The 64,638-nt window shown below is 38.2% G+C and overlaps 3 protein-coding genes across 6 annotated transcripts; 2 read left to right on the top strand and 1 right to left on the bottom strand.

Annotated features, from left to right (window-relative positions):
* Nucleotides 1-4,644: 4,644 nt before the first annotated feature.
* Nucleotides 4,645-9,634, top strand: ankrd34c (ankyrin repeat domain 34C). Its single transcript, XM_077194722.1, has 2 exons — nt 4,645-4,841; nt 5,979-9,634. The coding sequence occupies exon 2, from the start codon at nt 6,010-6,012 to the stop codon at nt 7,603-7,605; it is 1,596 nt and encodes a 531-aa protein (XP_077050837.1). The 5' UTR covers nt 4,645-4,841; nt 5,979-6,009; the 3' UTR covers nt 7,606-9,634.
* A 3,314-nt stretch (nt 9,635-12,948) lies between these two features.
* Nucleotides 12,949-27,503, top strand: idh2 (isocitrate dehydrogenase (NADP(+)) 2). Its single transcript, XM_077194437.1, has 11 exons — nt 12,949-13,190; nt 19,797-19,888; nt 20,653-20,818; nt 21,162-21,322; nt 21,431-21,574; nt 24,680-24,816; nt 25,004-25,155; nt 25,455-25,567; nt 26,650-26,747; nt 26,881-26,973; nt 27,129-27,503. The coding sequence occupies exons 1-11, from the start codon at nt 13,079-13,081 to the stop codon at nt 27,211-27,213; spliced, it is 1,353 nt and encodes a 450-aa protein (XP_077050552.1). The 5' UTR covers nt 12,949-13,078; the 3' UTR covers nt 27,214-27,503.
* Nucleotides 27,504-27,538: 35 nt separating this feature from the next.
* On the bottom strand, nt 27,539-49,000 carry znf710a (zinc finger protein 710a). 4 transcript variants are annotated; one of them, XM_077194435.1, is made up of 5 exons: nt 47,593-49,000; nt 31,700-33,229; nt 30,045-30,236; nt 29,756-29,930; nt 27,539-29,394 (listed from the first exon to the last, which is right to left on the bottom strand). In XM_077194435.1, the coding sequence occupies exons 1-5, from the start codon at nt 47,617-47,619 to the stop codon at nt 29,234-29,236; spliced, it is 2,085 nt and encodes a 694-aa protein (XP_077050550.1). In that variant the 5' UTR covers nt 47,620-49,000; the 3' UTR covers nt 27,539-29,233. The 4 variants fall into 4 exon arrangements, with proteins under 4 accessions (XP_077050550.1, XP_077050548.1, XP_077050547.1 ...); XM_077194433.1 differs by having other exon boundaries at nt 31,670-33,229; nt 47,593-47,648; XM_077194432.1 differs by lacking the exon at nt 47,593-49,000 and adding an exon at nt 35,232-35,722 and having other exon boundaries at nt 31,670-33,229.
* Nucleotides 49,001-64,638: the final 15,638 nt, after the last annotated feature.

The following is a 64,638-nucleotide window of genomic DNA, read 5'->3' as shown; positions in this document are numbered from 1 at the left end:
AGAGAAGGCAACATAGTGCTGCTGTGAGGCTTCTGCCAGTTCATTGCTGTCACAGCCCACACATTCGGCTGATACAATCGTTGAGACACCAAATGCCATGAGAATGTCAGGCTCGCTTTTTAAAGAGACGCTAAGCTAAGGAGCACGCAATCAAAAGCAACATCCAATATTCTACACCACAACAAGAAGGGGAAAGACCGCATGCTTCGAGCACAAGCATATTCATTTGATTATGTTGGTCTAGAGACGAGTAGAGATTAGTCACAGCAGTGAGTTGGGGGGAAAGATGATTCAAAATTGTGTGATAGGACATATGCACAGCCTTTACTTGCCAGGATACAATCTGTGCAAGAGCAAAAGCCAACATTTTCCTTAGTGATAGACTATGGGTGCATAAACAGCCTTGAGTAGCATTACATATCTGGTCAAATATAATAGCAGCAGATTTAGAATTTCATTTTAATTCAGAAATCCTAAAACAGTTCTCCACCTCTTCACTTGATGCAAAAGTGATGCAAAGCAAATGCATTTTTTGCTAAAGTAATTAAATAATCGTTTCGCTTTTCTACAAAGGGGCATTTTACAAAGCATTGTATTAACTCTTTCAGTGAACTGATTAGACTGAAATTAATTGTACAGTATAGTGGCTGATTCATAGATCAAACATTCTCTGGGTAATGGATCACTGAATACCTCATTTGCAATATTTGTCTTTTTTCTATTCACACTAGGATTACATGTTGCCAGCGGAGACAAAAATGATCTTTGATTTCCATAATTATATCTGTGGGTCCCTTTGATCATGTTCCACCCATTGCTATTGTTCCCATCACTGTGGTGAAATCAAATGCAACAGAATAGGCCAACATCTGCTACTAACACTATTCTACCAGAAAAAAAGAACCATTATTTGGTGTTAGGGAAAGCAAAAACCAACATTATGTTACTATTTCAGATGCTTTTTGTTTGGTAATTAATTCACAAGCAAACCTGCTTTTCATGTTTATCAGGATCTAAGTGAAATAATCTTATCACCAAATGTGTTTTCATGATATATAAAAGGTGCATTTTTAATATTGGACTCAAACCAAAGGCATTATAATAAAACTATGAAGCAGAACTGCCAAGGTGAAAAAAATAAATAAAAAAATCACAAGATCTATTTCAGGCACCAGACAGGCTTTTCCTCTACTTTCCTTTCCTTTTACTCCGCTATTTGCTCTCTGCTATCGAGTGGTCCCCAATCAATGTTTGTCTATTTCACCATACAAGAGTCTAAGCTTGCTATCAGTTATAAAAGCAAATTTTGACTGATATTTGTTTTCTAAATCACTAGGATTTTGCCACTCAAGAATATGTAAATGCAGCAAGGGTTTGAAAATTGGCACACTCTAATTGGGCTTAGCCTCAGAAAGGTCATTCGGTGAGCAGACACTCTAGCTGGAACCCCAATCCTGAAATGATTAATTACTTGCAGTGACAAAACATTTGAATAGTGGCAGAAGGAGAGAACTGTTGGAGAGGAACACACGAGAGCTAATAGAACTGATATGGACATTTGAAGGGTGTGAACCTGAAAATCACTTACATTTGCGTAATAAAGCTTAACAACATTAATAATGCCAGATAACCAGCTGCCATATAAATGATGCAATTCATCTTTCTTATAAACATGGTAAGCATATTTTCGAAATATTTAAGTTGATGGCTAAATGCACGTCTTATAGACCATTTGGGTGTTTGCGATGATGTTTTTGTGGGCGAAGCCTGGCGGTAGAAAATGACAGTTTCTGAATTAGCCCAGAAAACTTGAAGTTAAAAATGTTCTATTAGTCCTAAAAATGTTTTATTTTAATACACTGTATGTTTGCCCTTGTTTAAAAGTATTTATTTCTCTTTTGCATTTTTTAAATAAAATAAAAATAAATAAATAGACCATTTGGGAGCAGATGTGCTCTGTGGTGACAGAAAACCAAGTGGAGGAAAACGACAAAATAAGAGAGAAAAAAAATATTTATTTGCCTTTGGATATCAGAATTGGAATGCAAAAACAATAAGCTTCATTTTTATAGAAAAAAATATAGTCAAAGACACCTTTTGATGCTAAACGCAGAAGTTTATAGTTGCAAGCCATTAAACAGACAGACTGGACTGATGAAACCAGAGATAATTAGATGTAAACAATAGATCTACATAATATTTACATGCAGTTCATATGGGACATAATGTATTAGCCCTACAGTTACATCATTAAATGATATTTAAACATAAGATTTTACATAGATCACTTTTAAAAAAAGCATTTTTATCTCACATTTCTGAGTTTTTTTTCATCAAGTTTATATCATCATTCTGAGGGGGAAAAAAGTCCGAATAGCGAGATATAAAATTTGGAATTGTGAGGGGGAAAAAAAGAGAATTGTGAGACAAACTCGAAATTGCCTTCTTTATTATTTTATTCTGTGGTTTCTGCTACAGCAGAACTGTAATGCTTTAACACAGTGGGATTTTGCTTCTTGAGTAAAAAAAAAAAGAGTGAGAGAAAGTGGGAAAGTTGGAGAGAGAGAGAGAGAGAGAGAGAGAGAGAGAGAGAGAGAGAGAGAGAGAGAGAGAGAGAGAGATGGGGGTTATATTTAGGCAGAGGCAGCGCATCAGGTGCAATGTAAGATTTCTGAAAATGGAAACAGCTCCCAGGGGTGAGAGAGCTGAATCTCGGGCGCTTTCATTATTTATTTTTGTATCTAAGGCGTTGCACTGAGAGAAAAAAAAGAAGAAAAAAAAACTTGCAGAAAGAGTGCTGACGTCCCTGTAGTTCCCATGTTAATGAACGTGTCTAATCAACAGAGCTCAGGAACCTTTCTGCTCCCCAGTCAGAAAGCGCATGCCTGAGGAAGTCATGCCTCGAAAACACACACTGTGATAGGCAAACTAGCACACTATGCTCACATAAAACAATGCCAATTCACAGCATGGCACATCTCTTTGTAAGAGGTAAGTAGTTCGTGTAAAAAAATACCCCTTACACCAAAATGCAGATTTATTGTCATAACAATTGTCATGTCAAAGGAGACAATTTCATATTTGCAATGTATAAAGCACGTTAAAAACTGATAACAGACAACAGTGTGCATCTGTTTTCCACACCACCACCACCACCCGCCCTTAGTTCTGTTGCTTAACAACTCTCATCACATGAGAGCTGCTTTATATGAAATGCATATATTTTTCCTTCCTTCCCTAACAAAAAATCAAGAAGATCTGACCCCCCACAGCAGATATTGAACCCCCGGTTACTGTCCACCTTTCTGTGGTCTGGAAAGAAGCGTGGTCATATGGTTGGAGAAGCTCCAGTAGACCTCTTATCCAGCAGGATCAACACAAACATGGAGATTTGCAGTTTCATACGCCTTTGTCTCAGACATGATGGCTGTGTAAATAACAATATTCTCCTAAGTGATCAGAAGTGTCATCATCAGCAGATCTAAGTGGGGACAGTGTGTGGGAAAAGTCATTCAAGAATCATTGTTTTGCTCCAGTGGAAAAAGGGCTTCATGCGAGCAGTTTATCAGAAAGTAAATAGCCACAGGCCTTGTGTGATATTAAAAACATGAGGAAAGGGAAGACAAGGGTCATTCAAAGATAAAAAAAAGTCTTTTTTATCATAAAGCGATTTAGCGTCACAACATTACCAGGAATAATAGTTTCATATTTTTGTTATTTTTTAAATATTTATTAATATTTTGAGTTCATGCTCACACCAGCACCACAAATTCTATCGGTCTCAGTCAGAATATGATTCTGTGCTGTCTCATAGCAACCTAAAAATAGAACTATCCCTATTATGCTATATATGACTGAAATGGCTGCAAGTTATGGGTGTTTAATTGCATTGCAAACTCTGACAATAAGCAGTGAAAATATTGTCATAGATAGATAGATAGATAGATAGATAGATAGATAGATAGATAGATAGATAGATAGATAGATAGATAGATAGATAGATGTCACCATAAGAATGGGCATTCAAACTGTTCCAATCAAAAGAACAGGTGCACTATTATCAGCCTAATCAGTGCTATATGTGGCTATTGAAATGCTGATATTACATCAAAGAATTATTTTCTCTTGTTCATGACACAAGGCAGTCTGTGTCATGAACAACATTTTGGGGACTTCATCTCAATTTGTGCTGTGACAAAGTTATTTAAATGTTTTTTTTGTGCTAATTATTATAAATAATACCTAATAAAAATCTAAATTTGTGTAATATTATTAGATCAAAACACCAAATCCAGTATGTAATCAGGTGCAATTTATGCACAAACCGTATTCTTTGAATGCAGTATATATAAATATATTTACATTTCAAATTTAACCATGCACCATTCTATTATACTGATTTGATTCTTTATCTCGACGTAACAAAATGTTTAAACGTTTTTTATTGTTTTTGTTTGTTTGTGCTCATCATGACAACACAGGTTCACACCAGAACCGATTTATTTTTGTAGATTCTGACGTCAATCACATTCACGTTTAATTCACGAAGTGAAAGGGGGGAAGTTATTTATAACCTCAACGTCTTAGTGTGGTCCTTGGGTGCGCAAATAGGAATGTAGCGATTGGACTGGTCTCTTGCGTCTCAGTAACAAAAGCGGTGGGGCTGGAGCGTCGTTGTGCCTGCACGACAGAACTGAACCTAAAATAGGACAGTTCTGTGGAGTCTGAACTAAATAACTACACGAGCTGTGCTGAGAAACTATGCTTCTCCATAGCTCCTAGAATATTGGAGACCATTACCCTGGACTTATTCTACAATGGTAAACCTGTGCGTCAACCAGGTAAGGAAATTTAATAACTTCATCTAATTGGGAGTCTAACTACCTGACAAACGCGTTAAACATTTATACTATTTTTATTATATTTTGCCTATTTAATGATTATGATGCAATATCTCTGCTAATACAACGAAATAAAATTTCAGGGAACTCGTAATCACGTTAAATCATAGAAAATGCAGGTAGACAGACCAAAGTTGTGATTTATAAAGATGTAGATGCAACTGCATCTAGAATTATAACTTATACAATTACGAGACCAGGTTTTATCTTCCAAGCGCGCATCACAGATGTTTACTATTTTTCACATACCCTCAGGACCATGGACAGTGCCAAATCGCTATCGCAGTGATTACATGAAAACGCAAATATCTCAATAAAATTCTATAAGACACGAAACATGTTTCATTCATTCACACGTAACCAAAACGTATGATCAGTCCTTTCATTCCGTCATACTGTTTACGTGTTTAAAGATCACAAGCAATCAGCTAACCCTGATTAAGCCATTTCATGGGTTTTTAATAACTCGTTTAATTTTAAACGGTTATCAAATTATTTCAAGTAAGCTAACTGGTCTGATATTGTGTGGGTCGAGAACTGGAATAAGACAATTCAGGACGACTATTCATTCCAAAACAACTGCTTTAAAAGCAGTCTTTCAAATAAATCTAAAACATACACACAAAATATAGAGGAAAAATAGAAAAAAACGCAATTCATTTATTTAATAACGTCACTGAATCGATTTTCTATACATTGTTTTTTATCCACTAGTACATTCAGATAAAACATTTATATACATTGAGAGAACAATCACTATCGATATCATTTAATGATTGATATAAGGAAATACATTTTGATACACACCACAAACACATTTCAGAATATTCACGCAAATTCAAAGTTCCATTCGCACCTGATCCACATGTCAGTTCAGCGTCTCTTCCAATAACTCATTCCTGCGCATTCAGGCTGCCACCTGGTGGCTTTTCAAAACAAACAGGCTAGTGGTTTCATGCAGGGTTTAACACATCAACAACACCTTTGCTTATTTCTTAAATGTAAAGTGTTTGTTACATGTACATATCTCTGGGATCTGCTTGTTGACTGTAGCAGCAGTCTGCTCTTGCCTTGCAGGACTGAGGCTGATTTGGGTCCAGTCTGAGTGATGGCTGACGTGATGGAGATCAGGACGGATGGGAACTCTCTGCTGAAAGCAGTATGGCTTCGCCGTTTGCGCCTTACAAGGCTTCTCCTGGAAGGTGGAGCCTACATCAATGAAAGCAACGATCGTGGAGAGACACCACTCATGGTGGCCTGCATGTCCAAACACTCTGACCAGCAGAGTGTCAGCAAAGCTAAGCTTGTCAAGTATCTTCTGGACAACAAAGCTGACCCTAATATTCAAGACAAAGCTGGAAGGACAGCCCTCATGCATGCATGCAGCCACAGGGCGGGACAAGAGGTGGTCTCACTTCTACTGACTAACGGAGCTGATCCGAGCCTGGAGGACCGTCATGGATCCTCTGCTTTAGTCTATGCTGTGAACGCAGATGATAAAGAAACCTTAAAAGTTCTCCTCGACGCCTGCAGAGCCAAAGGCAAGGAGGTCATCATCATTACCACTGACAAATCGCCGTCGGGAACCAAAACTACCAAGCAGTACCTGAATGTTCCTCCATCTCCTGAGTTGGATGAGAGGACGTCTCCTGCACCATGTGCCTCACCGTCAGAGATAGATCTTCACACATTGCCATCTCCCAGCAAAGAGGAGGAGAAAGACACTGTATTCAATTTTCAAACAAAGTTTAAGTCAACCTCAAACACAGCAGCTAAACTTCCCAATGGACTTACTTCCCCAAGTAAGAAGCAAGTGAACCCCAAGCGGGCTCGTCTACCCCAGCTGAAGCGACTACAGTCAGAGCCCTGGGGTCTGATCGCCCCCTCCGTGTTGGCGGCAGCAAATGAAGCGAGCAAGAGAGCCAACTCAGATGAAGATGTTGTTGCAGGTGTCAACGGTCTGAACCTGTCTAAAAGAGGCAGTTTGTCCCGGCATAACAGCGTTGACGGAAAGGATATCTTGTTTCCAATGGTGGGAGATCAGACCACAAAAATCTCCCCAACTTCATCCTTTTCAACATCTTCCAAAGCCTCATACGAGAGATCGCTGGCACAGCACCAACCCCTGGCACGGCGTAGCACTGTCCCCACAGAGCAGGAGGGCTCTGGAGTAAACTTGGGGCCAGCTAGCCTCAGAGACACACTGTACCGGAGGCGACTGGGGAATGAACACTACGACTCAGACTCCCAGCTGTACTCAGATTCCAGCATGCTAGACTCTCCTAAGGCACCCCTAGAGAGAAGGAAGCTCAATACATCCCCTCTTGCTATGCTTACAGCCTCGCGAGAGTCCTTGGACAGCAATCCCAGTACCTCTTCCCCAAGCACAACCAGATGCAGAGCACCTGGCCTACTGGAGCGGCGTGGCTCTGGAACGCTATTGCTGGACTATATATCCCACACACGCCCAGGTCACCTGCCCCCACTAAACATCAATCCCAACCCTCCGATTCCAGATATAGGAGCAAGCAGCAAGCCCTCATCCCCACTTGCAGCAGGTTTCAGACCAATAGCTCCCGTAGCACCATACTCACCAAAGAGAGGAAACCTCAGGACGAAAAAGAAGCTTGTGAGAAGGCACTCTATGCAAGTGGAACAGATGAAGCAGCTTTCAAACTTTGAAGAGCTCAACCATCAATCATGAAACTCAGTCTATGTAGATGTAGCAACTTTAACATTAATATACGTCTGAGGTTTTTGGGTAATGTTGATGCTTAGGCAGGTGGAAAACAGGCGGTACCTGTAATAGAATTTAAAAGTAGTTAGCACTGAATGTAGCCATTTAGGGCAAAGGGATACCGTATCAAGAAGTTAATCTACTTGTTAGTTTCAATTAGCAAAAATACAATTTTTGAAAAAGCAACTGAAAACTAATATATTTATCTAATGCCTACCAGTGGAAAAAATCAGATGTCACAGGTGCATAAATAGCTTATTGTCTATAAAGGGTGAAGATATTTAAAGATGCAGCCAAGCTGTTAAAGGTTAATTTAGATTTAATATATGATGTAACGGTACAGCGTAATCTTATACTGATGCTTTCCTACCACCCAGAAAACTGTTTTTCAAAATATATGTTGGTGGAAATGGGATTTAATACAAAAATCCAACAAAGCAGTGAGCAATTTTCCATTCCGCAACAAAGGTTGTATTTGCCCTCTTAAAGAGTAGGTGAGAGAGTGTGCTATTATTCTCTTGCGTATGAAGATTGAATTTGACAGCTAGTTCTAAGCGCAGATCTTCTGCTGCAAACAAAAACAGAGACATGAAATGTCTGTATATCTTCAAAGTCTAGACATCTCTCCATGAGATTCATTAAAGCAGACAGGAGAGTGAATGCAAAACCAGACAGTCAAAATGGAGCAGAGAGGTCAGCAGATCATACCCATTAAAAGACAGCATTCCATTGGCTCCTGATTAAAAAGCTGTATGTCCTGCAAGAAAAGCAAATCCAGTTGAGAATTGTAGCAAGAGAGAGGAGAAGCAAGATAACTTTTCTCTGATCAATATACATATAAAATATTAACTTTATAATGTTGATGTTAATAATGCCTGTGTGCAGATGTATCATTACATGCATACCTGATCTAGATTCTGTAAGACATACTGACCATCTGTGAGATAATTATAGGGAAATCCGTCTCTTGTAATTGATCACATCTTACATCGATTGCAATAATACAGGCAACATTGCAAATGTAATTTTGAATTACTTAACGCAAAGATGATTTATATAGTCATAGAGCCCTTAGTTAACCATATTAGGTTGGCAGTCTTTATATATATAAATATAAAAAGTGTCAGTTGCTCCATGATGAGTTCAAAAGATTGAATGTTTGTAGCTAATTAGTGTATAGTGCCTTTGAAGGAGAGTAAAATGTGTTCTGCATCACAGATTACTTTTAATAAAATATTGAGCAGCATCTTAATTACAATATTAGAACCAGTTTGCTGCAAGTAAGAAATCACATGACAAATATAAATATGACAACAATTGACAAAAATTCTTTAGGTAATACTTTGATCACAGCGTATCATAATATATTTAGGTTAGGTCTGTAGCAGAACATACCTTGTGATAAACCAATGACTATTGTACAGACAAATGTAAACGTAGGTTCTAGGTTTATCCATTTGTCAGCCAATGTTATGTGGTAGAAGTGAACTAATGTGCCCATGTTACTTTTTGTGCAAATGCAAAGTGCTTCAGATTCATTGCTGCTATAACGTTTAATAGCCACTTATTAGCCTGCATAAGGCTGTCAAATAATATATGTTCGGTAGTATTAGAGTTAGCTGGCTAACTCCTCACTAATTTCCCCTGGGTTAAGACATAAAACACAAGCAATCAACAAAGCAGATGCATTCAGACTTTTGGTCTGTGATTATGAAATGTGTGTATGATATAAAAATACAGTTTTTGAATTTACAATTCATAATTCACTGCTGGCCCTCAACCAATTCAGTAGTAAAAAACTGAACATATAAGAATAACATTTAAATTACTAATAAACCCCAAATGAGACCATGTGAAAAGGTTTTTATTACAACTGTCTTATATTAAAACTGTGAGGCATATTGGTTGCGCTCATGTTTACATTGTTTGATGCATAGTATTTTTGTATGTAGTATCTTGTATATTTTGAATAAATGTCTGTATCAATCTTCACAAACTTTCTAGTCATTCTAATCTCAAAGTCTGAAACCTCAAATGACTGTAAGATCACCCGTTATGTTGATAAGGACAGACACATCATTGCAGCATTCAGATCGCTGACTGTGTTTAGATTAGTAGTCACTGTGGTCAACAAAAAGTAGAAATATGTGGGTTAAATTGATTTGTAAATCTCAAAGGAGTAACAACGCAGACATGTCAGGTGAGGCCCTGACCCCTGACCTATAGTAGACCAGTTTCTTTTTCCAGATCTAATCCACTGTAGATTGTAAACTCGTCAGGACTCTTAATAAAGTACATTAAGGGATTATAGAGGATCCTCTTCCAAAGGTGTAGTTTAGGCTAGACGTATTTGTTCAATTGTGAATGATGATACCAGGATTTGGTAAAGACAGAATAGGGGTAATGTTGAAAAATAACATATCTGTTGTCTGTCAGCTTGAACCAGCATGGTTAAGGCATGTTGACCGATAGAACTGTCACTCACTCACACAATTTTGCTTGTTTTTCGTAAAATTCTCTTGTGAACTCGGTTTACTTTGACTGTTGTGTGTGAAAGTCCCTGGATATCCTATGGTATAAGGTTTACCATATTTACCATATGACTAATGATACTTGTTGACTAAGCTGCCTCCTTGGTTGTTCATAGTAGTCTCCTAAAGCAGTTATTGCATAAATAGGTCATTGTGAAATAACTTAAAACCTGTTATTTAATTATATATAGGGATAAGATAAGGGGATGTTTATGTATGATAAATGACTTCACTCAATACAAACAATTGGTTACAGATAACTTGCAATGTTGAAAGTATAAACATTTTGTGTAACAACAGACTTCAAGTGAACTAAAAATAATCACTGTAGGTGTAGGTAATTCTAGAAACTCAATCGGAAAACTCTATCAGCCTTCACTAAAGTGCAATAATGATTTATTACTGACATCTGGTGGACATATAGCATCTCTCCTCTGGATGACTGGAAAACAAATAGAATTAATAAAATGGAATATGATTATATTATGATCTAAATGTGACACATTTTTTTAATTTTAATCATCTTTAATAATAGCTCAGAACTTTAAAACAAGGAATATTAGTCATAATATACCTTTTTGCTAGACTATCTATTTTAACTAACTAACCAACTAACTAACTAACTAATTTTTAATTTTAATCCTCTCTGAACCAGCTGAAAAACTAATTTAAATATTATATTGTACTAATTATTTACTAAAATTATAGTCTTTACCTCCACCAGGTGGCACTATAAAAATGCTTTAATAATAATAATAAGTGGAAATTGAAATCGGAATCGTTAAAATTTAAATGATACCCAACCCTAATAATAACTATTACTTTATTATTAATAATAATAACAAAAGTTATGATTTTTTTATTTAAAGGCAATAAATGTATATGGCTAGGCTTGATTTAATTGTAAATTTAAGTGGAAAAGGATAAGTAAAAATGTACATACAAAACAATCAATACAAAATAAGTGTATTATTATTACTATCAAATATTTTTGTTGTTAAAGACTAAGCCTATTGTTTATATTAGTATATTCCTTTATTTCTACCCTAAACTCACTGTCATTATAACCACATGACAGAATGTTCTCATCAGTACCACACTGACACTGCTCTGTTGTACATTAGAAGTACACAGCAGTGATTCAGTTGTAGTGAACCAGTTCCAGCTGTGAATTTTTGTTTGTCTTTGAGTTATGCAGATTTGACTACTGGGCAATTCCAGCGTTATGGACGTGACATTTGCAGTCAAAACTTGAAATAGAAATGATCAGAAAATGCATTTAATACTGAAACGTCTGTTTTATATATCCATATCCAGTCAAAACATTAGAAAAATATCAGTCTACACATGCGTTTGATATTTAATATGAACGAAATACACATGTGACGTCACACAACAAATCTTTAACTTTTAGGTGGCAAAATATTTTTTAATAATTCTACGAATTAGGCTACACTGCGCAAAACAAAAGTAGGCTAATAACCGGATGAAGAAGGGTCGGCCTCCACAGAACATAAAATATTATTTTTTATTTTATTTTTCTTGTTCGCATTTATGAGGAAAAAAACAATGTTACGGACGTGGCAGTTCTCCATTACGGACATGACCTACTATAAGCAGACAAACACTGTAGGGTAAACAGTTGACTGTGAACTACATGTTTCAGACCTCTGATAACAGAGGTCATATTGACATGTAGTTCAGAGGAGCAATATTTGCATGCTGAATTTCAGAATCACAGCCTACAATGACAACAATACAGACATAAATAAATAAAGCAGTGACGACAGCAATGTGCTCGTGTTTACCTGTTTTTAATTCACATGCACTTTGCACGATGCAACTTATTGAATAAAAAATTGTTTTGCTAGACTTCCTCAGTCTTTACTGGATTCAGTGTGTGGGCCAGCAAACTTTTTGCTTGTTTTCAAGTATTTCCTTATCTCTACACACCTGAAAAATGTATTGTCTATTTGGAGGGCAACATTTTTTTTTTTAGTTTACAATACAGACATAAACAGGAAAGGCTAGTGACATCACTCAGTTTCCTTGTCATGTGAAGGAGCATTTGAGGAATTTAAATTTGAACTGGCCTAGATAGCCAAAGCTGGGACATTGAACTCATAGGTGAGGAAACCTATTTTTTTAATTATTATTATATGTATGAATTAATTGCAAAACTAACAAAAAAACAAAACAAAACCTAAAGTTACCAATTTTAAGTTGTGAATTTTGTGAGGCAGAACATAAAATGTGTATTTAACTCCTCAGCCCTTCAACTACTCAAACACTAGCTTTTTAGCACCTTGAAATGACCTGCAGCAGCTCTACGACGCATGCGCACAATCAGACTGCGCACCTCCCATGCTTTCACCCAGAATGGTAACACAACCCAGCTAAAATTAGCGGAGCTGCTCAGCAACCAGACAACGGAATGTGAAGAGGTTATCTGCCTGTTCTGTGTCGTAAGACAGTCTGTTACTTATGCCAAATAACACGAATAAAAACACCGCAAATGTGTTTGGAGAATCACTGAAAATGAAAGTATATTCATATTTGTAAAAAAGATCAATGCAAATGAGAACATTCCACAAGAGTGCACAATCGGAAATAACTACAGACGCCTGTGAAGGGTTAACTGAAAACGAAAGGGAACGTGCAAACTGTAAGTTATCAAAAGTCACCATGTGGAACATCGATGTGTTGCGTATTCAAATATGATTGGCCATTCACCCCTTCGATGATTTTTAGTCCTGACATCATGTAATTGTGACGTCGGCCCTGACACGGAGGCGGAGAAGAGCTGCGTTTATTCCCGTTTGCTCCGATTCATTCGACCCTTCCTTCGACCGGAGTTAAGTCGGGCAGCAACCTCTAGTGTTTTCGGCTAGGAAAAAAACCCCAAAAACATGGCAGGTTACCTGAAGGTCCTCAGCTCTCTCACTAAGTCCGCCGCCACTCTATCAAAAAACCCCGCCGTTCTTGTTCCAGCTTCTTGCCAGAGTTTGCAACAGAGGAACTGTGAGTTTTCCACTTTCAAAATTGTATGTAACAGTTAGATATGTCATTAAAACCGCATTAACCGGCGCTTTAACACCGGTTAATGCTTATCTGACACGATGGGCTTTTAGATTGAATCCTTACACCCCTGCCACATACCTCATCTTTGTATAGGAAGACGCCGGTTTCGGACAGTCGTATTTCTTTAAATCTGCCGGTTTGCAGATTCTCTTCGCGGCTTAAAGCGGAACGTTATTTTCGCGGTGACGTTGTGCGTGCAGCGGGAGTCGCGCGCCGTGCTCGCGCTCCTTTGTTAGCTCGTTGGATGCCTTTTAAAGAAAATGAACATAATACTATAGTTTAGTTTCTATTAATCCATTGTGGTGAATACACTGTTTCTGACATTCTAATCCAGTTTTAATTACACCAATGCGATGTTGAACAATTTGACGACGTTGTAAGAGAAAATCTGTTTTTTTAAATCGTCCATAAGGTTTGCACACACATGCAGCGGGATGACTTATGAAACCATTTGCGCCTAAAATACTTCTGTAAATGATCTAAGCATTTAATCGAGTAACTTTGTAATGCAAGATAATCCGGTTACCAGTTATACGAGTATTTATAGGGTTTTTTCCCGGGTTTTGCTTATGATGCAGTGTGAATAATTTCAAGGTCAGTCGGCCTGGTGGTCAGTAATGTTACGTCGTATTCTACTATTGACAGTGGCGACAAATGAAATGAAGGTGTAAATGACCAACATGCACATTATCTTAATTAAGAAACGTTATATTTAACTATTACGTAATTATTATCTCCCTAGTTTATATATACCCTATTTGATATGGAGGCTGCATTGATCTAAATGTCCTGTTTGCAGCAACTGAACTAATGTTACTTTGGATATACGGATAGATTGCGAGTTATCTTGCGAAACGTAGCCTATCTCAGGTTGTTTCTTAAAAACACGGGTCACCTGAAGGGCAGAACCTCAGACAACTGTGAATGATTTGGTGTAATGTCCTGACACTAGCTGTCCCTCTGTGTTAGGTAATCAGCTGTCATGGAGGATTGTTCAAATGTTGGAGGTTTAACTTACTTGTTGTACACATGTCCTCCAGGTCACCTTTACACTTTACTCTAAATGGGTTAGTCCTAATTAGCTGTAGTGCTCATATATCACATCCAAATGATTAAATGTGTAAATGATAGAACCAACCTTTTGCACTTGAGGTGTGCCACGTTAAAACTTTGCATTGCCAAGTTTATTAGATGCTTTTGCACTGAGTGGTTGCGTTGGTATGTCTCGTTCCCTAAGGCGGATTTGGATTATTATGGGTCTTTATGTGAGCTTTTAATATAGGTGAAGTGTCGGCCACAGTTTATTCAATGCATAGCGTTCTTGTATCAAGAAGTCGTCTTGCATTTCAGATTGACTTCAGGCACAAGGTTGGATATGACATTCGCCAAGAGGTTTTATGGGTTGTAATTATAGATGAGAAGGCCACAATATTCATTTAGAAATATTTTTCTAAACTTAAATATAAATGTTTATTTATTCCTGAGTATATAATTTCCTTATGTATAATTTCCGGAATATATATAATTTCCTTTTTTTTATGATTGTATTCTGTGGATTAAAATTTTGCGTTATATTCCACTATTTCGAGAAACATCTGAGCTGCCGTTGCCAACCCAGCTGGTTATTTTTTCCCCCCACTAATTTATTTTTTAGTGTCTCCTGGTGCAGCATCTTTCTCTCTGGGTCACTTTTGAGCTGCTTTTGAATGTCAGTAGGGAAGAGTATAAGAACATTTGTTTAAATGGTTTGTGAGGACTCCATGTGAACATGCTCACCTCATGTTTTTTTATTTTTATACTGACCTTCAAGTGTGGAGCACAAGTGTACACTGTTTGCAAATGTCATTGATAACTGCAAATCAAAGGCCCATGTGAGAATGATTGCTTGCTATTTGATATTCTGACCACATGCTTTGTGTAGAAGCTTAGATACACGTGGGTTGACATGGCCTTTACTTTTCATAGTTAGCTTATAAGTGTAAAGGAATAGTTTGCACAAATTCTTTCTCACTGAATTTAAAATTACTTGAGTTTGTAAATTGAACATTTTGGGGTAAACTTTTTTTTTTTAACGTTGCCTTGACATTTGAGAGTTTACATGGAAATGCAATATACCTTGGCAATTATCTATAAATATAGCAATGTAAAGGATAAGATTCAAACATTTGTGCCAAATGTTACTGAATGGCTATTGAGTCACTTTTGGTTGCACTTTCTCACTCTACTAACTATTCCACTCCCACACCAGAAGCGTAACCGGAGCAACTTTTCTTTATGGCTACGAGACTAGCATGGCCAAGTGACGCACGTATGCAATTCCCCTAAAAAAACCCATTCCATCAGGTCTAAAAAACCCCCACTTATAATAGGTTTACCATAGTGAATCGGGGTAAGACAAAAAAATGTTTTGGAAGAAGGATTGATGTATTTTATTTACATGGAGTACTCTAGTGCATTGTTGCACTCAAATAAGAGTTTAGAAGGAAATAATAGTGTAGAACCAACTATTTGTGTTTAAAAAAAGTTTAGAAAAGGTTCCTAAAATAGGTGACATTTCCAACTGGAAATGCCAGAGTATCGTCCATTGTGCAATAGTGTAGGAGTTAAAGTGGCAGTGTCCCATATCATGCTTTACCGCATGTCGTTTGATCATGTACGATTATTCAGAAAGAATATCTCATTCTTAAAGTAAAAAGCAAAATTGTTTTAAAAAGGCATTTGTTTGTAGATCACAAGTCCCAGGTGAAAAAGACGTACTGTTAAATGTATTAAAAATTCATTAAAGTATATTTGTATTGTACTAAAAACATACTCAAGTACATTTTTAATACATTTAATAGTACGTCTTTTTCTCCTGGGGTCCTTGCTTGACATTGGGTTGTTTCTTTACGGATGGAAAGATGTCAGAGCGTTTCTGCAATCCATCGTGGAACAGTAGCTCATACCTCAGCTCAGCATAAATGTATCATTAATGGGAGGATTCATGATTTGTGCAGATGGCTGCACTGTTGTTAGAAACAGAGTATTGAAGCATGCTTATATAATCCTGTCCATATACTCCCTCTTAAGCATGCTCTCCCCAGCACTCGTGACTAGTGAGAGGATTCTTATCCCTAGGATTCCCTGTTTATGTAATAATCACAAACACAGGCAGGTTGCAAGCGAAAGACCTTACCCATAATGCAGTTTTGGTTGACACAGCTGTGCTGAGCAGCCTGTAACTCTATCTGAAAGATTTTTGCTTGGTGGTGTTGTTTTGACCTGTGATATCTTGGATTTGCAGAAATGAAATGGTCTGACCGAAGAGATGATCCCTATTCATCCTTTATATTAGACTTTTGAGTTGTTGCATTAAAATATTTTAAAACTTGTGACAACTTTAATCTGTAGACTGTGACTTTATATACCTGTATACCATTCTGCAATTAAGATATTCACAGGGTTTGAACCTTGACTTGATGGCCTGACCTGACCCGTGGCTACTGAAATATATTGAAGATGTAGTGTTACATCAGTGGAGTGTAGTGAATATGTTACCCACAGTGCTTATAAAAGTCACCATGCCAAGCTTTATTGACGGCATTTTATCTTTTATGAACTCTTTTACTGATTTTGACGGCTTTGCCGACTTTGGAGTGGTTCTGTAGCAGGAGCAGGAACTTGGCAGGTGGAACAAAGTCACTTGATTCCCTCCATGGCTCCCCCTCCTTCCTCAGAGAGAGAGAGAGAGAGAGAGAGAGAGAGACCTCTACTTGCTCGCTTTAGCGGGAAGCAGTGGCATGAAAATGAGTTCATGAGTTCAATAAGTTCATGAAATTACTGCAAATTGGTCCTTGTGGCAGCAAGTGGAAGGGTATGGTATTTTATAGTGGAAGTAATTTTATAATACATTTTACAGTAAATGTTTGGTTTATAACTCCCTCGCCTTGAAGTTACACCCTAGGCAAAGTGGGGTTGAACAATAACAACAAAAATCTTTATCAATTTGTAATGACTGTGGACAGCACATATACACGATGTGATTGGCCTGACTAGAGTTTTGTTTTTCCAGCTCAAAAGCCAATGGAGAGTTGCTAAACTACACTGGCTGCAAAATAAATTTTGCTGCCGCTAAGGTGCGTCTAGATTTCTAGGCTAGACAACACAGACTATAATAAAACATTTTATTAAATTAATACAAAATAAAAAAACTAATTCAGAACATAAAAACTATTTGAAGCATGTTTAAACTGTGTTCTAATTTGTCTGTTGTCTAATGTCTATTAACCTTAATTGGCAATCAGCCAGTTGGCACATTGACCTAGTAATCTTTAAAAATGAAACCTGGGCCAGTTTAATCGAGTAATCGGGCATTACAGCTGCCAAAGGGGCACTCCTGGCTGTCACTTATATTACCATTATTGTGTAATCAAGATAAAAATCATTATTGCTGTTCTTCAATGATAATTATAAAATACTTCAATGGGTTTGTTACGAAATGATGTGAGTTTATGCTGATATTATCTAAAACCCCACTTGGCCTAGGTCGTTTCCAAACCTTTAGAGGACATTGTATATGTGAAGTAACCATGTGACAATGCCTTTATTTTTTTTGGTAAGTTGAGATGTTATTCAGTTGTACTGTCAAGCTATAGCAGGAAGTAATGAAACCAAAGTGCAAACTGTGTTGCATATCTAAATATCAAGCCCATGTTACAGTCAACAGTAGGTTGCTTTTTTTCCTGTTTATACTGCCATTCAAAAGTTGGGTTGGTAAATGCTTTTAAAGGGGTGGTATAATGCCCGTTTCACAAGATGTAAAATATGTCTTTAATGTCCCCAGAGTGTGTATGTGAAGTTTTAGCTCAAAATACCCCACAGATATTTTTATATAGCATGTTAAAATTGTCACTTTTTGAGGGTGAGCAAAAACACACCGTTTTTTGTCTGTCCCTTTAAATACAAATGAGCTGCTGCTTCCGGCACAGAGGGCGGAGCTTCAAGAGCTTGTGTCCTTTTACCTCACACAGACATGCACTGAAAATTTCAAAAACATATAGCCATTTATGTTCAAACCGGAGTCAGATGATGGAGAGACTCAAGAAGTGACAACATGTAGAAGCAACAGGACATTTCTGAATGGTTAGTCGATGAGTTTATGTAGCTGATGTGTAGTTATCTTCTAGTCATTGATTAGCATATTCTGTCTTGATAATCTATAAATCATCTTGTGGGGGCGGGGTTTATGTCAATTTTAGGGTTAATGATGTCACTAACCCGGGAGGAATGTAGTGTAGTCCCTACCAGCCGTTTGTTGTAGTCTTAAAAAGCGATTTCTTTAAAAGCAAATATCTCTCTTTGCTTTGAACTTTGAGCGCCGTAACTTTGCAGATGTTGTTTATCCTCAAACAGCAACATTACACACTAACTAAAGTTAGAAAAGTGAAATCATAATCAACCACCCGTTTAAAGAAATTTCTTTTTCTCAACAAGGCTGCATTTATTTGGTCAACAGTAAACAGTAATATTAAGAAATATTATTCAAATTTGCATTACAATAGCTATTTTCTATTTTAAACTGTGAAGGTAAAGCAAAATTATTAGCAGCCATTACTCCAGCTTTCATGATCCTTCAGAAATCTTTCTAATATGCTGATTTGGTGCTCAAGAAACATTTATTATCATTATCATTATCAATGTTGAAAACAGTTGTGCTGCACACTAGTTTTTGTGGAAATGGTGATAATTTTTGTTTAGGATTCTTGAATGGAAATGAATGGAAATTTCAAAAGGGCTGCTTTGATTTAAAATATAAAATGTGTATGTCAATGTTTAAGTGTTTATCTGTCAGTTTTCGTCAATTTAATGTAACCTTACTATATAAAATAAATCTTATTGACATAAAACTTTTGAACGCTAGTGTTTCTATCTGAAGAATACTCTCAAATTACAAAATTGGTTTAGATTAGGGAGCAGCTGTGTATTGTATCATTTGCACTGTAATATTACTGTTTTATATTATGCCTATGATCATGTACAGGGACAATGTTAAAATTATGATGCGTGCAATGCACATCCTTGTTTTTACATGTAAGAGAATTTAAGTGTGTGTAATAGACCCAGATAGCCCGGCATTTGCATGCTCTGACTGTGCAGATAGATGGCTGCAGTGGCATAGAGCAGGTGTTGGTTTTTGTTTATCTGTGATGATGAATTATGCATGGGTGTAATTTATATACAATCCTTTTCCCTCCAGAATACTCCTATTTAGCAGTATAAAAGCTGGTCCACTGTCAACATGAAAAGCCATTTTTAGTGGTATGACGTTCATAATCATAACTGTTTCTTGGGCAACCAGAACTTGTAACGCCTACTAGCGTCTAACCAGTATGGTGACTGGAGACATGTGGCGTCAAAGTGAAAGAAGCTTTGTTTTTTTTTATTAAGTCTTTATTATCCTCCTCCTTAAGGAAATTAATTTCCGGGTGTCTCATGTGAAGAAACAATCCCTTATTCAGGCCTGAAAGAAAAAGACTCATAAAGATTGTTTTCGGTTTTATTTGACAGATGCCGATAAACGTATCAAGGTGGCACAGCCGGTGGTGGAGATGGATGGAGATGAGATGACCAGGATCATCTGGGAGTTCATCAAAGAAAAGGTGCTTAAACGGCAAGCGTGTGAGTGAGAGAATGAGGGGGAGGGACGCGCTGTCTGTCTGGTCTATTTTTAAATCCGTGACACACACACACATCGAGAGAGAAACAGAATGCGGGAGGGAAAGATGTAGAGGGCAAAGGAAAGAGAGAAACAGGAGAGTGAGAAGCCTGGACAGACAGAATGAAAATTGGGTTAGACGAGAGTAGAAAGACAAAAGGAGACAGAAATTGGAAAGGGAATGTGACAGCGTCTCTTTGGAGAAATAAATAGACTAGGAGAGAGTGGAGGCGTGATTGGCGTGTTATGCAGATCTCCTTTTTTAAAAGACAGCGTGATAGGCTTACTGGGAGAGTGATCGGGAGATTACAGCCGCATCACGCAGGGGGCAGGGCCAGTGTTGAGGTCATTCTTACTTGACTCGCTGTCTGCCTCCACAAGAGAAACGGCAGATGGTGGTGCTGACGTTCCACACGTTGAAATTATTCTGCCAATCCTGTGGAGAATCAGCAAAACAAGGCCATTAATCCAAAGATTATTATAACTTCTCTGTTTAGGTTCAATTAGAATGTAAACATTCACATGTGACTTCATTAAAAAGTGAAGTTTCTGCAACGTCAAACTGAATATTAAGATCGGATAAACATCAGAAAAAACTACATTACCCTTTGAGAAATGTGTACATTGGCAAATTACTTGATTTACTGAAATGATTTAATCTGTGTTTTTATGAGAATGACACTGTTTAATTGAAACCATTGTGTCCAGCTCATTCTGAGCAATGTGGATGTGGAGCTGAAGTACTATGACCTGGGTCTTCCATACCGTGACCAGACTGATGACCAAGTCACAATCGACTCTGCTTTAGCTACCCAGAAATACCATGTTGCTGTGAAATGCGCCACCATTACCCCCGACGAAGCTAGGGTCGAAGGTACGGCACATCTCAGAAACACTTCCTCTTTTTGATTCTATTATTTGTTGTAATGACTTGGCGATACATCAGCCATGCTGTTCAATTTGGCCATTTTGAAATATCAGTTATCAGCTGATGCTAATAATAATGTTTTTGATTTAACAGTTGTAGTTTGTATCAATTTGAAAATCTATGAAATCTTATTATTTTGAAATCTCTAATTGTATCATCAGATTTTATTATCTTGCATTATAGATAACTATAATAAAAATCCATAATGGTCATCTTCTAATTTCTACAACTGTTTTTGCTAAAATAGCCATGCCATTTTCAAATCTTTGCCGTCAATAACGCTTGACAGAGTTCAAACTGAAGAAAATGTGGAAGAGTCCCAACGGAACCATCAGAAACATTCTGGGCGGCACTGTCTTCCGTGAGCCAATCATCTGCAAGAACATTCCCAGACTCGTTCCTGGCTGGACACAGGCCATCACCATTGGCAGACACGCTTTCGGTGACCAGGTCTGCTTTTTGCATGTTCTGGATGTTTTTTTTTTGGTTTATATATATATATATATATGTATGTGTTCTTATTCCTGCTGATCTGCAATTCTCTGTTTACTCTTACAGTACAAAGCAACAGACTTTGTTGTGAGCCAACCAGGCAAATTCAAAATGATCTTCTCTCCAGCCGATGGAAGCAAATCCAAGGAGTGGGAGGTGTTCGATTTCCCTGGTGGTGGCTGTGGAATGGGCATGTACAACACTGATGAGGTGAGCATATGCATATAATGTATTTTTTAAACACTGGGTGAGAATCAAGATGCCATAAACGATCTGTGAAAAGAGAGAACTTTTTCCCCCCAAATGTAATTGATATGGTAAACCTGGAAATGTTAAATGGTTCTTCCCTGTGATTATTTAACAAATATAACATAAATGTATCTACACTTCCATTGAAAAGTTTGGTCTCAGCAGGGATTAAAGTTCTCCGTCGCTACGACGGATTTCCGTTAATTGCAGCGAGTCTATGACGGATTTCCGTCAATTGCAGGGTTCCCGTCTGTCCTTAATGTCTTAAATTCACTTTTCATAATGTTAAGGCCGTAAATAGGCTTTCATTTCTCAAATAGTGTGATAAATGTCTTAATTTTAGTTTGAATAGGTCTTAAATTAAGGAAAGACGAGGTGTATTCACCCTGCTGAGGGGGATGTGATAAAGCCTGGATCGGAGCGAAAGCACGTTCCTCTCTCCACTCTAGGCATTCTGTAATCACTTCGCTTATGGTCCAGTCCGGGTTTTCAATTCCCGCTCACGGAAAAACTGCTCCGTGTTCACTCAATTAATCTTAGTTTTGGAGAAGTGCATGTCAGGCTACAGCTGGTTTGCTGCGGTCCGAATCCGAGCGAGTTTGTTCCCTGCGCCCCCCGCAGCGTTGGTCTGGTTTCACGTTCAACTTAATTCTATCGAACCCTGGTGCGTTTGCGTGCATATTACGTCAACGCAAACGTGCACGGCGCATGATAGAAAACAGAACGCGGATCAATATTGGCCGTTTCTCAATACCAATAGGCTACGCAAACCTCGGACTTGCGTCCTTGATAGTTCGGACTTGGCAAGTTCGACTCGGGAGAACGAACTCCCGAGGACGCGAGTCCGCTTATTCTGCAAACGGATCCGCGCCGATCTTGGTTTCGTCACTCATCTCGCTCTGGCTACTCCGGTTATCTCTTTATGTATATTTTAGTCAACAATAAAATGAAATATGGTATAAAATACAACTCTGCCTCTTTTCATCAACAATAAAACGAAATATATACAAAACACCTCTTTTCATTTATAAATGAACATATTATCATAAACATATTAGGCCTATATGGCCACACAAATGTGGTTCAGATAACGCACATTGATTATCTTCACTCCATATATTTATAACAACACGCAATATAAAACACAACCCTGCTTCTTTTTGTTTTCATTTTAAAAATATGAAACATTATTGATCATTAAAACTGACAAACTTAACAAACAGAGACAGGGTTGTATCATTTTATTTTATTATGCATGTACACAAACAAGAGAATGCATAGTAAAATATATAAAGAATATTTTATATATTTTAGAATATATAACATTACACAACCCTGTTGCTTTTTGTTAAATGTCAGTTTTAATTATCAATAATATCCATAAAAGTATAAGTAGCCTAATATGTAGGCTATAAGAAGCTATACAATGAGAAATAAAGCAAACAATTCAGTCAAACATTAGTCAGCTCTCTAATAGGCTACACAGTTAAAGTTAAATAGCCTAAATATATAAAGTTATGAAACTTCACTTTGCCCTCAGCCAAAACGATTTGCCATTAAACAAACTATATATTAATATAATTTAGCATTGTTTGGTCTTATAAGATAAATAAAAACATGCACTGAAAAGTTATGTAGATGGTTGATTATTTGTCAAGCTAAGTAGTTTTTTTTCATAGATTAAAATAGCTTTTAAAATATGCACTGGCAATATTAAAGCGGTTTAAAACATCTCCCCTTAAAACGATATTGGTCTCGACTATTTAAATAAAGTTAAAGGAATATGACTTGGCCTGAAAAAAATTTTCAGTCAGAAGAATTTTTTTCACTTTAATCCCTGGGTCTCAGTAAGATTAGTATTTTTTAGGAAATTAATTATTCTATTCAGCAAGGACACATTAAATTGATCTCAGGTGACAGTAAAGACATTTATAATGCTACAAGAGCTTTATATTCATAAAAGATTCCTGATTTTTTTTTCTCCCCCCCCCACAATATATTAAGTGCAACTGTTGTAAACTGTTGTAAACATTGATAATAAGAAGAAATGTCTCTCGAGCAGCAAATTAGCATATTAGAATGATTTTTTGAAGGATCATGTGACACTAAAGACTGGAGTAATGATGCTTAAAATGACATCACATGAATAAATTACATTGCCTTATTTGATAAAGTTCTGTTTTAATGTTTTACAGTCTCTTTGAGCATAAGAGACTTCTTTCAAAAACAATACAAAATCTTACTGACCTCAAACATTTGAAAGGTTGTGTGTATGAAATAATGTACTGAATATTAAAGTTAATTTTTGAATGACTTAATCTGTTAGAAATTGTGTTTTTGTGAATGCAAATTGACTTGAAAAATCCTGTAATCACAGATGTCTTTTCCAGTCATTTGTGATTACAGGATTTTTTTATGGAAATGTGAATCCAAATGTAACCTCAAAACAGCATATCTGCAGGGACCTTCCTATTTTCCACTGAAATAAGAAATTGGCAAAAGGATGTATGAATTTGAAAAATATCTTTGTTAATGAGCTGGTACTCTGATGATCTATCTTGAAGGTGTAAAAATAACACCTTGAATTAGAGACATTTTTAGGCCGTCTCGTGTATTCTGAGTTTGTATAATTAAGGCCTTTTGACTCAAATCCTGTTATGTTCTGCACTTACACGGAGGAATGAGGCCTACTGTAGATTATAGATGACCTCCTTCAGCCCATGTTCCTGCAGTGAACCCTGGTGTCCTGAAGTCTTTTTATGTCGTCAGGGGAATGGTCTGTTTGGGTTTACAACAGAAGAGGTGTCTGCCTGCAGGCGGTGGGCTCTTTTCCCCCTCAAAAAAGATTGAATAAAGTGTATGTTCATTCTAGGCCACCAATTGATGGTGCTGAAATTGATTTTTTAACACCATTTCCACTTCACATTTGAAGTGGTAGAATTTTTTTTGTCCTTTTTTTTTTCACCAATTGGAACTACACAGACAGCATTTCCGAATCCTAGCCGAATCTCCATTGTGAAAGTGGAACACTTGTGTGACATTCTGTCTTTCATCCCTTTCTAACAGTCCATCACTGGCTTCGCTCACAGCTGCTTCCAGTACGCCATCCAGAAGAAATGGCCTCTCTACATGAGCACTAAGAACACAATCCTGAAAGCTTACGATGGCAGATTCAAGGACATTTTTGAGGAAATCTTTGTGAAGTGAGAAGGATTCATCAGTGTCTTTTGGCACGCTTTTTATTTACACACTTCCACCGCGTGTTGCTGTGTAATTATGAGATTAGCGGTTTGAGATTCTGTCACAGTGGTGACATGTGAAACTATACTTTTCTAACAAAGTAATTTCAATGGAAAATCTTGAAGTGTCTTTTTTGTTTTCCATGGGCAGAAACTACAAGCCAGAGTTTGACAAGCTGAAGATCTGGTATGAGCACAGGCTCATCGATGACATGGTGGCTCAGGTGCTGAAGTCATCGGGAGCCTTTGTGTGGGCCTGCAAGAACTATGATGGAGATGTACAGTCTGACATCCTTGCTCAGGGTAAAAATCCTAGGAAAATATTCAATCAATTCAGTCTTTTCTATTGTTTTATCATATTGCACCCATGTTCATCCAATTATTCTTTTTATATATTTTTTTAATATAGTTTTATCACTTACAGAAACTTTCATGTCATGAATCTCTAGACTCTAGAAATTACATAATCATATTTGTTCAGACTATAAAAAGGAAGAAAAGAGTAAAATCATGCCACCAATTTTTTAAGGCACATAGTGCTCATGAAGAATATTTGAAAAGATCCTTTTTAGCTGATTAAAGAGTGTTGAATCTTTTTACAGGCTTCGGCTCTCTGGGGCTGATGACCTCAGTTCTGGTGTGTCCTGATGGAAAGACCATTGAGGCGGAGGCTGCCCACGGCACAGTAACCAGGCATTACCGTGAGCACCAGAAGGTTTGTGTATTTTTTTGCTATGCATCTCTTCCTGCATACAAATATAGGTGTGATACCGGGAATTCACAGTAGTTGTGTTGAATAAAATAAGGTAACATTTTATCTCAATGGTCCACTTTAGACATTCTACTGTCACTTTGCAACTACATGCCAACTAACAGTCATTAGAGTATTAGTAGACTGTCTGCTCACTATCTGCTAACACTTTATTTTGATGCTCCCCCAAAAGACATTCTACTAACTCTAAATATTTTTAGAGTTTTAGAGTAACCCTAAAACGCAAGTCTACTAACAGTCTACTTATACTTTAATGAGAGTTAGTTGACTTCTAGTTACTAGAATGTCTAAAGTGGACCATCAAAATAAAGTGTAACCAATAAGGGTAATAGAAAAAAACAACTAGTAGCAACCTGAATGTTCCACAACTGAATTTAGATGCCTTCTGCCATCTTGTGGTGAGAGGAAAAAACGTCATCCTTCAACATTAGCATTTGAACTGAAGGATGCATTAAATTACTTGTGACATTGTTAAAAAAAACCTTCTATTTTAAATGAATGCTGTGTGAAACTTTTATTCAAAGAATCCTGGAAAAAATAACGTTTCGCAATAATAAAGCGGCACAACTCTTTTTAACATTGATGATAATAAATGTTTCTGGAGAGCCAAATCAGCATATTAGAATAATTTGTGAAGGATCATGAGACACATTTGAAGACTGCAGTAATGATGCTGAAAATTAAGCTTTGCATCACAAGAATAAATTACACATTAAAATAGAAAACAGTATTATTGTGAAAAAATACAACTTCAAAAAACTGTTTTCTACTTTATCAAATAAATGCAACAATTCTATAATGTAGTTTATTTTAATTGTAATTGTATGATCTTCTAGGAGGGACACATATAATTGTTTTGTATGCTGCAGTTGGGTTGCACCCATATATTCATTATATTCACAACTACCAATTTTCACATGCAATTGCATGAGAATAGCTTACAATGTAGAATCCTGAATTTACTGCCAAGAATTATAAGAATGTAACATAATATTGAGTATTTTTTTTTTTTTTTTACCACGCAGGGTAGGCCAACTAGCACTAACCCCATTGCCAGTATCTTTGCTTGGACCAGAGGACTGGAGCATCGTGGCAAACTGGATGGAAACCCAGACCTGATCAAGTAAGCTCATTTGTTACTGTCAGTCGTCTGTAATGTATGATTAGGATTGCGTGGTCGTAAGGGGAGTTTTATCTTCCAGTCATATTGCTTGTGTTTAATCGAAAATGTTCATAATTTTCCTGTTTCTTTGCAGGTTCTCTCAGACTCTAGAACGGGTGTGTGTGGAGACTGTGGAGAGCGGTGTGATGACCAAGGATCTGGCTGGCTGCATTCACGGTCTCGCCAAGTAAGTCAGAGCATATAAAAAAAATTATCAAAGTGTAATGCCTTTAATCTCCATTGAGTGACTAGCCCTAATGATAAAACTGCTGACATCAATTGTTATGTGTGCTCTAGCTAATGTCTCTGATGTTTTTAACATTTGTCTTTCTGTGGCCGCAGCTGTAAGCTGAACGAGCATTACGTCAACACCACAGACTTCTTGGATGCCATCAAGACGAACCTAGACAAGGCACTGGGCAAATGAAGGACAACGGGGCCCGGACACGGTGGAGAGTGTCTTTTTGTACCTCATTTTTAACTTAAAGGTCATGAATACCACATAATGTATGAAGGGAGGAGTACTAAAAACATAGTGATGTTCCTAGCTGTTCTGTTAGTGAATCCTGCTGATGGGTGATCCCATCTCTTCCTGCACCTCCAGGGGTCTATTTTTTTAAGATGAAGTACTGTATGTCAGATGCTGTATAATACCACAGGAGAAAAAGAAAGATCAAGAGCCACATGAGAAACCCTCTAATAAATCCATCACCTGGATTCCTGTTCTTGTGTTGTTTATCACACTCCACACATTTAAAGGTAAATAAATGTATTAATTTACAGTAATGTCCAGAGCACAACGTTTAACAGACATGTATCAACATCATATTTCACATCAGTGTGCAACAAAATAATTGAAAGCTTATACATAAATCTCCTTCCTAGCTTGGAGCTAACAAGCCAAAATGCAAGGACACGACAATTTAAAACAATAAAAATGCATCAAATCTTTCACATTAACATTTTGAGTTTCTTAGCTAGATGGAGAATACATGGTGAATTTCCCCAATCATTTTCTGCTGGGTCTTGAGCCCTGTCACATGTCGGCAGACTGTCGTTCATCACTCTGGAGCGCTGTGCCGGCATGATGGATGAGACACTCTCTTGCACACACAAGGGCAGTTCATATTTTTGTCCAGTGTTTTTAGGGCATCCTCTTCAAAATTCAACCAGTATTGGTGACTTTGTGAAAGATGCAGTACATGTTACAAGGTTTTATGTCATTAAAATGGATGCAAAATTGGATGAAGTTTGGAATAAGGCAGTATAGTCCACACCAAAAAAAGTTATGCTAGATCACCTTTTAAAAAATAAAATGAATTTAGCCCACGTAGTTAGCTGGTACATAGTACAAGAACACAGTAGTAAAGAACAGATTGCAAACTAAAAAGACAGTTCAGATATTTATGAAGATAAAATATTTAAGTTTTTCTTTCTGACGCATGGCTCTGAAATATTGAACGCTTTAAAGGGACAAATCTTAGTATTACATTCATCAAACTAAAGATGGAAAAATATATATATACTTTAGACAGAAGATTCTTGTAATTGAGAGATGATGGACCAAACAATGCACTTGGGTAAATAATGCAATTATGCTCAAATTTAACTAAACCCATGACTTAGCTTCTATATTTTAAATTTTAAATAAAATCTGCCCATCTGGAACATTGGCAATGTATTTACACTTGTGAATGCCAAGAAACATTGAACAATAAATACTATTTGCAATAATGTTAAAACAAAGAAAAATATCCAGAAGGCCATACAGTGATTAAATGCCAAAAAAAAAAAAAAATAGGCACTGAAAAACCTTTCCAGTAACTATCAATCCACTATGAGCTACACACATATGCCCATTGATAAAAAAAAACTGGAGAAGAATCTTAACAAAAAGTCACAGTAAGCTTAACTAAATCCTGGGGAAGTTAACATGTAATGAGACCTATTTGCACTTTATCAGCTTTGGTTAAGTCCTATTAAGTGGTATCTAACTTGCTGGACAGTAAAACCACCAACAAGATCAATGGTCTAAACAGCAGTCTTAATTTATCGGTTTAAAGGAGCTGTGGATTGTCTGTATAGATTAAGTGCTTTCTTATATCGTTTCACTGCCCCATTGAACGTAGCTCAGAAATTATACACTTCTTAAGAACTGCATTCTGTAATGGGGAAAAAGTGGAACATTTGTTTCAAAAAGAACAGCACCTACACACATACAGTCCTTTATTCTTCAGGATAGTCCCTAATGTAAAATGACATTGTTAAAATGAAGCTTCAATCGGCTATCACTTTAGTTTCACAGACCCAAAATGGGCTCCAGTGCACATCCACTTCACGGTGGCTAGTTCCTCACTGGCTCCTATCAGAGCCCAGAGTGCTACTGAAATGACCATTGCAGTCTTTTTCACCCCCTTACACCACACTTTAGTGTCTCAGTCTGCTGCTTAAGTCGTGTTGTAGCGAGCAGCAACCTTGGTGTAGTTGTAGTAGCTAATTTTGGCGAGTTTTGCCAAATCCTGTGCGTTGTTGCTGGCTAGATTTTCCCTCTCACTGTAATCAAAACTCTCCTCGTAATCTTCCTGACCCTCGGCATCAGGCAGGGCATCTGAGGAAGAAAATACACAAATATAAGCTTCAACACTTCTTTTTGTCACAACATATACACAATATGTGAATTCAGGGGGTTAACCAATACTTTATAATTTCATGAAATTAAATCACAGACAAAAACCTCTGAATCAGTCTAATATACATCACAAGCCGTGGCACTTTTATTTACACTAGATAGCAAACTTTTACTAGCATTGGCATTTACTTTTTTCAAATTCCACTCTATAAACCCACAGAAAGGAGAAGCAGATCTATAAACCTCAAGGCTATTTCTATCCTGTCATTTCTAATCTTCTATAACATTGAGAACTGCAAGTCATAAGTAAGTATAATCTGAGGTATAATTTGCATGTTACCTTGCCCTTCATTTGAGGTGTCCAGGATTCCATGTTTCACCTTCATGTGTCGACTTAAGTTGCCCTTCAAATTGAACTTGCTGCTGCAGTAAAGACACTTGAAGGGTTTGCTACCTGCATGAAGGTGCATGTGACCCAGCAGGTTATACATTCTGTTGAAGGACTTCCCGCACACCTACAAAAAAAAAGTAACTATTAGATGTCTATGTTTGATTCACAGCCATATCAAGTAGAAAAATATAGTCTCCAGCAGGGTTATACGGTGCATGGAAGAGTTCTTCGTACCCACCTTGCACTTAAAAGGTTTCACAGGCAAGTGGACAATCATGTGCGTTTTAAGCGTCTGCTTCTGAACAAAGGTCTTGAAGCAGATGTGGCACTGGAAAGGGCGCACACTGGTGTGAATCAGCATGTGTCGTTTCAGGTTGGCAGAAAGTGTGAACTCACGAGAACACACGTCGCATTTGTATTCCTTCATACCCTGAGAGAGAAAGACAACGGCAATATACTTAGATATGATTCCATTGCGACCATCACTTTAAAAAGTAGCTTTTGTAATTTGCGGTACATTTTTTTAAATTCATTTTTGAGAGCAGGAGAAAAAATGATTTATCACTGGCATCAGCTGAATGTTAAAAAAAAGGGGTTAGTTGTCATAAGCACAGCTGAATTCATCAGCAGGGTGCCTGTCTTGCTTGCTCACTAGAATTCATAATACAGAGCAAGATACTCACGCATACATACTTTATTAACTGTTGTTATCGCAATGGTGCAGGGTAAATAGATGTGAATACGCTGCAGTGTGAGCTCTGATGCTCCACTATGCTAAAACATTAACAAATGAAGAGGGTTAAACATTCTCTCGCCTTAACAATTTGACTATTCAGTGAACACTTCCAGTGTATCCAGGGAATACTGCTGTCCTAACATACTGTATATGCAAACATCCTTTCCATTTCAGAATGTGCACGAAGAACTACACTGAATCTACACTACATGGCCAGTGCATGCGCTACCCCTTATAATCAGTGTGTTTGGTCCCTCAATTTCAGTTAAGACAATTCTAGAGAACTATGTGCATTCACCTTTGTAGTAATAGTTTAGGGAAGGCCCCAAGGTCCCGACGTTTGTGTGCAATAATTGTGGTTTCTTGTGATGCTGAAGAACTTGACTAGCCACAAAACTCAGATCTGAACTCTGACCGGGCCACATCACCCAACATCAGCACCTGATCTCACTATGCTCATGCCTGAATGGTATCAATTTCCTTTATTCGTGTTGCAACATCTAGTGGAAACTCCCTATTATTGGCAATTATAAAGCACATACAGGTGCAGTATTCAGGTGTCCATTTTCTTTTGGCCTAGTGTACCCAACTAACTGAAATCACCCAGTGTTTTCATTCAGTCATTATCTCTAATGGCAATATATCTAAAAATGGATTCCAAACTAGACAACTATAGCTGAAAAAAAGGACTAACTGCTGATATGTTGTTTGTTTATAACCCTGCTGACCTGTGACACATTCTGTTTACTGACACTGCAGTCATTGCGAGATGAATCATACTCATGGAGAGTGAGAACTGAAAAGAGGAAGTATCAGCATGTGAGACACACTTCACTGAACAAAGCACACTCAAAACAAAACAGCTCCATACTAGTGCAAAGCGACAGAGAAACGGGACGAGTTAATGGCAGTATTGGATGGCTGGAAGGGACTGACAGAGACAGCTCCATTTACACTGAAACTTCTTCTGGCAATACCCGAGACACAGCTGAAGATGACACAATAACCTATGGATTTATGGGAACATGTAGATGTAGGCAATGTAGGTGGGATCTGAAAGTCACTGGGGAGTCATTTCTAATAGGACGGTTGTGGGAAGATTACAAAAACTAATGAGGTGTAAGTACCTTGTGTTTGAGGGCCGGCTGTGTCAGTACCTTGTGTGTAAGCATGTGCTGTTTCAGGTGGTGGATCTGCACGAACTCCATGCCACACTCCGAGCAGACATAAGGCCGCACGTTCTGGTGCTTCATCAGATGGTTCTGGAGCTGGCTACGGTAGGCGAAGGACTTGTGGCATTCGGTGCACTGAAAGGTGGTCGGGCCCTGGTGGCTGACTTGGTGGCGCTTGAGGTGTGCGTGAGTGGGGAACTCCATGCCGCACTGCGTGCAGACGTGACAGTGGCCGCTCTCGTGTTTATTCTCATGAGTACGCAGCTCACTGGGGTAGGCAAAGCCTCGGCCGCAGAAGCGGCAGCTGTATGGCTTGACGTCGCTATGCTGCAACATGTGCCGTTTAAGGTGACTGGTCTGAGTAAAGGCCTTCTTGCAGACGGTGCACTTGTGCGGCCGCGTGCCCTGGTGCGTCAACAGATGTGTCTGAAGGTGGCTGGGCTGCTTGAAGAGCTTTCCACAGTGAAGACATTCATGTGGCTTGATGCCATTGTGACCGAGGATGTGTGTAACCAGGTTGTACTTTGAAGTGTAGGACTTTTCACACATGCGACACTTCCAGCGTTTCAGGCCTTCGCCCACATCCACACAGTACGATTCGTCGATTTGAACGTTGATATCTAGACGGTCGATTTGCATCCGTCTACCCAAGGAGTTCTCGCCCTCCGTCCACCCAATGGCCTGGCCACCCTCCTCGTAATCTCCCGGGAGGCCCATCTCAGCAGCCTCGTATGCTGTCACGCTGGACTCATAGTAGCGCCTCATTGCTGGGCTCACATCCTCCTCTGTAGTTTTCAGGTTCAGTGCTTTCTCCTCTACTTCCTCCTCCTCTTCTTCTTGTTGTTCCTCCTCCTTTCCCTGCCCTTCCTTGAGGGACTCCACCAATGCCTTTCCACGCCCCACAGGGCCTTGACACTGAGTCTCAGAGTCTACCTGTTGGATGGCTGGCTCCCTCGAGGAATCTGGGTAGCCTTTGTTACACTGCTCTTCTTTCATTGGCACTCTTTGAGGTGCTAGGTCCAACACTTCTGGCTCATTGTCAGTTTGCTGGGGCTTCGAGAGATAACAGGGACTAGAGAACTCAGGCTTCTCTCCTTTCACCTGATTCAATGTGTCCAGACACCTCTCCGTGGACTGCTCCGGTTCTCCTTCACTCAAGGGCCTCTTGGTCCTCCCGCGGGGCCCCGGTCGCCTGCGCTCTGCCCCGTAGAGCCCTTCTGGCCTCCTGTTCTCCCCGTGAGGCTCGGACAGATAGTCTCCATTGGCTCCAATTAGCTGATCTGCATATTCATACTCCATTGATTCTGCAGGGGGAGCAGGGCCTTCACGTCCCTCTCCCGTGTAGAAACCGTTTGGGGCAATTGTGGCTCCGAAGATTTCGTTCTGAGATATGAGGCCCAGCACAGCAGCCTGGGCCAGGGACAGAACCACCACCGGGTCAGTCTGTGTGCTGACATCCACCGCATGCTCCATCACTTTAGAATAGCAGCGGACCAGAGGAACCTCCTGTTCTTCCTGTCAATAGAAAGAACAACAGGTATTAGCAATACTTCATGAAATCAGAATCAGTGTATAAATCTGTTATTGCAAACGTCAATACAGTACACTCGTAGCAACAAAGTCTGGCTAATGCTGTCATGGCAACAGTGTCACTACAATAGCAACAAAGTCAGTGCAACAGCGTCACATCAACATGAGTGTCAGAACAACGAATTTGACTGATGCAGGGCAACAAATAAAAGCTGTTTGGATAAGATTTGCTTTAGAGCTAAATGACAGCTCAGTCAGATCAGGCATTTTCTGGAAACATGGCAGAACTGTTTTTCTAGAACCTTTCATCTACCTTTTTTTGTCAAATAGTGAACATTCTCATAAAGAAAGATAATTATACTATATATAAAATACACATTTTATAATAATCACAGCAGTAAGCAAGAGACATATTCTGACAACGCCTTGCCTCCGTGTCCACAAGAGATTTCTTTAGATAGAAGAGATAAGACAGATCTGTTCAAGCGCCAAGCTTCCTTCCTTCACAGTCTTTAAAAGGACACGAAGCACAAAGAGTGACTGGGTCCGAGCGGGAAGTCTACATCCGTGGACTATCCACAGCATTTCCTGCGAGGTCAAGCGCTGCCACGGCTGACTATGAAAAGGCTGGACAGTGAAGTTTTAGCAGTACCAGCAACATAAGTGAGTCCATATATTCACGGACTTCAGAGATTGGCTGAAGCCAAAATGATTCAGTTCGTTCCTTTGTGGCTGATGATTATGTTACTTACATATGGATTAATTAAGGACAACTCGGTTGAACTCTTAGCTCAGGTCAATTTACCACACCTCTGTTCTAGATTACCAGAATCCTCAAATAACTGTCATGATGTTCACACAAGTAATTGTGTGTGCGCTCAGAAAGTCATTAACGTACATTATCACCTCTAACGAGCTGGTACCTTGATTTGTGCTGAATTGAAAACCATGAAATACGGATTTCAGCCTGAGCAAAAACAAGGGAAAGAGGGAGGGAGAGACTGAAAGCTGTAAAACAGAGGAAGAGAGAAAGACAAGCAGAGGCAGAGAAAAGAAAACGAGAAGTGGGTGGGGGGGCAGAGTGAGAGAGAGAGAGTGAGAGAGAGAGAGAGAGAGAGAGAGAGAGAGAGAGAGAGAGAGAGAGAGAGAGAGAGAGAGAGAGAAATGAGAAGGGGAACCTGGATGCCCTGATAACCATGTCATTTATAATTACTGCTTTTAAAGCAGTCAGACAGAGGGAGGGAGAAACAGACAGAAAAAAGAGTGAGTGAGTGAAAAAGGGTGATTGAGGAAGCAAGTGAAAGAAGGAAGAGAGAGGAAGGAGGGGAACTGGGGGATGAGAGATAGAATGAGTGAGGGAGGGGGGTGAGGAAAGAAAGATAAAGAGAGATAAAGAAAGAGTGAGAGGAAAAGAAGAGGGAGAGGGGGGGCAGTGGGGGATGAGAGACTAAGAGAAGCTGAGTGAGTGAGAGAGTACAACAGAGAGATAAAGAGTGAGGGAGGGGTGTGGGGAGTGAAAGACTGAAACTAAGAAGGAGACAGAAAGAGAGAGAAAAGAGAAAGAAGGAGGGAGGGAAAAGGAAAAAGAAGTGTTAAGACAGAAAGACAAATGAAAGAGCCAGTCGGGCAAGATAGCAGCCGTGACTGTATGAGGAGAGCTGAAGTGAATATAAAAATAGATTAAAAAATAATTAAAAAACCGCTAGCTAGTATAATAGAATAAACCTGTGTGTGTTTGTGAGTGTGAGAGATAGAAAACAAAAGAAATATACTGCATTCAAGGTAGAGAGACAATAGAGGCTAGAACTGTAAAAAAGAGAAAGGTTAAAGTATAAATGACACTCTTGCAGTATTCTGTGAGAGAAAAAAGTTACTTCATTTCCACAGTTCAGTTTCAAACTTTAACACAGCAATTAACCAACAGCTAAAGTCAATATATCAACACAAGTCGCTTCGGGTAGCATGTATGTTTGGGTTGAGCACTCACCACATTACTCCTGGTGTGATGTTTGAGATGTTTCAGGGACCTCATCCTTCAAGAGAAGTGAGAGGGGCAAAAAACACCAGCTCCTATTTATAACTGCGAGAGCGAGAGAGGGGCGGAGCCAAACTCATCCTCCTCCCACTGTTGCTGTTATCAGAACTGACTGTGCCTGCCTCTCGCACGCATACACACACAAACCTATTCCTTCCATTCTCTTTCTTTCTTTCCGTCTCTCTGCCCTCCCTTCCTCACACACCCCCATCTCTTTCTCCTTTCTTTCTTTCTTTCTCTTTCACTCTCTCGCGCATTCACTATCTCTCTTTCTCACGCACACACTCCATACGGCGTGACCCTTGAACAAACATATTTCTCTCTTACTAACAAAAGCTCACTTCTCCGCACATTTACGTCCTCTCTTCACTTTAGAGATGATCGCAAACATGTTTCAAGCCGGCATGTGCACGCGCGCACACACACACAAACACACACACACTGGAGGTGTGTCTGTCGGTGTCAGACAGACAGTGAGTGAGATATGCTGAAATGTTTTCCGGGAGGAGTTCTACAGGTCTGTTTATTTGCGCATCTCAAATAATTAAGCCGCAAGACGCCTGTGCAATGTCTGAGAGCCAGTGCGCACAAAAAATGAGTGACAAAAGAAAGAAAAGGATAAAGAAAAGCAGTTTGGAAAGAGAGGGAGGGAGTGAGACAGACATGGGGGAGAGAGAGAATAAGAGGAAGAGGGAGGGGGACTGAGACAGAGAGGTATAGAGAGAAAAGGGAAGGGAAGGGAAGGGGGGTGAATGGGAGAGAAATAGAAAGAGAGAGAGAGAGAGCGACAGAGAGAGAGAAAAGAGGTGGGGGAGGGCGAGAGAAGAAGAGAATGCAGCAAAAAAGAAGGAAGAGAGGAACTGGGGGAGGGAGAGCAAAGCATAAGAAAAGATGAAGTCAAAGAATAGAGAGAAAGACAGAAAGAAAGAGAGAAGAGGGAGGGAGAACGCTCGAGGAGGGGGGGGGGGGACTGAAAGAGAGATAGAAAAAGAGAATGCAGTGAAAGAGAGAGTTTCAGCAGCCTGTGAAAGAGATAGTGAGGGGGGGGGGGGAGAAAGGGGGGATGGTGGAGTGTGAAAATAAAAAAGAGGAGTTCATCAGCAAGAGAAAAAGAGGGGGGGGGGGGAGGGGGGAGCAGGGGAAAAGAGAGGAAAAGCAGAAAGGAAAGATATTAACTATTGAAGTTCTGGTTTCCTCTGTCAGGCTACCTGCCCGCTCCGTTGCTGAGGTGTTCCCGCTCATCCTCATTACGGAAAAGGTATGGGATTACTCTAACACTTCCTGTGAGCTTATTAACGTCAGGATATAGGCTGGCCGTCCCACAAAAGAGCCTCTATTAGGAACACACCTGAGTGAAGGACTGTGCTGTATACCGTCAGTGAGTGAGAAGAGTGGAGGACATTTTTCATCAGTGAGCAGGAAAGGGCAATCCATGAAGGAGAGAGAAAATCAAGCATTGTAGGAGAGTCACTATATGTGCGTCTGAGTGAGAGAAAGATGTGTGTGCGTGTGAGAGATCGTGAGAGGAAAGGAGGGAGGGAGGGAAAAGAGAAAGGACAGGCAGAGAGAGAGAGAGATAGAGAGAGCGAAGGGAAACAGACAGAGATAAAGAGAGATTGAGGGAGGGTGTGAGTGAGGGGGAGAGATAGCAGGAAGTTGAGAGAGCGGGTGAGGAGAGAAAATAGAAAGAGTGCAAGGGAAGAAACAAAGAGATAAGACGCAATAGACAAAGAATCCACATGGAAGAAGAAACGGCCAGTAACGTTAAACAACACAGAGCTGTCTGCCTGTGGGGAAAACGAAGAGGGGGAAGACAACAAAAGTTAGGGGGGAAAGAAAGATATACGCTAGCTGGAATACTCATCCAGGCCTATAGGTTTTCTCCTCCCTTAAAAGAAAAAAAGAGGAAGAAAGAAATAGCTTGAAACTTGTCCTAACCTCATTTGCCCAGAAGTATCAAACTTGTGTGAACCAGTCCTCACATACACACACGCGCACACACACACACACGCGCACACGCAGGGAAGAATACATGATGAATAACAAACGCCTACTAGTTTCTTCTGCATGTGTGTGTCTGCGTTTGCTTCTCCACAGGTTTGTGTAGCTGTGTTTTAGAGGGGTGTGTGGTTTGGGAATCCATACAGGTTTTACAGACACGTGTGTGTGTGAGCATATCGCATGACACTTGTACTTGTGGTTTGTGTGTTTTTCTTCTGCCTGAAGAGAAGCAATAGGGAACTTTTGTCTGCATTGTTTTCTGTGGCAGTGTGAATGTATGATACTGAGGGAAGTATGAACCGGTTGGGTTAGTGGCTGAGATCTAACTGGGATGTATATGAATGTGGTTGTTCCTGATTCCCAAAAGCTTGACCTGAGCAGAGATGCGGCGGGGAAACTCGAACCATTCTCATTATGACGTAATGAAGATGAAGGGGTGTTGCACAGCACAGCAATAAGAAGTTATCTAATTCTTAATTTTATTTATTTTTTGTGGGAGAGATGAATTCAAAAGTAGAGTGTGGGGTAAACTGTGCCATTTTTATGGAAGTTGTCCTCAAATACATCAAATATTAATACATTAAATATATTTTTTCAGGATGTGATCTCAATTGAAATGCAAAAAAATGTGACCTAAGATATTTTACTTCAAAAAAATGGTAGCTGTATCATTTCAAGCGGTAAGTTGAATCATCAGGGACCAACCCAGGGACATGTGAACAATTTACATTTCAAATAAAAATGTGAACATAAACAAGAAAAAAAGTCTTATTTTGATGCACATTATTCACATTTTTTAAAGAGAGGCAGGAAAAAGTTTAATATTCTGAATATTTCAATGTAGTAATAATTTTCAACATTTCGTATAAAAGTATTTGAAAGAGTAATAATATTTATAATAGTTATTCCAGCATTTGGAGACAGTATATCCTAAACTGTCACGTTTTACCCCACAGGTACCATTTTGGGAAAACACTGCATTTACAGTAATATTTCATGACTAAACGATTACATGGTTTTATAATAGAAATTCACAAACATAAGATGTGTGTAATTGACATGAAGTGCCTTTAGAAAAGTGATGTGTCATGTGATGTGACGAGCTAAACTACATTTTAAAATGCATGTTGCTAATTATTATGCTTGCAGCTTTTAATATATCATTTTTAAATGAGAGATGATGAAATATATTTGAAAATTCTGTTATCACACCACAGGACCTTCTAAAAAGAACTAGTGAAGGCAAAAATGTGTTTAGAAATGTAAAATAAATAAATAAATAAAGGTGAATCATTTACACAATCATTTACATTTGAACAAATACTGATGTTGGTTAAAAAAAGGCTCATTGATACATTATGTGTCAACTACCCATATACACTACAATTCAAAAGTTTTTTTTCTGTAAAGAAATTATTATTTTTCCAGCAAGGATGCATTAAATTGATCAGAAGTGACAGTGAAGACATTTATAATGTTACAAATTATTTCAATGTCAAATATAGGCTGTTCTTTTGAAATTTCTATTAATCAAATCCAGATTTTTTTATATATGATGATTAAACAAAAAAGCAGTACAGCTGTTTTCAACATGAATAATAATAAGAAATGTTTATTGAGCACCAAAATTAGCATATATATTAGAATGAACCTGAAATCGCAGTGACACTGAAGACTGAAAGCTGAAAATTCAGCTTTGCATCACAGAAATGAATTATATTAGGAATTTATTTGATATACTATTTTTTTATTTTTTATTCGGGACAGTGCACATTAATGAACAATTTAACATTTCTGTACAGACTGTAAATGAGCCAGGTTATAGCATAAATGCTAATTTTCACCTGTAGTCCCGAGGCAGGAAGACAATATATGTATATATATATGAACATTATTTTAAATTGAAATAATATTTTTCAATATAACTGTTTTACTGCATTTTTTTTTATCAAATAAATGCAGCCTTGGTGAGCATAAATGAAGTCTAAAAAAAGAAACTTACAAACCCCCAAATTTTGAGATCTGGTTTTACATAATTTTACCTGCCATGTAGATAATTCACTTATATATAAACGCCTATAAAACATAAACAGACGATTTACTTTCAAAATTTTTGCTTTCTAAATACTTGAAGACAAAAACCATGCAGTTGCTCATATTTAACGAGGTGGCCCATCTTACCCCACTCCTCTACAATGCTGTCATGTTAATCGAAACATGTCTCCGTGATAAATGATCTGTTCAAACGGTTCAAATATGGGCAGAACCGAACAAACATGAATTAGCACGAAGCCAGATCATCACCTGTCATCCAAGCAACGGGATCATTACTCTGTGCTGCCGTGAGATTGCGTTCAGTGGAGATCTTGTGGGGTGTTAAAGCACATACAAGCCAGCCTTCAGCTCCCCCCATCTGAGCCCAGAACACACACCAGCACTGCCACTCATTAACCACAGAAACTCAATGGACATAACCTTTGACCCCAAACCAGACATAACTGCCAGCAGTTAGTTCCTTTCTAAATTAACTTCTAAATCATTTGTCCACTTGTGTGAACGTGTTATGAGGTCGTTTATCCAAACACTGAGTCTTAATTTCATTCACGGAAAGTTGCGTCTCGGCCCTGATGATCCTGCTCTCTTGATTTCAATGTTTGTGTATTTCCATTGTGGCTCGTCCGAGAAAATCGCACTCAGATATGCACACACAAGCACAAACACAGAAGATGCAAAGAAGAGAGGCTCTCCAAATCCTGAATAAAAGATTACCCCCCTCATTCACCACGGCGGTTACAGATAAAATGTTGGACAGAATATTGGGCAAGAAAATGTTTCTGCCGAGAGGAAATAGAGTGAATAGAAAAGAGAAAGACAGTTGAGGGAGGAGAGCATTCAGCACAGGATATAAAAGGAACAGAGAGAGAAAAGAAAGAGGAGAGTGGGGGAGAGAGAGAGAAGAAGAGCGAGAGAAGGAGAAAGAGGAGAGAGAGAGAGAAGGGGGAGGGAGAGTGAGCGCGAGAGAGAGAGAGAAACAGAAAGAGGAAAGGGAGAGAGACGGTGAGAGAAAGACAGGAGAGAAGGGGGAAGGGAGACAGAAAGAAAAAGAGACACACAAGAGACTAAAAAAAACACAGAATAATAATAAAAAAGCAGCAGCAATGTCTGGCTTGGGCTCCATGAAGATAGACTAATTTGAATGAACATAGGCTATATTGTATGCATGTGAATGAGGCGGGAGTCCACACCCTGCAAACCTCAGCTGTGAAGGCACAAGTTCATTGTGTCAGGCCTAGAAGCATTCAGGAGCCACTCCTCTGCATGTGTGCGTTTCCCTGCGGTCTGAGGTTAGGAGGTCAAAGCCTCGACTGGGAACAGTTGCCTCCTGCCTCCCGCGCCGTTTCATCTCATAATCCTGCTAATGGCAGTTAAATGGACTGACGGCACGAGTCTGGCCGCCTAATTTCACATCCAATTTCATTCGGCCTGCGCTCAAACGAAGAGGCCTGTAAACACACGCGGGTCTGACGCCTGACCGTAGCCGAAGTCTCGTTTGCTTGTTCTCATAAATAGCATGGAAAAAGTGTCCGTCCTTCCTCTCGCTCGCGCTCTTTTGTATTTCTCCCTCACCTCACGGTAACAAATTTCGACCTGAATTACTTTTTCTTTCTCCCAAGTTTCATTCTTTTAAATCAAAACCCCTTTGTCTCTCTCTTCTTTTGTACCTTCTTCTTGTTTCCATGGTTACCCCTCTCTCTGCGCTGTACACTATCTATCTCTCCCTCCGTTTCCCTCTGTCTCTCTCACTCTGTTCTTATCTTTCTCATTTTGCTTTCATCTCTGCCTCCCTTCCTCCTGCTTTATCCCACACCCTCCTCACTCCGGCTTTTATCTCTTTTCACTTTCATCTGTCTTTCACCTTTCTCTCCCCTTCAAGCCTGCCATTCCATCATGCTGTTTTTTTTCCTGTTTCTTACTTATGAAGAGTGAGAGAGAAAGAGAGAGAGAGAAAAAGTTTCATCTGTTGCCCTATCAATTCTGCATTTTTAATCACTTCCATTCGTCCAATTCCCGGTTTCCTTTCCAATGGCACAATCTCTCATTTACATGTGTGCTAGACAGAGTGGTCAGTTCTTTAATGCGCATCCCTGGGCTGCTTCTCTGTTCTTCAAGCTTTCCGAAGGTCTGGCGTGAAAAGAATTGCAGGATGAATCAAACTGGTTATCGCGTGTCTTCATCTCGCTACGGTTACTTCAGCATGGTGTAGATGTCTATGTGATGTGTTTAAAGTCAAAGTCAACTGTTTGCAACCCATTTCGCTTTCATAATGTGATGCATTTCTGAGTGAAATGGGATAATTAATGAGAAAGATATAGGATGGGACATTGAGAATTGATTGGATTGGATACAAGAATTACATACTTAAGTAGCTATTTGGATATTGGTTTGTGGTCTTCAAATCAAACTTATGTCTTCAGCCGACACCTGATATTAAGATGCATATTGGTCGATCGGATCACAAGTGGACGATGCTAAATACAGGTGTAAACGTGGTCTAAAATGATTTGAGCTTGTCCACTTTCGACCACTTCCAGAAGGAGTCATTTGACCGGATTGCTTTCGTAGTGTAAACACTCATGGGGTCGAATGCGTTCGAACAGCCACAAAAGACGCCTCCGTCTACTGACCTAATGCATAAACATTAAGTGCGCTAGCCAGACGGGATTTAAACTTTGTCAGCTGAAGACATAAGTTTGGATTGAAGACGAAAAATGTCCCAAGCACAATGTTCTCTCATCATTCCTGATTTCTAACACGCACTCACAGCGTTTGTCACAGTCTCGTGGCTATCAGAGAAAAAAGAAAGACTGTCATCTCCGATCGCATTCATATGTAAATTGTGAGAGTTTATTTCGTCCATTAGATTGAAAGATCTGAAAAAGCCCATACATTTACCCGCCCATAGTCATAGACACTACCCTCAAAGAAACCGGAAAAGAAGTGGTTGAAAGACGGAGTAAAAGACCAGGTGTAAACGGGTCTGCGTCTCCCTCGTCTACTTGTGATCCGATTTACCAAAACACATCTTAATACCAGGTGTAAAAAGGGCCTTAGTGATGTCAGTGGAAATGTCATTTCAGGAGAAGAGCAAGTTGCTTACAGATTAAGAAGGGGGTGTCAGGAATTGAGAAATCAGACATATAAAAGGTTGTATAAAAGTTTCAGAACTCAAAACTTGCCGAAATAACTCGTTTCAGATTTTGTCTCAGTATGACATCATAGACAGCCTCAGCAGAAGATCAGCGCCCACTTCTACATCATTGCCAAGTCTTTGCATTGCATTCCTTGTGATCCCAACATTAGGAAAACGTGGATAAACTTTATTTTTAACAAAGTTCAATATTGCGACACTGTTCATTTGTTCGTGTCATTTTACTGAGGATTCGGTTTTCAACAAGTCAGAGCGACATAGGCTTTTCAGAGAGGCTGAAAATAAAAGATGATGCAGTGCTGACTATATTGGATCTGAGATCTGACAGTAATTTTGGAATGTTTTACCATGTCTATTGCTTTGTCTGTTACAGATCATTTGATATGCACTCACTTTATTGAAAATGATGAACGATGAATATAAGGACAACAGTGTAACAAACGATGGAACAAGAAACACCGTAAGTTATCCTTCGTCAACCATAGCTGTGGTAAATCCAAGTATTTAAAATTCATTTGCCACAACCAAGACTTCTTAAACATATGTAATACGCATAAATGTTTCACAGTTGGCAAATGTACTGTGTAACGAGTTTCTGTAGCATCATCATTTAAACACTAATATAATATAATAACTAACTCACAAATACATAAGGAAAAAATATAAATAAAGATGATTGATAAAAAAAGCAGTCGCATACTGAAGTATCCATGGTACTTGTAGGGTTGTCTTCTGATTCAGGATCAGATTTTAAATTGAAATTATGTACATAGATGAGAAATAGAAATGTATAAACCTTGATATTTTGAACGATCTTGATTCTTAAAATCCCAAAATCGATCTTCTGCTATGTACCAGTGTCTACAGTAAGCAAAGCTTTGTCAGATTCATGAACAAATGACTCTTATGGGCCGGTCCTTGTAATGAATCATTAAAACAAAACAAAAAAAAACTCTTTTAAAACAGATCATTTTACTAAATCAAAAAACATACATCACAGTCAGCATCAGATTCACGAACAAAATACTGTTATGAGCTAGTCTATTTAATGAATCAACTCTTTCATGGGCATTTATGAGTTTAAAATTTTACACAAGGTAATAATAATTGTTTTACAAAAGATATGCTTTTTGAATATTGCTTAAATTGGTATCCACTGAGTTTTTGGTTGTGTTGCTTATTATATTTGTTAAATAAACAGCCATTGAACTGCATAATTTGGTTCCTCTTGTTAGAAGGTTACTTGTAGAATTTTCAGCATTAACTAACAGTGAATTTCTTGCATAAGCAAAATACACAAAATCATTTTTTTGTCTCAAATCAAATTTATCCAGCCCTATTTTTTATTTTATGTTGACTTTAATAACAGAGAGTTAGATTTCTTATGCTTTGTCCCCTCTTGGGTTCCTTCATATCCTTTGCCTATATGTTCCTAGTGAAAACATGCTATGTGGCCTGTCAGCTCAGTGCTGTGATGAAGATGTCCCTTTGAGGCCTAGACACCTCCTATGAGGAGATAACGGTCCTCATACAAAACTGCAGCAGTGACAGCAATATATCAAAACCTCGAGAACAAAGAAAACCAGTGAGACACAATATACCCCTGTACTTTACGTAGGATTATTTAAAATGAGACAAGTTTGCATGCACAGAAAGGCACCTGAGGGTGTTTCATTAGGGCTAAACCGAGTGCTTTATGTAAGTCACTATACAAAACGCACTAAGAGAAAGTCCCTGGCATAGTCTGGTTGAGACTGACTGCAGTAGGAGGAAGTGTTATGCTTGAGATCTGACTGAAACTAACCTCCCTCCCCAGCTCCTTCCCTTTCCCCTTTCCCTTTAAGTACCACAACTATTCAGAAAAGAGAATAAAGAAAACCTGAATAGAGGAAGAGAAGAAATAGAGGTCCCAAAGAGCTAAAGAAAAGCGAGAGAAAAAAAAACAATGAAAAGAGAAACAGGAATGAAAAGCAGCCAGAGAAAGAAAGAGAAGAAAGAGGGACAGCGAGAGGGAGGGGGAGACAGAGAAAAAAGAAGCAGAGCAAAGGCTAGCGCTGAGCGAGAGAGCGAGCGAGAGAGAGAAAGAGAGAAACTGTCTTTTTCCTTTTTTTTTTTTTTGAATATGGATTTAATGGCATAAAATTAATACCACCAGAAAATCTTAACCAGCCTACATACTGACGAAGGCAGAAATGAACCATTTATCTGGTTTAAATGCATTGAGCTATAAAGTCCATCTCGACTACACATCTATCACAAGATTTCATCATACACTTGAAAGATAAATCTGTGGTAAGTTGCAAGGAGGAGGGTTCTAATTCTAAGACCAAAGTCAAAGATTCAGACCACATTCTCTGTCTGTAAGTCTAAATGATTAATTTAGGGTAAGATGGGGGAAATCTGTGCATTTATTTTTTAAATTGTAACATATTTATATTAAGTTTATTATGTGCAGGATGATAATGCATCAGCAAATGTGTTATTAATGGAAATTAAACATTTGTGAATTACTCCACATATATCTAACATACTCAAATCCCACATTAACAAATAAGATACAAAAACCTTTGATATTTGACTAAATAAATAGGCTACTATAGATCACTATTTTCCAGAGACGCAATATTAGTAGTGTTTTGGGGCCTGAAAAAACAACGTTTTGAAATCTGGTTTTAAAGTGCAAGTTTTTGAAAGCGATATTGTTATTATCTCCGTTTAAACTACAAAAATGTGAATTTGTGCAAACGCTGACGTCATGCACATTCAGTCTAGGCGTGTGTTTCGCTAACTACTGACATGCATAATACAGCATTTTTAGTTGTTTTCACACAGATCCATATAATCGTTGTCGTGTAAACATATAAACCTCTGACTAAAACAGTCAACATATTGTCATGACGTTCCAAACCTGTATGACTTTCTTGTGTTTTGCGAAACACACATTTTTCAGTTACCATTGACAAAATAACACATATTTCTCCTTCTCATATTATCTTATTTAATGTTCCACAGAAGGAAGTTATTCAGGTTTGAAACGACATGAGGGTCAGCAAATGATAACAGATTTCCCTTTAAGTGGGCTAACATTTCTATAAATAAAAAAATATAATAATCAAGAATTTATATTCAAATATATGCAGTTTCATCACCAAGCCATTGGATAGTAAGGTAACATTTATCCAAGCTAGCTGGAAAAACTTGTCAACCATATAGTTCTTCTCCTCCTGCCAGCAGACATGTCACGATAAACAATTTGATACTGGGTATCGAAAATGCAATCTGTAATTGCAAACAATGACCTTCCATATACACTCTGGCTATACTGCATGCGACTACCAATAATAATAGATGTTGGGAGATAGACAATGAAGGAGAATTGTACAGTGTGCACTGTGCAGAGCACTACCTGTTTTAGACAAGCAAGGCAGGGCTGTTATCTCCCATACAATCTCACATAACATAACCTAATAAATTATGGACTACTACACGAGATCTCATTGTGTTATGTGTGCGCTGCGGTGCAGGTGATTCTGATATGTGAACGTGGGCTCTAAGGAACCACCCAGAACACTCTAGCAACCCAGAAACTCCCAATGCAACTGTGTAGCAACGTGTACAACCACTGAGAACACGTTAGCTGTCACATAACAATGCCCTGATCACTACACACAACACCGTAGCCTTTTGGCAGAGAGTTTTGCATGGGCAAAACAGCTAACTTAAAAAATGTTCTACCAATCACATCTGGTTCTCTTCTCCACCATGTTGAAAGGTTGTGGGTCAACCTAACTTGGTAACTTGAGTCTCACTCAAGCTTTATTGCTGCCTTTAAGTGCATGTGGGAAGCCAAGTCACACAATTGACAATTCTTATAGACTATTTTTTTTATGGAATATTGCAATGTATTATTTGTGCACATCAATATTTGCACAAAAGTGCCCTCATAATCTTTGATCAAAATAACTTCCCCTTCCTCTTGCAACGACATCTCTTGTCTTCTCAAATGACGTTTTTACTGGCAAGAGGGCGAGACAACCTGTCACTCAACCACAATGATCCAAAGATCCAATCAATTCCCTGATGAAAAAAAAATCAAGTCCCGCCTTACCTTTTTCTTGTTCGAGAAGCCGTTTCACGTGCCACAAATACGTCATAATAGGGAAGAAAAGACTATTGCAACTTTCATTTCATGCTTACTTTAACTTCACAACAGACTTGCTATCCACTCACGAATATAACTTGTGTGCAAATTTGGAATATCACATAAAACATTTGCGAAAAAAGCAGTGTTTCCATCCCATGTGTTCAAGAGAACATAATCATCACTTCCTGGGAAATTGGCACAACATATCTGTTATAAAAATGGAAGTTGCTGAAATCGGGGAAGAAACTGTGGCTCTTTTATCCTATATCATAAATGACTTGCAGAGAGAGCAGACGAAACACAATAAACGCTGTCAAGGTATCTTGCATTTGGATGCTGATGTTTAAGAACACAATCATGTAAGACGCTTCAGGGAGGGAATTAAACCAAATAATCTTTATGACAGACTTTGGCTCAGGCATTATAGAAGAACTAAAACAACATTTGAAATGTGCTATTAAACTGATTAGCTGGTTTGTCAAGTTATCCAATCACTATTGAGGCAAAGTCATGTGAGATTTCTATTGTAGCCTACATCGAGGGATTTATCCTGTAAATGTGTTTATGGGCCCATTGTAGTTTATGGGCATGTCATCTTTTTGGATAAACAATAATCCGTCTCAATTGAGTTTTCTATGCACATTTTTAGAATTTTCGTCTCGATAACAAGGGCATGTGAATAAAAAAACTGTGATGTGTACAGATAAATCATTTATAAGATATACTGCAATATTCCATAAGAAAACAAGAATTGTCCATTTTGATTTCATGGTGACTTTAAACTCAAAACAGCCAGCAAACCAAAACAACTGAACAATGAAATTATTTTTTAATGTTGAGTAGGCATAGCTAGCAACATTATTTACCAAGGCATGGCATCTAAATAATTTATATCCAAAAAGCAAATAGCAAAGTATGGATTATTATGAAACAATTAAATTAAAATTATTAATAATTACCATCATCAGCAGGTTGCTTTCCGCCATCTTAAGTATGGACACGCCACTTCCAACGTCAGACCATAGGTTTAAGTACCATAGTTTGCCGCCACTAGTAAACAGGCCTCATTCACTTGAAGGCACGTGAAGGTAGCAAAAGTGACGAGCCATTAACGAGCACGGACGGATCAGGAAGTCAGTTTTCATCGGCTGTCACCGAGGGATTAAAGGACCTACATGTAAGAACATCAAGATAGTCTTCAAGTTTACTGTATTCTGCGTTGATTTGTGATGAGTTAAACAAACTCAGTCGAATGATTGGCGATCACTCCCCTCTATAGGACAGACTTAGTACTGCAAGATAAAATAGTTCTACACTCTTTTATTATATTTTAAAATAGACATTGCCTGGAAAGACCCTTAAACGCTTTCTTAATAATTTATGTGATTAATCTAACCATTGTTTCATTGACAATTCTGAGGACTTACAACAGTTAAAAGCCGAAGTAAAACGTATTTTACTCTGGTGCAATACTTTACACTGCTCTAATTGACTTTACAATGATCTAAATGCGACGCGCTCGCGTGTGTGTGTGTGTGTGTGAGAGAGAGAGAGAGAGAGAGAGAGAGAGAGAGAGAGAGAGAGAGAGAGAGAGAGAGAGAGAGAGAGAGAGAGAGAAATATGAAGGAGAATTGTACAGTGTGCACTGTGCAAATGTTTTTAGCTCAGTTTTTTATGCTCCATTTGTTTATAAACGTGTCTTGCCACTAGATGGCAGTAGAACATTCCCTGTGTCTTTTATTTAGCTTCTGCATCAAAGTTTGTTATGCTCCTTAAAGCTTGCTTGCTTCATTTTTTCTTTCTATGAGAAGAAACATGCAGATAATTCTAACTAATAATCATGCAGTTCCAGGTCAAATGCATTAAGTGTCTCACTCTCAGTGAGTTGATGAGATAATGTCCTGAGAGATGCTCTGAGATGATCATCTCTGCCTGATGCTTTTTGTCTTGCCGATGGCGGTTTAGATCATTTCCTATCCCGTGTTTCCCATGAGCGCAGTGAGACAGTCCAGGCCTCTGATACTTCTCTGTTTTAAGGCAATGACAGCCTGGAGGTTGAGTAATGGGTAGTCTATATGTCCAGAACCGCAGATGGATCAGCTGTGTGCATGTGTTGAGTCAGTTCTGTCGTCATTTGCTAACTCCCTCTTTCTCTGTACCCCTCATGGGATCATACAGTTGTTCCTCCAGCAGGAATTTCTGGAATCCTGTCCTCATGCTGCTTATGTAACCGAGCCGCTCCTCACCGAACATACAAATAGGGTGCTAGCGGAGGTTCTGAGGGTGAGTAATAAAGTTGAACTGATGTCTTACATGTGTGGAATAGGAAATAAAACAGCTTCCAGATGGAGCCCTACGTCATCAGCTGTCCAAATGCTTGTGTCACAATCTAGTGGTTTTGAGCGGATTCTCCAGGGTTGCGTAATTAAAACTCATAGTTTATATCAAATATTTTAACATCCCCCTTGTTTTCCTTGTCCTTTAGGCTAACAGGGTGTAATCTTTAATGGGAAGTCTCATGGTGCTAATTATCAGTGTAATTGAAGCAACCAGAATTAAATAAGAATCCCTGTGTTGTAGGAATTGCAGTAATACTCTAATATACTGTCAATTGCTTTGTGCTCTCGGGTAACAGGACTAAAGCAAAGGCACATATCTGTGGCACAATTCATGTAGACCCACCTTGACCTGAATAACAAAGTTGTGTTACAAATGTATAGGCTATAAGATAACCAGAGAAATATGCATGCCTTTAGATAGATTTGTTTTATGTTCACTCCTTTCACCACCATGCTCAGGATTTATGATTCAAAGAAAGCTTTATTGGCATGATAAACACAGACAGTGTTCATTGAGGGATTCTGAAACCTGTATAGGAACGAGAGCGGCTTCTACTTGTTCATTGCAGTCCAACAAAACCATGCCAAGCTTTGATTTCTCAGTGTGTCAGCCAAAAATTGCAGCAATTCAAGGAACCCACAGGGCTGTTCATGCTGATTCTGTGCCCTTTCTTACTCGCTGTATGTTTTGAGGAGAAGCTTTGGCCTGAACTTGCATCTCTTATGTTTACACCTTTATTGAGCTGCCTGGATTGAATCCACTATTTTTTAGAAGCATTCTTCAATTCATAAGCCCCTATTAAGCATTTCTCAATCATAACATTTAAGTGTGTTTTTGAGTACAATTTTTGTCCAAGTTTTTTAGAAGGCACTTATCATTGTGCTGCAGGGGATCCATTATTTTTGTTTAAACTAATTTATTGACTTATATGTATATATATATATATATATATATACTGTGTTTGTGTGTTAGTAAAGTAGTTTAACTTACATAATGTATTTATAAAAATTTATTTTTTTTAATTTAATTTAATTATAATAAATATAGGCTATATATATATATGATTTAATTAATATAATAATACATATTAATTTAATAATTCCACAAATACACTACTGTTCAAAAGTTTAGGGTCAGTAAGATTTCCTATTGTATTATTACAATTTAAACTAACTTTTCTATTTTAATATATTTTAAAATTAAATGTATCATTGATCCTTCATCAAAGCTGATTTTTTTCAGCATACTCCAGTCTTCAGTGTCACATGATCCTTCTGATTCTAATATGTTTGTGCTCAAGAAACTTTTCTTATTATCAATGTTGAAAGCAGTTGTGCTCAATCATTTTGAAGAGACATTTTTTTAGGATGCTTTGATTCATAAGCACAGCGTTTAAATTACATTGAAATATAATTTTTTGTGTCATTATAAATGTCTTTATAGTCACTTTTGATCAATTAATATGATATTAATTATAATAATTTCACATGATATAATATATGACTTTGTATATCAATAGTTTGGTTACTTTACTGGCTTTGGCATAAGTGTGTGTCATCCCAAAATATGTAAATTCAACAATATGGTACTTTATGATGTTATACACCAGGAGTAAAATGTAATATTCATTTCATACAGTACTGAAAAGGGTCCCAGCTCTATCTCTTTAGGGCCTGAAAACAGTGGGAGACCCCTGTTTTTTTGTATAGTATTTATTTGGATGTCAGTGTGGCTTTTCTCAGTCTGTATCTTGATGCTCTGCCCTTTAGCCTACGGTATGTTCTTTTTGCTAGTGAATATGACACCAGCATCTGGCCTTGGTTTCGTTAAAACATGTACCTTGCCAGAATCAAACGCCTTCGAAGGTCAGGACACATGTACCACAAAGAGGACTAGTGATTTAACAGCCTTAATATAATTGCATCTACAATTTACAATGAAGTCCAGTTATAAAAAGGATATTCTGTTCATATGTCATATTAAACATTACTTCCTTTTTGCATTTTGACTATTTCAATGGTTCGGAAGGAAATCCTCTCACAGAACATAAGAGATAAAAGACTAACACCGACTATGAAAAGCTCTCTTGCCACTGGTGTTTCTCTTCTGATTTGACAACCACGTTATTTGTGCAGTGTGCTTATTAATCAGCGTTAAGTATTTTGTGTTGTGTGCAGTTGGAAGCACTAACTTCATTAAATATACTTTATTGAATATTTAGCTTGGATTTGAGCCAACAGTTTCAGAGGAACAGCTACAGAAGGGGTAAAAAAATAAAGATCAACGATGTGAGAATCACTAGGGGATTGCCGAGGTGTCCAAACTAACAGCAATGTTTCCTGTGGTGTCAGGTAAAGCCGTCCATCTTGTTCTTTCTTGCTTTGCCAATCTTCCTTTAGTCAAGGACTGCGCTGCACTCAGTGATGTCTGTATTTTATTAGGTTGTCCTTTGGATTTTCTCTTGTGGTTAAAGTTGTTTTTTTCCTGGTGAAACTGTATTCGTGCAAGATTGAAAATTTCCAGTGGTAATTTCATGAAAGCAAAACAAAAATATTGTTTTAATGACTGAAATAACCCTGCCAAAAGGAAAAGCTAATTTGATATGGTGCCCTTAACTGATTATAGACATCCTCAACATTTGACTAGTTTGTTTTCCCAGGCAATGTTCTTTCCTCTTGTTTATAGTCCCACTGCCTTGAAAAACATAGCATTATTCAATGTGTTCACTGAATTTCCATTGAAACAGAGAGAGGGTGGGACATATCAAACAGCCCCTCCCTTTTTAAAAAATAGCCAATAGCATTTTGTTTACAATACAGCTCGGCCAGAGCCGTTGAACTCTGTAAAGCCGCAGTTTCCTCCTAATCTCCATCACTTTAAAATATAGCATTCTGCAGAATTCAAATGGGTCCGATACGTTTTGTGTTGACCCACGCATATGATCCGCTCTGTACTATCGTGTCTCTGGACCGGAGCAGACCGTGTGAGTGCTGTGGCAGTTCGCGTGACACTAATGTGAAACCAGACTTCATTCGCCCCAATAGAAAGCATATTTACACTGTCTGAATCGTTCCCTATCCCTTATATAGTGCACTATGTGCCATTCACCATGTGGAAAATAGTAAATGTGTGAACAAGTGACCGATTTTTGCTGCAGCTTCAGTGTCTATTTATTTATAATGTATGGGGCGAGACGCTTTAGATTCTAGAGAGCATTTGATTGGACAGAAAATGGAACTGAGAGACTGTACGCTTATAGATAAAAGTAAGGCTAACATTCATACTAAAAGCCAAAAAAAATTTATTTTGATTTTATGGGGACTTTAAAGGTACACTATGTAACTTTTTTTTCTATTAAACTTTTTTTAATAACAGAAAATTATGTAATAAAATAGTTGACTGTAATTATTTTGAATTCCTAAATTATTCATCATACTTTTAAAGTGGCACTCTAGTCCTCCATTCAGCCTGTGCTCAGTGCTTAAGGAAATGGGTTATCCAAACAGCTACACTAATGCTGATTTTGTAAACACTGGCTCGAATGTTCACTTTAAGGCTTGTGAGAATACACACTGTAAAAAATGTTCCTGTAAAATAACAGTAAAGAGCTGGCAGCAGAGACGCCAGCAGTATACCGTTATTTTTACGGTATTCATACGTAAAATGACTTTACGGTAGTAGTCTGTAAACCAGAAAAACTGTATATTTCTGTATTTCTATAATTTACAGTAAAGAGCTGGCAGCAAAGACGCCAGCAATATACAGTAATTTTACAGTAGTAGTCTGTAAACCAGAATTACAGTATATTTCTGTAGTCACACTGTTAAATGATTTCACAGTCTAATACAGTAAAAAAATAAATGCAGCATATTTCTGTGATTATTTGGAAATTACAATAATATTGTTTAGGTTGTTACTTTAACTTCTCACAGTATACTGTAGACAGGCACAATAGATAATACAATGTCTATAGGTCTGAGAATAATGAAGTTCATTGCAATCAATATTGAATAAATTAATACATTTAGTTAGTTTCTTAAGATATGCATTATTGTGAATATTATGCAAAATAAGCAATACAAACTTCAAAATCAAAAACCTTTATTTCAAAGAGCAATGTCAATATTAACATAAATACAAAAAATGGAAAAAATGAAAATAAACCCTGTTGGACAACACTGAGAAGAGTTTTCTAGTAGCAAACAGAAACAGCCTAGTAGTGTCTGCTTTAGACCATGGCAATTAACTTAAAGACTATTTAAGGAACATTAAAGGAACACTCCACTTTTTTTGGAAATAGGCTCATTTTCCAACTCCCCCAGAGCTAAACTGTTGAGTTTTACCGTTTTTGAATCCATTCAGCCGATCTCCGGGTCTGGCGGTAGCACTTTTAGCATAGCTTAGCATTGATCATTGAATCTGATTAGACTGTTAGCATCTCTCTCAAAAAAATGACCAAAGAGTTTCGATATTGTTCCTATTTAAAACTTGACTATTCTGTAGTTACATTGTACACTAAAACAGACGGAAAATGAAAAGTTGCGATTCTCTAGGCCGATATGGCTAGGAACTATAATCTCTTTCCTGCGTAACAATCAAGGAACTTTGCTGCCGTACCATGGGTGAGCAGGCACAATGATATTACGCAGCGCCTGAAAATAGTTCCCAGCTATAACTTCCAACGTGACCGGCACTAAGTTTCAATCGTGGCGTAATATCATTGCACCCATGGTACTGCAGCAAAGTTCCTTGATTGTTACGCAGGAAAGAGATTATAGTTCCTAGCCATATCGCCCTAGGAAATCGCAACTTTCCATTTTCCGTCGGTCTTAGTACACAATGTAATTACAGAAGAGTCAAGTTTTAAATAGGAAAAATATCGAAAGTCTTTGGTCATTTTTTTGAGAGAGATGCTAACGGTCTAATCAGATTCAATGATCAATGCTAAGCTATGCTAAAAGTGCTACCGCCAAACCCGGAGATCGGCTGAATGGATTCAAAAACGGTAAAACTCAACTGATTAACTCTAGGGGAGTTGGAAAATGAGCCTATTTCCAAAAAAAGTGGAGTGTTCCTTTAAGACCTTTTTGATTACACGAGTAAGAACATTCAGCATCCAAGCATCTTTGGCACTTTTTTGGGGGGGAATCCCACAGGCACATGGTTTTCCTCTTAAAATAGTCCTCTGAGTTAGATTAAAATTTCCTCAAAAGTCAATTTAAAAGATTTACATATGTAATCTGCAATGTATTCTCTGCTGTCTGTAAAAATATATACTTACATTATAACATTTTGAACATACGCAGAATTGGCAACATTTCGAAAACAAACTTAAGAACATTTTGAAAATGTACATTAAGGCCATTTGAAACCATTATAGTACAGTAGAACATTTTGACAATATGCATCATATGCATACATTAAAACATTTAGGGATGAAACTGTAAGGTAGGCACCTGTGCCACTGCGAGCTAGACTTGCAGGTTAACTCTTAAAATTGTCCTGTGAGGTAGGCTTGTGTTTTTACCTCTTAAAATGGTCCTGGTGAGGTAGGCTTGTATTTTTACCTCTTAAAAGGGTCCTGGTGAGGTAGGCTTGTGTTTTTACCTCTTAAAATAGTCCTGTGAGGTAGGCGTGTGTTTATACGTCTTAGTACTTGTGGATCCAGGAGAGATGACCATCACTTTGGTAGCTGCTGCTCCGCTCTGCAGCATTATTCCAGTGTTGCCACTGTCAAACAACAACAAACAATCATTATCATAATAATAAATAAATTGTACAATCAGGAATGTACAGTATCCTGATACACTGCAAGCTAATGTTTATAAAGTAATAATATCAGTTCTCTTGTGGCTTAATGTGGCAATGCCAGACTGTCAAAACAAAGAGAGTGAGATTAAAGAGCTCACCGATCTATATGAAGTTCCATTCAAAGTCAAGGAGATTCTTCAGCAGCATGGCGACGTGTGTATTGACTGCAGAAGACTTCTTCTGGACGATCACACCTTTCTTCTTGGAGACAACCTTGCCCCTTTTGGCCTTGGTCCCTCTCTCTGGATTTATACCAATGAAGCGCCTAAAATCACAATAGTCTAAGATCAGAGTGGGGTTGCAACAACATACTGTTTTGTGTACATTAAATTAAATGCAATGTATTTGGGTTTTTTTTGTCTTTCTTCAATGCACAAATAGAGTGGACTTGAATGACGTATAGAAGTGACATCAAATGGAATTATGATAAAGCCTATAGTACAACAAAATACCCTGTGTGTGTGTGTGTGTGTGTGTGTGTGTGTGTGTGTGTGTGTGTGTGTGTGTGTGTGTGTGTGTGTGTGTGTGTGTGTGTGTGTGTGTGTGTTGTGGCTTGAAATGTACAGTACTAATACCATTTTATGCGTGTTGTGGTTTGAAATGTACAGTACTAATACCATTTTATGCAAACAATACAAACACATTAATTTAATTGTATATATCCATATAATGATGACAAGGAATGAAGGGTTTTTACCTCTGAATGAATTCCAGAGTGCAGGCTGCCTCATCTTGATATTGAAGGTTGAATATGTAGTAGATTGCAAACACAGCAGCAAGTCCCGTTGCAAATGTTGGTGTGATGCCCTCAGAGATTACACGGCCCTCTAAGGTGATCATCCAACCTTTAATTGTGACTTGCCCTGTTGCACCTGAAACTTCAAGTCATAGCAACATGAGAATGCATGTTACCTTGTATAAACATTTGTAAACTCCAGATGAATGGCCGCTATGATATATAATGTGTCTATCAATTAATCTAAATGAAATGTATACCAGGCAGTATCAGGCGAGGACTTGCAGGAAGACTGAGAGTTGTCTCAACATCAGCTGCAGTGGCAGAAACCTTTAGGGAACAAATACATTATGCTTACCATAATAAGATTTTTAAGAAGAAAAATTATAAAAAGGTCAATAATTAGTAAACATTAGGTGAGAATAACCTAGAGGCAAATGAGATAGGCTTCTGAAGTACCTACAGTCAAACTGCTAAATAGATTTGGCATTCAAAATTTAAAGGGTAACAATTTTATTTTTACAGGTCTTGGGGAGTTCTACTGTAAATGTCTAAAAAGTAGTATAAACCCTTTTGTGGTTCTAGAGGAAACTGCACATAATCTGATAAATTGCCTCAAGTGATGTCACTCAGTGGTCAAGTTGCATTGTGGATAATCTAGGCACCAGCTTTTGAAAAGGAAGAAGAATATTTGGAATTAAAAATGTAATATTTCTGTTTCTGCTGTATTGATTTGATCATTTGCTTTTAAAACGTTCAACAGTGTCATAGCAGGGCAAAGAAGACAAGTGAAATACTTTTTAAAACCTTGCACCTACTTTACCCATAATGCAATTTAGCAACTGTGTGACAACATTGAGGTAATTTATCAGCTTACATGCAGCTTCCTCTGAGCCACAAAATAATATACACTCACTACTATTTTCACATAATGTAGTAGTACTCCCCAAAACTAGTACACAAATTAGGTGTCTGGACACTTAAGACTGGTGGAGTCACCATTTAAAACACAGGGTTAGAAAGAAAAAATAAAACTTACATCTGTAAGAAGGATCAGCCCGGTTAGGTCCTCTCCAAAGTGTGCCATGAGCAGCTGAACAACACGAAGTGCCATCTCATTATCTTCACCATTAGAGAGGATATCCTTGACATCTTTGTTGGTAGGTTTTCCCCTGAAGTATTCTGTGATGGCTCTTCCACATTCCTCCATACTGAGTTCCAAGCTACGAAGCACATTGATGTCTGTGAGCAACTCAAAATGTGCGTATATATACCTTGGCGTGAAAAGAAAAGGCCATTTGCTTTTCACATCTTCAATATCAGGTGGTGGAAGTGTATTTATATGGCGACGTTGTAGAGAGAATGTGAGCTCCATTAGATTTTTAACTTCTGCTCTTTCTGCTCCACCTGCACTGTAATACTGCACTTATATTGTTCCTGCACTGATTTGCAATGGAATAGAGAATCAATTGTCTGTTTAATAGGAACATACTGGGCAAAACACTCTTTGCCTGCCTCATTCTGACCTAGACAGATCTGAACTGGCTCAACATAGTTGAAGCTGTTCTTGAAAACTGTTTTTCTTTTCTGATCAGTTTTCAGTGGCTGAGTGTTGCAGGTCCTAAAGGGATCCTCAGTTTTCAAGACTTCAATCACATTGTTTGTGTCAGGTTCAGAAATCCCAAGTGTAACCAACTTCTCTTTTAGTTTGAAAAGCAAATGTGACTGGCTTATATCATGTACTTCCTGAAAATCTTCAATAATTGTTTGGATGACAGAGGATGGAAGCAAACACTTTGCTTGCAATTTCAAATAAAAAAGGGCTAAATTTTTAAAGAACTGTGATTCATCAGCAATTTCTGGGTAAATCTCTTGTTCATCACCTGCATCACTGGGAGGCTCAATCTGCATATCAGACTGATCTTGTTCACTCTCATGGGAAACACCAGGATTCACAACAGACTCAACCAAATATTCCTCAGCACCATTTTTATGTTTCCGACTCATGTGTGATGTGAATGTTGATAAAACTGTAAAGCTCTTGCTACAGTGTCTATAAGGACAAGCGACTGTTTTCCCCTCTCTAATGTGTGTTTTCAAATGAGAGTAAAATGCAGTCAAAGTCTCACACCTTGCACTGCAGATATTAACATGACATGTTAGTTCAACACCAGACAAAGTAGGCCTAACTACACGTTTGTTATGTCTGTAAGTGTGACACTTAAACGTTGAAAAGTTTTTAAAATTCTGACTGCAATCTGGCAAAACACACATAAAAGTTAAATTAGGTGTATTTTTATGAATTCTCATGTATGTCACTATTGTGGCACAGTTATGACAACAGATCTGACAGGGGAACATTTTGTTACTGCCTGATTAGTCTTGATTACGGCTGGCTGCTTTTTAGTGATACCGTATCAGTCTTCACGGAGAAATGTTTAATCTTAACCGAGTTGCAATGTTAAGATTGTGAAAGAAAAGCCACAGATGATGCAAAACTGTTTGACAAAGCTAAAACAGTTGGGAGATGTAGTCTGTGTGGAGACACGCAGCAACAGATAAACAAAATGCATTGACAAAGAGTCCAGAAAGGCAATATTTTCACATTAATTTTCCGTTTAAACAGAAAAATGCAAAGCCTTGAGGATTCAAGTGTCTCTCTTTAACCGATCTACAATTAGCTTAATTTTCTTGTTAGATGTTTGTAAAACACACTACATTAAAAGTCGACACAAAATAAATCTCACCAAAACCATCTCAGTTATAGCAGATGTTCCAATAATCGTATGGTCTGGTTGAAATAAATCCTTAATCACCGGGCATCAATGTAGGCTAATTATTCCAGTACAATGATATTTTCCTGCTGCCTCCATCTGCCGATTCCCTCTCTTGCCGATTAACAAGTGTTGTTCCTCGGATGCAAACGTTCGGCTAATGTTACCAAAATTAAACAAAAAAAACACCCAAAAGTATGGTCATTCAAATCTAGCCCTCACTGATAAATGACATGTTCAAATCCCTAGCTAGACAAGCTCCTGAGCATCAGTTTGATATCAAACATTCGTGGCAATATGAATACGATTTTAATTACCGTTTAATTTGTAGATCCAAGACCCGATGGATGTTGTTGATGAAGAACACTCGATGATGTGTTGCATGCACGTCATCTAAATTGTGCGTCCTCTTCTGGAAATTATGGTTCCTGAAGTCTTATTTTTTCTGTAGGCTATTTTATAAAGAAAATTTACCAAAACAAAAGTAGAAGCCTCAATGTAAAAGACTGACGTTGTATCAAACTTCTGACCGTGGTCCAAATTCCCCAGTCACTCAGTTTCTAAAAAAATACTGTAGTTTCCTGTAATTTAAAACTTCAGCATACTGTTTAGGGCCTCTGTCCTGTTGCTCCAAGTTAAGCAGCCCACAATGCATTGCTAACTACAGTACTAAACTGTTTAACATGAAAACAGTATTTTAGTGTTGAAAATTGGCTGTAAATTTACAGCAATTGCTTACAGTGCATATTTGCTGCAATTTGATTTACCTCAAGCATACACCCACACTCCTGACCAGTGCTACATTTGAAAGCTGAGACTGAATGTTGAATAATTCAGCTTCTTAAACTTGTTTATTTATGTGAGAATACTCATAGGGCTCATTGTCTATAATTGGTCAACTTATTTGCTGACAGACCTTTAGCTGGCAGGGAAATAAAAAAAAAAATCATGTATAAAAGAACCGGAGAACATACCTGAAATAACCCTTTTAGAGCATGAAGCTGAATCCAATTACAAATGGATCTTTTGTGCATAAAAGTTGAAAACAAGCACTTTGAGGCAGTTTAGCTCTGAGAATTAGTGATTTCATGATTTGTAATGCCCCATAAGTGCACTTTCCCTTAAATATCTTAAAGATTAGAGCAACTTTGCCAATGATCTTGTTTGCAAATACAGTGTATTTATTATGGCCTGAGGCTGATAATGCTGTGTTCATTCTGACAGAGGATTTCATGCATCATAAATTAAGGACAGGACGATGACGCCATCGCGAGGATGGTGCTGTCACTCACAGAGAAGACGGAGCTGATGTCAATGTAAACAGTTAGCGCTCTGTTTAACAAGAGCTTCTTTCTCCTTTGACAATTTTGCTGTATAGAGAGCATAAGTCCCTCCCCTCCGCTTCCGGCTCATGGGACCTTATTTCGGAAAAAATATGTATGGTAGTCAATGGCGAGAGACTTATCTTTTTATTCCGTCTGAACTGTGCCCTGAATTACACATGTGATGTTTGTCAATTTAAAAGATAATTATGAAAGTCAAGAAAGTCACAGTTTGTCATAAAACAGAAGAGTAACATTTAGTTTTATGTGAAAATCGCTCAATGAACTACATCTCTCGTCTCGCACTATGTACGTCACCAAGCTCGTGTGTGTGCAGTCTGGTACAAAACACACAGGCATGGCGGCGTAACGTTACGATTATAACGTTAGACTATAGAAAAAAATGACAGACGTTAGCTTCAGTAAAGTTAGATCCATTCATTGAGAGAAAAGGTATCATGCGCGCCTTTTGGGTTTGTAGTCTTTGTAATTACGTATTTTCACAGTCTTATATCTCAACAGTTTTTTTATCAAACTGCGAAAACTTTCTTGACTTTAAAATGTATCTTTTAAATTGACAAACATCATATGTGGAATTCAGGGCACAATGCAAACGGGATCCAAATATTTGTTGTCTCTCGCCATTGACTAGTACCATACAATATTTTTCCGAAATAAGGTCCCATGGTGGTCCACCGGAAGGGGAGGGACTTAGGCTCTCTATAGGCTAAGTTAACTCAAAGTGTAACTCTGAACCATTTAAATCCCTGTTAGTTCTCTGACCCACATCTTCTCAATGTCCCTGCCTAGACACTTGGACTCACACCTGCGTCTTTATCAAAATTCAATGGACTTTTCATTGACTGCGTCTGAAAGCTGAGAAATGCTGCTTTCACATATGCAGGTGGAAAGGAAAGCGTTACATCTTAGATGCCTTCATGTAGTTGGTTTCTCAAGGCTGTATAAAAAGACGTATAACGCATGATATTCCTGTTCCACTGTGGTTATTTGCCAATATTTTTTGGTCGATATTGGATGTTTAATTGTGCATGGAAATTTCCCCAATTTTTCATTTAAGTTTATTATTTTTGTCATTTAACATACATTTAAATTTCATCTTTAAAAACACTAATAATGTAATAACTGCTAATGTAATCTTTTGCAAATCTCAAAATAAATATATATTTTTTTCATACTGAATCACTAAATATACTTTTACCACAAAATTATTTATTTTACAAAATGGGTTTAAAATAGAGAAGGCAAACACAATTTTAGCGGTCGAATCCCCTCCCAAGGATATATGTATATATATATATATATATATATATATATATATATATATATATATATATATATATATATTTTTTTTTTTTTTTTGCCTAACAGCCTAAAAATTGTTTTTTTGGTCACTTAATAAAAATTGAAAGAAGACGATACATATACAGCAAGACAATATCACTCACCTAGCCTATTGAAGCAAAAATCCATCCTTCTGTCTTCTTAAATGTCCGTGTTAAAAGACCACGTGCGGCTGTTTAGTGAAGCTGCTTGCTATATCTTAGCTTAGCCTCTAGGCGTGGGGTCTTCCTTCATTTTTAATTTGTAGCTGTTTTTTCAATAATAGTTGGGTAAATTTGTTTGCAATAAAATATTCAATATCTCTACTCTCCATAGTTGGTACATCAGTGTTAGCATTTTTTTTCTTTTTACGTCTCTTCGATGATTGGTTGATACAACAAGGGAGGCTAGCCTCCTCTGCCATGTTTCTTTTCTCAACACCCCGAATCGCTGAAAGTGAAATACTCAATGGTGATCGAGTAATTTTCTTTTATCAACGGATGCAAAAGTCTCTAGCTATGTATTTGCCTCCCCCTGCCCTCTTCTATCCCCTCAGACTCGCCTAAGCAGTTTTCCATACTTTTGTGATTACATCGGCAGATTTCGGCACGTTCGGGGAAGATGTACACTAATATCTAGTGGAATTACGAACAAGAAATACACATTCTGAGAAATAAAATTATGAACTGTAATTGTATTAACGTTAAATTGCCTTCTCCCATTTTCACCTCAAAATTTGCCTCCCCTGACCTGCCGCCACTGGATACGCTCTAAGGTCTGGTTAAAACCGAATGCGTTTTTGCTTGTAGTGGAATGGGGGAAAACCACAAGGTCTCGTGATGAGTTTTTTTAAAAGTTGAACTTCTTTTAACTTGAGCACCATGTTTTCAGAATGCTGTGTCATGCGCGAAACGCTGCAAGAGATGCGAGCGCAACGGTTAAAGATGTCCGTCTATGTTTACATTGAAAAACTATGGAAAAGTAGTGCAGTGGAATGGACAAATATGTTCTTTGTGCTTCAATTTCTAAGTGGTTGACCAATCACAACACACTGGTCCAGCCAACCAATCAGAACACATTGCGCTTTTCGGAAGGAGGGGCTTCATAGAGACAGGAACTAAACTTAACGTAAGCGTTACTGAGAAAATCAAGACTTCGTAAAAGAGCATAATATGGCCTCTTTAATTTTTAATCTTTTATTTTAATTGTGTTTTATTAATATCTATTTATTTATAAAAAAAAAAAATTTCAGCTTATCTTACCAGAATTTTATTATCCCTGCATCTACTTTAAAAATGTTGTTATGGTGCTGGTTTGGAACAGGTTTCGCCGGAGGAACTTTCAGACACAAACACTGCCTGTTTAGTCATTGACAGACTGGGCAGCGAGGCAGCTGGCTTCATTTTTGGACACAGCCAATATACCCACTAAATATCCTCTTAAATGGCTAGTCGTGAATTAAAAGATTTCCATCTCTTCTGAAAGTTTTACCATGGTAATATTCAGTAAGATCCACGAAGCAACTGTTTTGTTTCGTTTAAGAGTTTAGTATCATGGGGTTCTGGCAACTAAATCAAAGCCCTGCCAATTAAAGCTTGGCATCTTCGACTTCTCCCTGCAGCTGTGAGCATGTCCTGTCTGTGTATTAAAGGTCACTCTGCAGTGGGCCAGCTGGCCGGTGAAAACAGTCTTTGTAGTGAGTGCTGGAGACAGTGGGGCCTCAGAGGCCGAAGCACTACCTGCACCTCTGTGTTCGAGTGGAGGCGTGTCATTACACACAGATGGCTGCTGCTTCCTCTGCTGAGCTAAACAGCTCTGTGTTTCACTGCCTATTTGTCTCTATCTACCTTTCTTCCTCTTTCTCTCGATCCCGTTTTCACTCTCTTTCTCTCTACTAAACAAACACACTTTGGGATATCATTACAGCTGCCTGAAAATAGTGTATAGTCCTTGTTGCATCATAAACAGTGCAGATGTATAAATGCTACTTTTAGTCCAAATACATTTTTTAAGAGGTGAGGTGAATTTCTGGACAAATAGGGTCACCAAAATTGATGCATTAAATAAAATTAACAGGTTTCTCAAACACTAGTCTTCTATTTGTCAGACAAAGGCCCTGGTATTAAGACACATTTTGGTCGATCGGACCACAAGTGCGAAGCTAAATGCAGGTGTAAACGGGGTCTAAAACGTTTTGAGCTTGTCCACTTTCAACCACTTCCAGAGGTAGTCGAAAACGAATTTGACCGGACTGCTTTCGTAGTGTAAACGCTCATGTGAGCTCACATTCTCTGCCTATTGACCTAATGCGTAAACATTATGGGAAGCCAGGAGTAAACTTTGTCGGCTGAAGAGACAAGTTTGTTTTGAAGAAGCCAAACACAATGTTCTCTCACCATTCCTGATTTCTAACACACACTCACAGCGTTCGGCGTGATCTTGAGGCTGTCAGAGCAGAAACGAAAGCAGCTGCTCTCCGTGTGTTTTTCAGTCGTCTCCAGGCACGTTCATATGTAAATTGCGTGAGCTTATTTCGTTCGTTAGATCGAAAGATCTGAAAAATCCCATACATTTACCCGCCCATAGACCCTCTCCTCGAAGAAATCAGGACAGGAGTTGTTGGAAGTGGATAAAAGAGACAGAGTAAAACACCAAGTGTAAACGTGTATGTGTCTCCCTCGTCTACTTGTGATTCGATCGACCAAAATGCATTTTAATACCAGGTGTAAACAGACTCAAATTGATAGTCCTTTCCCCAAACTCACACCATTGGTTAAACCAATGTTGTTGGGCTGTTCACACTTTTTATACTGTATTCTGAGAAGAGTTCCCCTACTTTAAATAATTTGTTTGCAATTTAGAGTAATCATTTATGTCATAAACTCAAAAAAAAAATGGGTTCCAAAAGGGAATTTTCACAGTGACACTGCCTTATATGGTCTAAATGAGGTAGTGCAATTTCTTTATTTGAAAACGGATTATTTTGCAGGGTTTTTAGTGCAATTTTAGCTGATTTTAGGCTGTTCAATTTCAAGACCAAAAACAGTGTTGCCCTTCCAACATAGCTTCTGTGTTCCATTTCTCATCTGTTAGTACATTCTGTTAATGCAACAAAATGTTTCCAGTTTCAGTAATATCCATGTGCTCTTGTGTTCTTAGATGGCCTGATTTTACGAGTTACAAGTCTTGTCTTGTGTTCTGAGGGGTATTAGATCATTGTGTTGTAAGTCATTTATGGGCTTGCTGTGGCTTGGCCGTACACAGATAAAGGAGGTGATTACAATGTGTGAGGAACGCTAGATGAGGCCCTGTCAACTACAGGGCAAATATTTGTCTCAAAGTTCATGATTGCTATGAAATTATCACATTGCACCTGAGTCTGTGCCACAACTTTGCACAGGAAACAAAGCAGCACTTCTTGTTTCTTCAAAGACTCAGGGGACAGTCACACTATATACTTTAAGCATGTTAAATTAGTTTGAAAACTGCAGTAAAAGAGATCTGACACACTTTGTGCTGCATTTAAAAAAAAGTCCAACAAAACAATAATAATGATAATTCCAAAATGTAAAACTATACACTCTGCTTCACTTTCCTGCATTGCTGCAAAGTTTGTTAACGCTCTGATTGATTAATCTCTATTAGCCACACGTTTTCACGTGATGCGTATTCATTCATAGG

Source organism: Siphateles boraxobius, unplaced genomic scaffold (genome assembly GCF_051911475.1).
Source record: "Siphateles boraxobius isolate OS27281-9 unplaced genomic scaffold, OSU_SipBor_1 32, whole genome shotgun sequence".
In the NCBI taxonomy this organism is placed as follows: domain Eukaryota; kingdom Metazoa; phylum Chordata; class Actinopteri; order Cypriniformes; family Leuciscidae; genus Siphateles; species Siphateles boraxobius.
This window is presented reverse-complemented; position numbering and strand designations above follow the sequence as displayed.

Coding starts and splice junctions, on each gene's coding strand:
- ankrd34c (XM_077194722.1), top strand. CDS start 6,010: ATGGCTGACGTGATGGAGATCAGGACGGATGGGAACTCTCTGCTGAAA.
- znf710a (XM_077194432.1), bottom strand. CDS start 35,276: ATGAGGTCCCTGAAACATCTCAAACATCACACCAGGAGTAATGTG. Junction 30,237..31,669: donor AGCCGGCCCTCAAACACAAG/GTACTTACACCT, acceptor TTTCTCTCTCAG/GGTATGAAGGAATACAAATG. Junction 29,931..30,044: donor TGAAACCTTTTAAGTGCAAG/GTGGGTACGAAG, acceptor TTTTTTTTGTAG/GTGTGCGGGAAGTCCTTCAA.
- idh2 (XM_077194437.1), top strand. CDS start 13,079: ATGGCAGGTTACCTGAAGGTCCTCAGCTCTCTCACTAAGTCCGCCGCC. Junction 25,156..25,454: donor GTCTGACATCCTTGCTCAGG/GTAAAAATCCTA, acceptor ATCTTTTTACAG/GCTTCGGCTCTCTGGGGCTG. Junction 25,568..26,649: donor ATTACCGTGAGCACCAGAAG/GTTTGTGTATTT, acceptor TTTACCACGCAG/GGTAGGCCAACTAGCACTAA.